The 72,089-nt window shown below is 33.8% G+C and overlaps 1 protein-coding gene across 1 annotated transcript; it reads right to left on the reverse strand.

Moving 5' to 3' along the window:
- Window positions 1-18,791: 18,791 nt before the first annotated feature.
- On the reverse strand, window positions 18,792-53,363 carry LOC123886057 (putative golgin subfamily A member 6-like protein 3). Its single transcript, XM_045935396.1, has 7 exons — window positions 53,355-53,363; window positions 53,050-53,232; window positions 39,212-39,394; window positions 33,323-33,505; window positions 27,438-27,620; window positions 21,550-21,732; window positions 18,792-18,842 (listed from the first exon to the last, which is right to left on the reverse strand). Exons 1-7 carry the CDS (start codon window positions 53,361-53,363, stop codon window positions 18,792-18,794), a joined length of 975 nt encoding a protein of 324 aa, XP_045791352.1.
- Window positions 53,364-72,089: the final 18,726 nt, after the last annotated feature.

Raw genomic sequence — 72,089 nt, forward strand, 5'->3', positions numbered from 1 at the left:
TTTCAGATGTTTTTCCGCCCCAGGCGTAAACATTTCCGCCTCAGGCGTAAAGTTCCGCCCCAGGCGTAAATATTTCCGCCCCGGGCGTAAATACTGCACTTTGCACCAGTTTTTCATCTGCGATCTTCCTTTGCATGTAGTTTCGAATCAGTGTCTTATTCTTACATGATTGTTGATGATTGTTGATGATTGTTAATGCTTGTTGATGCTTGTTGATGCTTATAATGATTGTTAATCATGTATGAAGTATAAATGAAGAATATTAAGGTGTTAATTAACTTAATAAAGAAGGATATTAGGATTATGTTATTCTAATAAAGAAGTATATCGAATTATTTTATTCGATAAAGAAGGATATTAAGGTATAGTGTTATCTTAATAAAGAAGTAATGTTGGATAGTGTTCCACATTAGTAAAGGAAGAGCTTAATGCTAATTAAAATGAATGTGAAGCATTAGATTGCATTAGGGATTATGTGTGCATTTTATTATAAATGATGTTTGACACATACTTGGTAAATGTTGATTGTTAATCCGTATGTGAGTAGCAGAGTCCGTCATGACTATAAAATGAACAACGCAGAGTCCGTCATGACTATAAAATGAACAACGCAGAGTCCGTCATGACTATAAAATGAACAACGCAGAGTCCGTCATGACTATAAAATGAACAACGCAGAGTCCGTCATGACTATAAAATGAACAACGCAGAGTCCGTCATGACTATAAAATGAACAACGCAGAGTCCGTCATGACTATAAATTGAACAACGCAGGGTCCGTCATGACCATAATCTGAACAATGTATTTGTTGATGTTTTGGTATTGTCCGAGACGACGTGAAACTATATGTTTGGTGTATTTTGTGGATGTTTGATTAGGTGATAAATGAAGTATATGCATGAGATATGAATATGCATGAATGATGGTGATGTATATGTATAATGTATGATTATGCATGTTTTTATGAAGAAGTGTTTAAGTACAATTTACTTACACTTGTATATTTTGAGTATGTTATCTAACTCTCTTTTATGTGTTATGTGCTGGACCGTTGGGGGTCCAGATTTACAGGATTTTGTGGTATTCGATGTCGAGTCGTCGGTGAAGCTCCGCTCTGATTGTGACACGGGAAAGGGTTGTATTTAGACTATAGGGTCTTTATGATTTTCGATATTTATTTGTAAAACTATACATTTTGAGAAATGATTATTTTGTATAAACACTGTTTTTACTAATTAATTACATTAGTATTATTTTGATAGAGGAGTGTAATACTCGAACCAATATTCAATAAATTAAATGTGATTTTCCGTTGCGTATTTTGAAAAAGATTTTACTAAAGGTAGAAATATATAAATAATGGGTTTGGGTGTTACACATGGTATCTGGATAGTGGATGTTCAAGGCATATGACTGGTGATAAACAACTATTTTCTAAGCTGACTATGAAAGAAGGAGGATCTGTTGGCTTTGGAGGTAATCAAAAAGGAAAGATAATAGGTACAGGTACAGTAGGTAATTCTTCCCTATCTATTAATGATGTTTGGTTAGTTGATGGACTTAAGCATAATCTATTGAGCATAAGTCAATTTTGCGACAATGGTTATGTAGTCATTTCTAATAAGGAATCATGTACTGTAACCAAACAATCTGATAACTCCATTATATTCAAAGGTCTGAGAAAGAACAATGTTTATAAAATTAATCTTTCTGATTTGAATGAACAAAAAGTGATGTGTCTTTTGACCTTGAGTGAAGAAAAATGGATCTGGCATAAGAGGTTAGGCCATGCTAACTGGAGGTTAATCTCTAAGCTTAGCAAGCTTGACCTTGTCAGAGGTTTACCTAAAATCAAATATCACTCAAACACACTTTGTGGTTCATGTCAAAAAGGAAAGATTACAAAATCTTCTTTTAAACCTAAGAACATTGTCTCTACCTCAAGACCATTGGAACTTCTTCACATCGATCTTTTTGGGCCAGTTCAAACTGCCTCTATCAATGGAAAGAAGTATGGATTAGTAATTGTTGATGATTACAGTAGATGGACTTGGGTAAAATTCCTAAGAACAAAAGATGAAGCTTATGATGAGTTTAGCATCTTCTGCAAACAAATTCAAAATGAAAAAGGCTACACTATTTTAAAAGTTAGAAGTGATCATGGTGGAGAATTTGAAAATGAACCTTTTGAAAACTTTTGTGAAAAATATGGCATTCTGCATGAATTCTCCTGTCCTAGAACTCCTCAACAAAATGGGGTTGTAGAAAGGAAGAATAGAACTCTGCAAGAAATGGCCAGAACCATGATGCATGAAACAAATGTAGCAAAGTTTTTATGGGCAGAAGCTGTAAACACAGCATGTTATGTTCAGAATAGAATCTATATCAGATCTAAGCTGAACAAAACTGCTTATGAATTGTTCAAAGGAAGAAAGCCTGATATTTCTTATTTTCATCAGTTTGGGTGTACTTGTTACATCTTAAACAACAAAGTCCATCTAAAGAAATTTGATGCTAGAGGTTACAAGGGTATCTTTATAGGATACTCTGAACGCTCAAAAGCATACAGACTGTATATTTCTGAAACACACACTGTGGAAGAAAGTATGCATGTCAAATTTGATGACAAAGAGCCTGACCAAGTGTCAGAGCTTGTGGAAGGTTTGTCTAAATTTCAGGTATCAGAGGATCAATATTCAGATATTCCAAACTACTCAGAACATCCATTCTCTGAAGAACCTCTGAACATAACAGTTCCTACAGACTCTGAACAACAAAGAACTGAAGCAACTGCTGAACCTGATGTTGATGAGTCTGAAGATGATGAGCCCCCAAGAAATACTTTCAAATACAAATCATCACATCCAGAGGAACTGATATTAGGCAACAAGGATAGTCCAAGGAAGACAAGATCTCAACTGAGAAATGAAGAATCTTTAGTTGGTCTTATCTCAATGATGGAACCTTCAAAGATTGATGAAGCTCTGAAAGATGATGCTTGGATTGTAGCAATGCAAGAAGAGCTGAATCAATTTCAAAGGAATGATGTATGGACTCTAGTGCCTAAACCTTCACACAAGAACATTATTGGAACAAAATGGGTATTCAGAAACAAGCTGAATGAACAAGGTGAAGTGGTAAGAAACAAGGCTAGATTGGTTGCACAAGGTTATAGTCAACAAGAGGGGATTGACTATACTGAAACCTTTGCACCAGTTGCTAGACTTGAAGCAATCAGGTTACTTCTATCTTATGCTGTTAATCATGGAATAACCTTGTATCAGATGGATGTTAAAAGTGCCTTCTTAAATGGTTTTATTTATGAAGAAGTGTATGTTAAGCAACCTCCTGGTTTTGAAGATGTCTCAAACCCAGAACATGTTTTTAAATTGAAGAAATCACTGTATGGTCTGAAACAAGCTCCAAGAACTTGGTATGATAGACTCAGTAATTTCCTTCTTGAAAAGGGTTTTGAAAAAGGGAAGGTTGACTGCACACTCTTTAGAAAAACAACCAAAGAAGACATTTTAATCATTCAAATTTATGTTGATGATATTATCTTTGGTTCAACTAATGCTGCTTTGTGCAAGAATTTTTCTAAGATAATGCAGGATGAATTTGAAATGAGCATGATGGGAGAATTGAAATTCTTTCTTGGAATTCAAATCAATCAGAAGAAGGAAGGAACTTATGTTCATCAATCAAAATATACTAAAGAACTTCTGAAGAAATTCAATCTAGATGACTGCAAGATAATGAACACTCCTATGCATCCAACTACCAACATGGGCAAGTCAGATGATGAAGGAAAGGTAGATCAAAAGGTCTACAGAGGTATGATTGGTTCCTTACTCTATCTGACAGCCTCTAGACCAGATATTTTATTCAGTGTATGCTTATGTGCAAGATTCCAGTCAGATCCTAGAGAGTCTCATCTTACTGCTGTAAAGAGAATCTTTAGGTATCTGAAAGGAACAACTAATCTTGGACTTCTCTATAAGAAATCCAATGATTATGTGCTAAATGGATTCTGTGATGCTGACTATGCTGGAGATAAAATTGAAAGAAAATCCACAAGTGGCAATTGTCAATTTGTTGGTGAAAACCTTATCTCCTGGGCTAGTAAGAGACAAACTACTATAGCTTTGTCTACAGCAGAAGCAGAATACATTTCAGCAGCTAAGTGTTGTACACAACTACTCTGGCTAAAGTATCAGTTGGAAGATTATCAGGTAAGCAGTAACAATATTCCTTTATATTGTGATAATACTGCAGCCATTCATTTATCTAAAAATTCTATTCTACACTCTAGAGCCAAACATATTGAAATTAAACACCATTTTATCAGAGATTATGTTCAGAGAGGCATTATAGATATTAAGTTTGTTGATACTGAAAATCAATGGGCTGATATATTTACTAAAGCTTTATCTGTTGAAAGATTTGATTTTATAAAGAAACATCTGAACATGTTTTCAATCTCTGAATGAAAAATTTTTTTTTTTGGCAAATTAAAGTGTAAGAGGTTATGTATATCAGAACTTATGATTCAGAACATCTGAAACACAAGCTCTGAAGAACTTGACTCTGATAGAGAATTTTAAATAACTCAGAGGCTCTGAACTATTTAAGTGGGAAACGTTTAGTATTCACTGCTGAACAGTTGTCCATTAAAATAGCAGTTACCGAGTAAATTTCTGCACGTGGTCTACGTGTGTCAGGTAGTGGGTGGTTAATGATGATTTTTGGTATTCAACTTTCTGTCAATTAGCGTAACTTCCCAAATTTGCTATTTTCGTGTTAACTGTGTGCATTTAAATAAAACTTACACAATACACTTGCACACTATTCACTTTCACAACCTACACTTTCATATTCTCTCTAAACCTCCAACACACTTTCTTTCTCTCTCGTTAGTTTCCAAACCCTACCCTAATCTCCAACAATGGCTGGACCTTCGTCATCTTCTTCAACAAAGATTCCACCGTTTATGTTCAAGAATCTTCAGATTGTTGGGAACGAGATGGAGTTTCCTGAATCTGAACTTTGTTTTCTGTCTGAGAAGATTGTGGATTTTGATAGTCTTTCTGCAAATGGTTTTGAAGTTAAGCAGTACTTTACATCACAAAGATGGGATAAGTACTTCGACATGCTTAACGGTCCTATCTACCCAGACTTGCTTAAGAAATTTTGGATGAAAGCAAGAGTGTTTGATAAACATGAAGCAAAGAAGGAAGAGATTGCTGCTATTGAGAGGAATCCTAGTCTGAAGGGTAAAACTAGGAAGGAAATGGGCTTGCTGGAATTTACAGGTGTTCAGATTAGGTCTAACATCTGTGGGATGAATATGGCTTTCTCACCAATTCATTTCAATGCTCTCCTTGGTCTACCTAACTCTGGGATAGAGTTAGATGCTTTTGAAAAGGATACCAGATATAGAGATGATCTTCTGCATCTCATCTGCACTGACTTCAAGCTGAAAGGGAAAGTCAAAGGATTGACTGACGAGTGCAGAGTTTTGTTCAAGATAATCCTTGCTTCTATCAGTCCAAGAGTTGGAGGGACTGATACAATCTCCTGGACGCATCGTCATTTGTTATATTTCCTTCTGACAAAGAAGAGAGTTAATCTTGGAGATTACTTTTTTGAACGGATTTGTGAAGCAATTTTTGCAAGTAAGTCTCGGAGGAAAACTACTATAGTTTATCCCAGGTTGTTGTCAGATCTTCTATATCAAGGTCACGTGATTCAGAACCTGCAGAAGTTCCACCCAGAACTAGTTCAGAAGAAGTTTTATCCAGAGATTCTGAATGCTAGTTTTCTATCCAAGATGCGTTTGATTGCATCTAAGCCTGTTGCTCCTCCTAAAGAATTGTCTGTTAGGCTTGAAAATCGTCTGTACGTTGAAGGCTACCCTGTCATTTCTGAAGCTGATGCTGAGCATGTAATCCAAGACTATTTGGAAGTGCTCAGACAAGAAGGATTTGTTGTTGATAGAAGTATGGTTCCTCCAGCTCCTGTAAACTTGTATAATCCTAAGAGGAAACCAAAGAGGAAAGCTGAACAAGAAAAACCAGATCTTCTGGCTCAGAAGAAGGTTAAGGTAGAAGAAGCTACTGCTGAGCAAAGAACAAAGAGGAAACATGAAGCTTTGACTGGCAAAGCTGCTGCACCATCATCAAAGGAGCCTATCATTGTTGATGATGAAGAGGAAAGTGAAGAAAGTGAATCCTCTGAATCGGAAACTGAATCTGATGAAGAGACTCTGGTTACACGTTTGAGGAAAAGACCTGCTCCTACTCCTAAAGGTAAAGGTAAGTCTACTAAGTTCATCTTTAATGAAAATGAGATTGGAATAGGTTACACTAAACCTCTCAGAACTGTTTTACCAACCTCTGATATTCCAACCTCTGATAACCCTTTGTCTGAACTCGAGAAACATCTTAGTCCAGACCCTCTGAATAATCAAACCTTCACCCAGAAACCTTCATCACCACCTAAGCCTAAATCACCTCAACCTCCACCCCAAAAAGAAACACCTATCATATCACCATCTGAACCTGAATCACTTATTCCTAACCCTGAACAAGCTTCAACCACAAAACAACCATCTCCAATTAAACCTGCTGAACCATCATTCCAACAGCCTAACCCTGAACAACCTAACCCTGAACCAACAGCTGAACACAAATCTCCTGAACCATCCCCTGAACACATTTATCCAGAATCAACCTCTGACATCTCATCATCTGAATCAACACCTGAACCTCAACCTCAACCAAATGCTGAACACGCTTCTCCTGAGCGTATTCATACTTGTGCCCCCAAGCCTTCAGAGGCAGAAGTTGTTATTATTGACAACCCTGCTACTGTAACACCTAACCTCTCTACCATTCCCTCATCATCTAACCCTTTTTGTAATCTATCCACTCAATTTCATGATGACTTGGTTAGATTATCTCTGTTAAAGGACAGGTTTTTAATTTGTCCTTCTGATGTGGATTTGGAAGTTTCAAGCATTAAGGCAAGGATTTGCAATGCTTTGGATGGTGCTGCTGAGAAAATTAAGGCTGTAGTTGGAAGAAGAGACTTGGATGTGATCAGCTTCTTGAGGAAAAGTCTTGCTAGGGCTGAGTTGAAGAGGATTACAACTTTCAATCATGCTGAGTCTGAACGTGCTAAGCTGGAAGCACTAGCTGCTGCTGAACAACGCCTGAACGCTTTCAAAGTCATCTGGATAGACTCCAAGCTGTTTCAAAGTCTTGAAGCTCAGAGGTCTGAGTCTGAAAGGTTAGAAGAAGCTGCTGCAAGAGTTGCCCAGTTGGCAAAAGAGTTGCAACCAGAGGACATTTCAGAGGATGATGTGCTTGCTTCTCAGAATCACGAGGATGTGCTGATGATTGATTACCCAGAGGAAGGTGAACCCTCTGATAAAGGCAAGGCACCTTTGGTTGAAGAACAAGCGCCTTTGGTTCAAGATCAAGCTCCTGTTGTGGCTGATCAGTTGCAGATCTTTCAAGAAGCTCTGAGGGAGCAGCAAGAAGGTTTGGAAAGGCAAAGGACAGCTCACCTCAACTTGGAATCCAAAGTGGATGGTCTGGTTTCCAACGTGGGATCTTTGAACGACAAATTTGACCAACTTTTAGCCTTTCTTAAGAAACCCTAGGATTCTAAGCACTTGTTTTAAGTTTTTTTTATTTTTATTTTCTTGAACACTTTTTCTGGTTTATCTATTTCAAGTTGTTTTGTTTATGTTTTGCTTGCTTACTTCTTTCATGTTCACTTGATATTTATATTTTCTTGATAAATAAGAACATAAGAACACAAGATGCTTTTTAAAACGAAATTTTTTTAATGATCTAACAATGTTGAGTACATTGGTAACAAGAAAAAGAAAAAGACAACCTAATCCTAATCAGATGGATAAAACTCAGAAGAAATCTCTGATTTCTCCTCAGCATCATCTGATGAAATTTCTATGGGATCCGGGTTTTGCTCTTGTTCTTCTTCTTCTTGTTCCTCTTCTGGAACATAGCTAGCCAAGAACTCAACATAGTCAGCATCATCTTCATTCTCTTCAGCTTCAGAATCTGATGAGATGATTATTATCTCAGCGTCTTGTGGTTTCTTGTTGTCTTCTTTATCCCTCTCATCGTTTTCGCGTTTTTCTTCATCCTTCTTTCTCTTAAACTCTGCGATGCGTAAACTAAATCTTTTCATTATTCCTAATCTCTCTTGTTTTACTTGTTTACTCTTGTTTTTCCGTGAAGAAGGCATGTTAACTCGTTCACCTTTTATAAACCTTTGAGCGCGTTGGTTTTCGTTTTTGAAATTAATTCACCTTTGTAACAACCACTCTTCTTCTTTGACTGTCTTGGTTATATAATTTTTTTTTACTTTTTGATAATGACAAAAGGGGGAGTAGTTATACATTAATTGATAAGTGATAAGTTCAAAACTGAAACCACTTTTATCTCGCTTTTATCCGTTATGTTAAAAGTTGTTACTTTTAAGTTGTTTTACGTATTTCAAGGTGGAGACTAAGTTAGTTGAAACTGAAATAAATTTCATAAGTAAGGATAAGTTAAGAGTGCAATTTTAACTTAGCCTTATGAGACTTAGGGGGAGAGCTTGCAAACCTCTCACTCTGAAGAAAGATATGAAATTGATTTTATTTCAAACCATCTTAATCTTATACTAAATTAAAATATCATGGATAAAACATAAAGTTCAGACTTTATGGAGTATCAATCTTAGGGGGAGCTTGCAAACCTCATAAACCTAAGAGAAACATGATAAGTTAGTTTAACAACAATTGTCAATTAATACTTATGTTTGTCATCATCAAAAAGGGGGAGATTGTTGGAACAAAATTGATTTAAAAATGTTTGCCCCTAAATCTATAAAGGTTTTGATGATAACAAAGTATTAATTAACAATTGGAAGGACTAAAAATTTATTTTAAGTGCGCAGATATAAGCATCATATGAAGTTCAGAGGATGTGAATTCAGATGTTCAAGCGCTCAGAAGATGTTGGACTTCAGAAGATACAACATTCAGAGGATGAAGTCTTCAGAACTTCTTGACTGATTACAAGCTTCATCAACCTCTGACGATCTTTTGAATATCTGTAAAGATTCCCTTTGCAAGTCAACTCTTCTACCAATGAAGAAAAGGACCTTTCAAGCCTGATCAGTCCAGCTACTCTTGTTTTGTCTGTCCTCTTTTGAGAACGTGGGTCTTCAGTTTTGTTAGCTGAATAAGGAAAGTCCACTCTGCAGTAGTCAAAGTAACTGAAACTCTTTCTTAGTTTTGGATACAACCAAACTGCATCAAGACAGACTGCTTGAAGACAAAAGATTATCAACTCCAACGGTTCCTTTTGCAACGACTCTTTTCTAGTGGTATATATACTAGAAGAATCAGCTACAACACATATACAATTATTAAGGATTGAACGTACGCTGAACAAACTCTGAACTCTGCGATATACAAGCTCTGAACCGTTGTTAAGTGTTTTTGCACTTTAGTCTAATACTCTGTAATCTTTGTATTGGCTCTCATTAGGTTCTGTTAAGAGCATTTGTATATTGTTATATACTTTACTATTACTTGAGGAAACTTAAGCTTGTGTGCTTAAGTGTGAAACTTAAGCTTGTGTGCTTAAGTGTGAAGTCTTAAGCTTGTGTGCTTGAGCATTGTTGAGAAGTCTCTTGCTTGTGTGCTTGAGCAGGTGTAATCTTGTGTGATTATAGTGAAATCCCTTGGAAGTGCAAGGGGACTGGACTACTCTCGTTTTGTGAGAGGAACCAGTATAAATTGCTTGTGTGATCTCTCTCTCTCTCTTGTTATTATTTGTGTTATTTATCCGCTGCTAACGTAGTTGAGTTAAGAACTTGAAAAAGTTTTAACTTAGCTAAAACACAATTCAACCCCCCCCTTCTTGTGTTTTCACACCTTCAGAGGTCATAATAAATAAATAAATTATTAGTGTGTCTATATACCACTTGGTAAATCATGTAAAATACTTTTGTCATTAAAATGAAAAACATCTTACTAATAAAAATGAAAATATATGTACCTTTTTCATGGTCCTTTTGTTTTGAAACCAAAACTGCACTTGGGTTGGGGTAAGTCCGACCTCTTTTGCTATCTCACCTCTTTGGATCGCAGTCGGATGATCGATTGTCCTAAATATTCTTTATTTTGAAAGAAGAAAAAAAAAAGATCCCAAGTATGTGAGAAAATATAGAAAGAACTATTGAATAACACACAAGAAAAAATTGAAACATATAATTTATGAACCACAAATCTAATAATAATAATAATAATAATAATAATATTGTCCATATATTTTAATTTTTCAAAATAATAACAATACATTATGATTTTTTTATTTAATAATAATTTTTTATTAAATTAAATTATAATCAAATTATTTTTAAATTTTATTATTTAACATACACACACACACTTGGTCATTTTATTTAAATTTTTTAAATAATATAATAATATATTATAAATATATTTTTATTATTTAATAATAATTTTATTATACTAATTATAATAATATGTGTTTTTTTTTTATTTCATGTTCGCGATTCGGTTTCGATCGGTTTTGAGGTAAAAACTCATTTGATTCAAAGATAAAGTTACACGCGCTTATTACAAAGTTAGTTTGGTTTATTTTGGATAAGTTTTTGGATATCCAAATTAAAAATTGTAGTCTTTTTATTAAATATTAATATTATAAAAATACAATAAAATATGTTAAAAAAAAATATTACCGAATGTTAGGTTAAAAATATGGGTGTTCAAATCCAATCCGATTCAACGATTTTCACAAAATAACATATCTAAACACATCCAAACATATTTGGGTTTATGCGGTTTGAGATTTTTTGATCGGTTTGAGATTTTAATTTGTATTGATTTGAATTTGAACACCCCGAATTTTAACCTCGACGGAGGCATGCGTTGTTTTTCGTAATAATTGATTTAAAAAATAGGAGCGCTGAACCCATATGAGTTGGTGCATTGTATTGGCTTGGGACCTGAGAGTGTGCTCCTCTTGAGATCTGAGGTTCGATTATCTCTAGTGCCAATTTGAATGAGTTAATTTAGCTTCTTAAAAAAAAAAAACAAATAGGAGCGCCGCCATCCACCCAGACTAGAGATCTAAGCTTAACCATCTCGGGTGGCGTATAGGATCTTGGACATGAATAATATTGTAATCCAAATCGATAGGATCTAGCTAATTAATAGTGGATTGGATGCAAAATCATTAGTCAAAATATAATGAGGGATGCAAAATTCAACAGAATTTTATTAATTGGGTTGGATCTATTACAAGGGATTAAGGACTAAGGTGTAGTCCTCCTCTTTTATATATTTTTGTTTTATTTTTTAAATAAACTTTTGAGATATAGGTATAAAATGGGGGTGATTAAAGGTTCAACAATAATGCAAATTTAATACTCTTTCACAGGCTAATAAAATGAATTTAAAAAAAAAAATCTAAGAAATTTTTCGCAAGTAAAGGATTAGTTGTCTTACTCTTCCAGTCTACTTGTTTGAATGACAGAATGACGTTTGATTCCTCTTTTTGTTTTGTTAGAGCCTTCTTGTTGAGCATCAGCTATGTTTCTTGACAAGTCCATCTCTAGTTCAAAAAACTTGACTTTTTTTTTTATCTCTTTTGACCTAAAAAAATCAAAGGATGGGAAAATGACCTAAAAAAAATAGTGAGTAGTACTTGTAAAGAATTTGCTGCCTCAAAATATAGAAAAAAGTATATTCATTTGATAATATCAAGTATAATTAATTTTACTCAATTTAACGTTGAAATTCCTAAAATATCATTTAAATATTATATTTAAAATAATTAAAAAAGTCTTTTGACGGTTTCTTTTGATGGAAAAAAAGTCTTATTATAAAAAATATGATTAAAAAGTCAAATGTATTTAGGTCAATATTTGATCAAATATATTTGAGATTTTAATTAACTTATATTTAAGACAACAATGGGTATAGTCCCCGCGAGCATAGTTCGATGAGTAGGAACATTGCATATAAATGTCAAGGTCGGGGTTTGAACCCTAGTACTCTCGGTTATTCACTTTAAAAAGTATAAGTTTTATTAATCAGGGTTAATTAGTGTTTATCATCCGGTAATGTTAGGTAATTTTGGTATACACCTTAATATTTTTTCAATTACCCAACATGTAATGTCAAGATTCTTCCTTTTTAGTCCGTCATTGAATATGTTGGCTTAAAAATCCGTCCTTTTACACTTGTAATATTAGCGAATTTTGGTTTACCCCCTCACTAAACATGTCATGTCATCATTTATGAGAAATTTGAAGGCAACATATTCCATGAGGGGATAAAAGGAAGAAATTCTTGACATTACATGGGGTAATAAAAAAAATGTTACAAGGGGTAACTAAAATTTGTGAACATTACAAGGGGTAAACACTATTTTACCCTATTAATTGATATCTCTATTCTGGATTGGCTAGAGCTCAATACATTCAAGGCCCAAATGTTCAACTCATAATAGTAAAAGAATAGTCATTTCATGGTATTATTCATTATGATAGTCACGTAGTGGAATTGTCACTCTTCATTCATATTCATGCATGATGTTTCCTTTAAATGCACCTATGCATCAGCACTCAAGGTACACACAGTTCACTCAATTCATACACATTCCCCTTAAGCAAATATTGACTTGAGCGTTAATATTTATGCAGGTATTTGTCCCCTCTGTGCTTGAAGCTCTTAACCATAACAAACAACACCTTAGTCTCACCAAATGAGTTGTTTTGTTCTGCCTATTCAAAGCAGTGGCGTCGTCTATGGACTTGTAACTTTCCTATAAGTCTTCTTGAATCCACCAAGCTACCATTTTTTCTTCAACACCAACAGCTCCAATGCAGGATCACGAACAACCTGTAGCAAAACTCCAGCCACAAAACAAACCTTTGCCCAACAGTCACTCAACGCCAACTCAATTCCTATTAATTTCATTCAAACACCCTTTAGGAATGGAAGAGAGAGAAAACCAACTGATAGCAAAAAATAACAAGTGTCCATCTCTAAGATCATCCACATATTTTGTTTGTTTACCATTCATGCGGGCTTTTTGGACCGTGCTTGCGTTTTCGGTCCATTAAGCCAACTCATTAGAACACTACATCAAAACAAATTCTTCTAATTGCAACCTAAAATCCTATGTGTCACTGCTTAGAGATTGACCATCGAAAGAGGTGCAGTGTTATTCGTCGATCCGACGTTGAAACTTATTGCTCACTGTTATATATGAGTCATTTTTTTATCAAATTTTTTTGACAGAGGTAAAACATAAAGAGACGGAGAGAGAGAAAACCAACTCATAGCAAGAAATAACATGTGTCCATCTCTAAGATCATCCAGATATTTTTTTTGTTTTCCATTCATGTGGGCTTTTTGGACCGTGCTTGCATTTTCGGTCCATTAAGCCAACCCATTATAACACTACATCAAAACAAATGCTTCTAATTGCAACCCAAATAAAACACAAAAAAAGGACTTTTAATATATTAAGTATCGGGGGGTTCAAGTATCATGCGAATGGGAGCATTTAGCAATGGATCTTCTTAACACTTGGTTGGGTCTTAAGACCCACAACCCGTTTTTCTTGGCCCGCTCGGTTTAGATGTAATTGAGAGCAATGAAGAGACAAAGAAAAAAATCCTATCCATTCATCTTTTCCTTTACCATGAGTTCCACTCGATTTTCTCAACTCCCCGTCAATGTTGTCGCTCAATAAGGATATTCGCTCAAGTCATCAAATCGTATCCGTTCATTATCGGGAATGGCTTCTTCATCTGCGGTCAGGTACTGTCATTTTCAATTGTTGTTTTCTTTTGTACTTTTCGACGACATGAGGGACCATTTCATATTACTTTGAAGTCTGAATCTATTTGTGGATAATATAGTATACTGTAGATTCATCTGTAACATGTACTTTAGGGAAATAAATTAATACTTTTTGTCAGTTATACACATAAATAGTTGATTAGGTTAAAGTTTGCTTTCTTAGTGTTTCAAAAATTGACAAAAGTTATACCATTAGGTGAAAATAATTAATTGCTCTATATGCGAAACCTATAGAGATTCTGAAAGCCTGACTCTGGAAGCAAGTTTCTTCAGATGTGGATTTAATCGGTGTTTAAAAAGAAATATCTGAAGTGGAAGCCCAATATAGCAGGAGGGGTGGGAGCCATCGTAGCAGTGCCCTCATTTAATCGGTGTTTAAAAAGTAATATCTGAAGGGAGGCGTAAATATCAAAAGTTGAATGCTATAGTTGTCCTAGATTTTAACATTTGTCTAAAAATGTTGTAGTTCATCTATTCAAATAAGAGGCTAATGTTTTTGACGAAGACGAAAATTCAATTGTGTTAGAAAAAACTACGTTGAATTTAAAGATCAACAAATCTCTAATTTTGTTTTGGTGATAACAAAGTATATAAGAGGATCATTTACTTCCTATTGTGTGTTAAGATGTGTAGAGCATATTAGTAGTGGTCTAACGACTCAAGGCACCATATCTCTACCGAGAACCTTGAAACATTGGGTATGTTGCTCACATTTATTATATAGCACATTCATAGTTGATGTTAATAGTCAAATATTGAATTAGATATGACATAGACATGTATTTATAATTGTGTACAATTCTAACCTTATAATCTGGTTTTATAAGATTGGCTTAAGTCCATGTCAAATTATAACGGTGAATGTGAGACTGGCCACTCACAGAGCCACACTTAAGCTGAACAAATTATACATCTAGCTAGATATTTATACTATTTTGAAACACAAAATCAATATATTAAAAATGTGCAAAATTAATATATAATACCGCAAATAATAAATACCTATAATTTTTTTCCTGGTAAACTAAAGACATCCTCCACGCACAACTGCAATTAACCTCTTCTAGATATAACTGAAATATTATTCGGAATATTAATAAATAGTACCAAATAAAGTAAAATTACAAATAATGTTTTAAGTTTAGCATGACAACCAATTGTCTAATACATAAACTAAACATATAGTTATTCAATCTTAGTAAAATATCCAGTCCAACATAAATTTAAATAAAACTGCAAATAGCAACATAAACTCCAAGCGACCGCTTCTACATCCAGATGTAGTGATACCTACGCATGTCTATCTGAAAAACATATAGAATGAAATAAGACCTTCACTGTTAATTGTTTATGAATAAAAGGTGTAACACTCAAATTATATCAATTATCTTGATAACTTTTATAATTTAAGGTCACTTTGAGGTGAGCTTTTCACAAAGACAAACAACAGTGGTGGAGCTAGTATAAAAAATTGGGAGGACCGCTATGAATATAAATCGAATACGCAAAAATAAAATAGTAAAAAAATTATATTGAGAATGTGTCCAATATGAATATCTCAAAACTAGTCACAAGATAGACTATTACCATTTTTCATAAATATTATGAAATATATGTTATGTTAAGTCATGGGTAAACTTCATACTCCAACAAAAATTTAAACTTCATTTTTTTTTTTATACACAGGGTACATTGTCAATTATACAAGTTGTTCCATAGAGATAGTCATATTAACTCACCTCTTCTTTGAGACGAGCATTTTCAAGACAAAGTTGTTCCATGTTTTCATGATTCTTACCAAATGGACGACCACATGTTATGCAAAGAGTATTCTCCAATTGTTCCTTCAACTGGATGTTCTCATTGCGGAGTCTTTCATTTTCAGCACGAAGTTCATTGTAAGTTGCTTTCTCATTTTGAGACTAGAGGTCATAATAAATAAATAAATTATTAGTGTGTCTATATACCACTTGGTAAATCATGTAAAATACTTTTGTCATTAAAATGAAAAACATCTTACTAATAAAAATGAAAATATATGTACCTTTTTCATGGTCCTTTTGTTTTGAAACCAAAACTGCACTTGGATTGGGGTAAGTCCGACCTCTTTTGCTATCTCACCTCTTTGGATCGCAGTCGGATGATCGATTGTCCTAAATATTCTTTATTTTGAAAGAAGAAAAAAAAAAGATCCCAAGTATGTGAGAAAATATAGAAAGAACTATTGAATAACACACAAGAAAAAATTGAAACATATAATTTATGAACCACAAATCTAATAATAATAATAATAATAATAATAATATTGTCCATATATTTTAATTTTTCAAAATAATAACAATACATTATGATTTTTTTATTTAATAATAATTTTTTATTAAATTAAATTATAATCAAATTATTTTTAAATTTTATTATTTAACATACACACACACACTTGGTCATTTTATTTAAATTTTTTAAATAATATAATAATATATTATAAATATATTTTTATTATTTAATAATAATTTTATTATACTAATTATAATAATATGTGTTTTTTTTTTATTTCATGTTCGCGATTCGGTTTCGATCGGTTTTGAGGTAAAAACTCATTTGATTCAAAGATAAAGTTACACGCGCTTATTACAAAGTTAGTTTGGTTTATTTTGGATAAGTTTTTGGATATCCAAATTAAAAATTGTAGTCTTTTTATTAAATATTAATATTATAAAAATACAATAAAATATGTTAAAAAAAAATATTACCGAATGTTAGGTTAAAAATATGGGTGTTCAAATCCGATCCGATTCAACGATTTTCACAAAATAACATATCTAAACACATCCAAACATATTTGGGTTTATGCGGTTTGAGATTTTTTGATCGGTTTGAGATTTTAATTTGTATTGATTTGAATTTGAACACCCCGAATTTTAACCTCGACGGAGGCATGCGTTGTTTTTCGTAATAATTGATTTAAAAAATAGGAGCGCTGAACCCATATGAGTTGGTGCATTGTATTGGCTTGGGACCTGAGAGTGTGCTCCTCTTGAGATCTGAGGTTCGATTATCTCTAGTGCCAATTTGAATGAGTTAATTTAGCTTCTTAAAAAAAAAAACAAATAGGAGCGCCGCCATCCACCCAGACTAGAGATCTAAGCTTAACCATCTCGGGTGGCGTATAGGATCTTGGACATGAATAATATTGTAATCCAAATCGATAGGATCTAGCTAATTAATAGTGGATTGGATGCAAAATCATTAGTCAAAATATAATGAGGGATGCAAAATTCAACAGAATTTTATTAATTGGGTTGGATCTATTACAAGGGATTAAGGACTAAGGTGTAGTCCTCCTCTTTTATATATTTTTGTTTTATTTTTTAAATAAACTTTTGAGATATAGGTATAAAATGGGGGTGATTAAAGGTTCAACAATAATGCAAATTTAATACTCTTTCACAGGCTAATAAAATGAATTTAAAAAAAAAAATCTAAGAAATTTTTCGCAAGTAAAGGATTAGTTGTCTTACTCTTCCAGTCTACTTGTTTGAATGACAGAATGACGTTTGATTCCTCTTTTTGTTTTGTTAGAGCCTTCTTGTTGAGCATCAGCTATGTTTCTTGACAAGTCCATCTCTAGTTCAAAAAACTTGACTTTTTTTTTTTATCTCTTTTGACCTAAAAAAATCAAAGGATGGGAAAATGACCTAAAAAAAATAGTGAGTAGTACTTGTAAAGAATTTGCTGCCTCAAAATATAGAAAAAAGTATATTCATTTGATAATATCAAGTATAATTAATTTTACTCAATTTAACGTTGAAATTCCTAAAATATCATTTAAATATTATATTTAAAATAATTAAAAAAGTCTTTTGACGGTTTCTTTTGATGGAAAAAAAGTCTTATTATAAAAAATATGATTAAAAAGTCAAATGTATTTAGGTCAATATTTGATCAAATATATTTGAGATTTTAATTAACTTATATTTAAGACAACAATGGGTATAGTCCCCGCGAGCATAGTTCGATGAGTAGGAACATTGCATATAAATGTCAAGGTCGGGGTTTGAACCCTAGTACTCTCGGTTATTCACTTTAAAAAGTATAAGTTTTATTAATCAGGGTTAATTAGTGTTTATCATCCGGTAATGTTAGGTAATTTTGGTATACACCTTAATATTTTTTCAATTACCCAACATGTAATGTCAAGATTCTTCCTTTTTAGTCCGTCATTGAATATGTTGGCTTAAAAATCCGTCCTTTTACACTTGTAATATTAGCGAATTTTGGTTTACCCCCTCACTAAACATGTCATGTCATCATTTATGAGAAATTTGAAGGCAACATATTCCATGAGGGGATAAAAGGAAGAAATTCTTGACATTACATGGGGTAATAAAAAAAATGTTACAAGGGGTAACTAAAATTTGTGAACATTACAAGGGGTAAACACTATTTTACCCTATTAATTGATATCTCTATTCTGGATTGGCTAGAGCTCAATACATTCAAGGCCCAAATATTCAACTCATAATAGTAAAAGAATAGTCATTTCATGGTATTATTCATTATGATAGTCACGTAGTGGAATTGTCACTCTTCATTCATATTCATGCATGATGTTTCCTTTAAATGCACCTATGCATCAGCACTCAAGGTACACACAGTTCACTCAATTCATACACATTCCCCTTAAGCAAATATTGACTTCAGCGTTAATATTTATGCAGGTATTTGTCCCCTCTGTGCTTGAAGCTCTTAACCATAACAAACAACACCTTAGTCTCACCAAATGAGTTGTTTTGTTCTGCCTATTCAAAGCAGTGGCGTCGTCTATGGACTTGTAACTTTCCTATAAGTCTTCTTGAATCCACCAAGCTACCATTTTTTCTTCAACACCAACAGCTCCAATGCAGGATCACGAACAACCTGTAGCAAAACTCCAGCCACAAAACAAACCTTTGCCCAACAGTCACTCAACGCCAACTCAATTCCTATTAATTTCATTCAAACACCCTTTAGGAATGGAAGAGAGAGAAAACCAACTGATAGCAAAAAATAACAAGTGTCCATCTCTAAGATCATCCACATATTTTGTTTGTTTACCATTCATGCGGGCTTTTTGGACCGTGCTTGCGTTTTCGGTCCATTAAGCCAACTCATTAGAACACTACATCAAAACAAATTCTTCTAATTGCAACCTAAAATCCTATGTGTCACTGCTTAGAGATTGACCATCGAAAGAGGCGCAGTGTTATTCGTCGATCCGACGTTGAAACTTATTGCTCACTGTTATATATGAGTCATTTTTTTATCAAATTTTTTTGACAGAGGTAAAACATAAAGAGACGGAGAGAGAGAAAACCAACTCATAGCAAGAAATAACATGTGTCCATCTCTAAGATCATCCAGATATTTTTTTTGTTTTCCATTCATGTGGGCTTTTTGGACCGTGCTTGCATTTTCGGTCCATTAAGCCAACCCATTATAACACTACATCAAAACAAATGCTTCTAATTGCAACCCAAATAAAACACAAAAAAAGGACTTTTAATATATTAAGTATCGGGGGGTTCAAGTATCATGCGAATGGGAGCATTTAGCAATGGATCTTCTTAACACTTGGTTGGGTCTTAAGACCCACAACCCGTTTTTCTTGGCCCGCTCGGTTTAGATGTAATTGAGAGCAATGAAGAGACAAAGAAAAAAATCCTATCCATTCATCTTTTCCTTTACCATGAGTTCCACTCGATTTTCTCAACTCCCCGTCAATGTTGTCGCTCAATAAGGATATTCGCTCAAGTCATCAAATCGTATCCGTTCATTATCGGGAATGGCTTCTTCATCTGCGGTCAGGTACTGTCATTTTCAATTGTTGTTTTCTTTTGTACTTTTCGACGACATGAGGGACCATTTCATATTACTTTGAAGTCTGAATCTATTTGTGGATAATATAGTATACTGTAGATTCATCTGTAACATGTACTTTAGGGAAATAAATTAATACTTTTTGTCAGTTATACACATAAATAGTTGATTAGGTTAAAGTTTGCTTTCTTAGTGTTTCAAAAATTGACAAAAGTTATACCATTAGGTGAAAATAATTAATTGCTCTATATGCGAAACCTATAGAGATTCTGAAAGCCTGACTCTGGAAGCAAGTTTCTTCAGATGTGGATTTAATCGGTGTTTAAAAAGAAATATCTGAAGTGGAAGCCCAATATAGCAGGAGGGGTGGGAGCCATCGTAGCAGTGCCCTCATTTAATCGGTGTTTAAAAAGTAATATCTGAAGGGAGGCGTAAATATCAAAAGTTGAATGCTATAGTTGTCCTAGATTTTAACATTTGTCTAAAAATGTTGTAGTTCATCTATTCAAATAAGAGGCTAATGTTTTTGACGAAGACGAAAATTCAATTGTGTTAGAAAAAACTACGTTGAATTTAAAGATCAACAAATCTCTAATTTTGTTTTGGTGATAACAAAGTATATAAGAGGATCATTTACTTCCTATTGTGTGTTAAGATGTGTAGAGCATATTAGTAGTGGTCTAACGACTCAAGGCACCATATCTCTACCGAGAACCTTGAAACATTGGGTATGTTGCTCACATTTATTATATAGCACATTCATAGTTGATGTTAATAGTCAAATATTGAATTAGATATGACATAGACATGTATTTATAATTGTGTACAATTCTAACCTTATAATCTGGTTTTATAAGATTGGCTTAAGTCCATGTCAAATTATAACGGTGAATGTGAGACTGGCCACTCACAGAGTCACACTTAAGCTGAACAAATTATACATCTAGCTAGATATTTATACTATTTTGAAACACAAAATCAATATATTAAAAATGTGCAAAATTAATATATAATACCGCAAATAATAAATACCTATAATTTTTTTCCTGGTAAACTAAAGACATCCTCCACGCACAACTGCAATTAACCTCTTCTAGATATAACTGAAATATTATTCGGAATATTAATAAATAGTACCAAATAAAGTAAAATTACAAATAATGTTTTAAGTTTAGCATGACAACCAATTGTCTAATACATAAACTAAACATATAGTTATTCAATCTTAGTAAAATATCCAGTCCAACATAAATTTAAATAAAACTGCAAATAGCAACATAAACTCCAAGCGACCGCTTCTACATCCAGATGTAGTGATACCTACGCATGTCTATCTGAAAAATATATAGAATGAAATAAGACCTTCACTGTTAATTGTTTATGAATAAAAGGTGTAACACTCAAATTATATCAATTATCTTGATAACTTTTATAATTTAAGGTCACTTTGAGGTGAGCTTTTCACAAAGACAAACAACAGTGGTGGAGCTAGTATAAAAAATTGGGAGGACCGCTATGAATATAAATCGAATACGCAAAAATAAAATAGTAAAAAAATTATATTGAGAATGTGTCCAATATGAATATCTCAAAACTAGTCACAAGATAGACTATTACCATTTTTCATAAATATTATGAAATATAAGTTATGTTAAGTCATGGGTAAACTTCATACTCCAACAAAAATTTAAACTTCATTTTTTTTTTATACACAGGGTACATTGTCAATTATACAAGTTGTTCCATAGAGATAGTCATATTAACTCACCTCTTCTTTGAGACGAGCATTTTCAAGACAAAGTTGTTCCATGTTTTCATGATTCTTACAAAATGGACGACCACATGTTATGCAAAGAGTATTCTCCAATTGTTCCTTCAACTGGATGTTCTCATTGCGGAGTCTTTCATTTTCAGCACGAAGTTCATTGTAAGTTGCTTTCTCATTTTGAGACTAGAGGTCATAATAAATAAATAAATTATTAGTGTGTCTATATACCACTTGGTAAATCATGTAAAATACTTTTGTCATTAAAATGAAAAACATCTTACTAATAAAAATGAAAATATATGTACCTTTTTCATGGTCCTTTTGTTTTGAAACCAAAACTGCACTTGGGTTGGGGTAAGTCCGACCTCTTTTGCTATCTCACCTCTTTGGATCGCAGTCGGATGATCGATTGTCCTAAATATTCTTTATTTTGAAAGAAGAAAAAAAAAAGATCCCAAGTATGTGAGAAAATATAGAAAGAACTATTGAATAACACACAAGAAAAAATTGAAACATATAATTTATGAACCACAAATCTATTAATAATAATAATAATAATAATAATAATAATATTGTCCATATATTTTAATTTTTCAAAATAATAACAATACATTATGATTTTTTTATTTAATAATAATTTTTTATTAAATTAAATTATAATCAAATTATTTTTAAATTTTATTATTTAACATACACACACACACTTGGTCATTTTATTTAAATTTTTTAAATAATATAATAATATATTATAAATATATTTTTATTATTTAATAATAATTTTATTATACTAATTATAATAATATGTTTTTTTTTTTATTTCATGTTCGCGATTCGGGGTCGATCGGTTTTGAGGTAAAAACTCATTTGATTCAAAGATAAAGTTACACGCGCTTATTACAAAGTTAGTTTGGTTTATTTTGGATAAGTTTTTGGATATCCAAATTAAAAATTGTAGTCTTTTTATTAAATATTAATATTATAAAAATACAATAAAATATGTTAAAAAAAAATATTACCGAATGTTAGGTTAAAAATATGGGTGTTCAAATCCGATCCGATTCAACGATTTTCACAAAATAACATATCTAAACACATCCAAACATATTTGGGTTTATGCGGTTTGAGATTTTTTGATCGGTTTGAGATTTTAATTTGTCTTGATTTGAATTTGAACACCCCGAATTTTAACCTCGACGGAGGCATGCGTTGTTTTTCGTAATAATTGATTTAAAAAATAGGAGCGCTGAACCCATATGAGTTGGTGCATTGTATTGGCTTGGGACCTGAGAGTGTGCTCCTCTTGAGATCTGAGGTTCGATTATCTCTAGTGCCAATTTGAATGAGTTAATTTAGCTTCTTAAAAAAAAAAACAAATAGGAGCGCCGCCATCCACCCAGACTAGAGATCTAAGCTTAACCATCTCGGGTGGCGTATAGGATCTTGGACATGAATAATATTGTAATCCAAATCGATAGGATCTAGCTAATTAATAGTGGATTGGATGCAAAATCATTAGTCAAAATATAATGAGGGATGCAAAATTCAACAGAATTTTATTAATTGGGTTGGATCTATTACAAGGGATTAAGGACTAAGGTGTAGTCCTCCTCTTTTATATATTTTTGTTTTATTTTTTAATAAACTTTTGAGATATAGGTATAAAATGGGGGTGATTAAAGGTTCAACAATAATGCAAATTTAATACTCTTTCACAGGCTAATAAAATGAATTTAAAAAAAAAAATCTAAGAAATTTTTCGCAAGTAAAGGATTAGTTGTCTTACTCTTCCAGTCTACTTGTTTGAATGACAGAATGACGTTTGATTCCTCTTTTTGTTTTGTTAGAGCCTTCTTGTTGAGCATCAGCTATGTTTCTTGACAAGTCCATCTCTAGTTCAAAAAACTTGACTTTTTTTTTTATCTCTTTTGACCTAAAAAAATCAAAGGATGGGAAAATGACCTAAAAAAAATAGTGAGTAGTACTTGTAAAGAATTTGCTGCCTCAAAATATAGAAAAAAGTATATTCATTTGATAATATCAAGTATAATTAATTTTACTCAATTTAACGTTGAAATTCCTAAAATATCATTTAAATATTATATTTAAAATAATTAAAAAAGTCTTTTGACGGTTTCTTTTGATGGAAAAAAAGTCTTATTATAAAAAATATGATTAAAAAGTCAAATGTATTTAGGTCAATATTTGATCAAATATATTTGAGATTTTAATTAACTTATATTTAAGACAACAATGGGTATAGTCCCCGCGAGCATAGTTCGATGAGTAGGAACATTGCATATAAATGTCAAGGTCGGGGTTTGAACCCTAGTACTCTCGGTTATTCACTTTAAAAAGTATAAGTTTTATTAATCAGGGTTAATTAGTGTTTATCATCCGGTAATGTTAGGTAATTTTGGTATACACCTTAATATTTTTTCAATTACCCAACATGTAATGTCAAGATTCTTCCTTTTTAGTCCGTCATTGAATATGTTGGCTTAAAAATCCGTCCTTTTACACTTGTAATATTAGCGAATTTTGGTTTACCCCCTCACTAAACATGTCATGTCATCATTTATGAGAAATTTGAAGGCAACATATTCCATGAGGGGATAAAAGGAAGAAATTCTTGACATTACATGGGGTAATAAAAAAAATGTTACAAGGGGTAACTAAAATTTGTGAACATTACAAGGGGTAAACACTATTTTACCCTATTAATTGATATCTCTATTCTGGATTGGCTAGAGCTCAATACATTCAAGGCCCAAATATTCAACTCATAATAGTAAAAGAATAGTCATTTCATGGTATTATTCATTATGATAGTCACGTAGTGGAATTGTCACTCTTCATTCATATTCATGCATGATGTTTCCTTTAAATGCACCTATGCATCAGCACTCAAGGTACACACAGTTCACTCAATTCATACACATTCCCCTTAAGCAAATATTGACTTCAGCGTTAATATTTATGCAGGTATTTGTCCCCTCTGTGCTTGAAGCTCTTAACCATAACAAACAACACCTTAGTCTCACCAAATGAGTTGTTTTGTTCTGCCTATTCAAAGCAGTGGCGTCGTCTATGGACTTGTAACTTTCCTATAAGTCTTCTTGAATCCACCAAGCTACCATTTTTTCTTCAACACCAACAGCTCCAATGCAGGATCACGAACAACCTGTAGCAAAACTCCAGCCACAAAACAAACCTTTGCCCAACAGTCACTCAACGCCAACTCAATTCCTATTAATTTCATTCAAACACCCTTTAGGAATGGAAGAGAGAGAAAACCAACTGATAGCAAAAAATAACAAGTGTCCATCTCTAAGATCATCCACATATTTTGTTTGTTTACCATTCATGCGGGCTTTTTGGACCGTGCTTGCGTTTTCGGTCCATTAAGCCAACTCATTAGAACACTACATCAAAACAAATTCTTCTAATTGCAACCTAAAATCCTATGTGTCACTGCTTAGAGATTGACCATCGAAAGAGGCGCAGTGTTATTCGTCGATCCGACGTTGAAACTTATTGCTCACTGTTATATATGAGTCATTTTTTTATCAAATTTTTTTGACAGAGGTAAAACATAAAGAGACGGAGAGAGAGAAAACCAACTCATAGCAAGAAATAACATGTGTCCATCTCTAAGATCATCCAGATATTTTTTTTGTTTTCCATTCATGTGGGCTTTTTGGACCGTGCTTGCATTTTCGGTCCATTAAGCCAACCCATTATAACACTACATCAAAACAAATGCTTCTAATTGCAACCCAAATAAAACACAAAAAAAGGACTTTTAATATATTAAGTATCGGGGGGTTCAAGTATCATGCGAATGGGAGCATTTAGCAATGGATCTTCTTAACACTTGGTTGGGTCTTAAGACCCACAACCCGTTTTTCTTGGCCCGCTCGGTTTAGATGTAATTGAGAGCAATGAAGAGACAAAGAAAAAAATCCTATCCATTCATCTTTTCCTTTACCATGAGTTCCACTCGATTTTCTCAACTCCCCGTCAATGTTGTCGCTCAATAAGGATATTCGCTCAAGTCATCAAATCGTATCCGTTCATTATCGGGAATGGCTTCTTCATCTGCGGTCAGGTACTGTCATTTTCAATTGTTGTTTTCTTTTGTACTTTTCGACGACATGAGGGACCATTTCATATTACTTTGAAGTCTGAATCTATTTGTGGATAATATAGTATACTGTAGATTCATCTGTAACATGTACTTTAGGGAAATAAATTAATACTTTTTGTCAGTTATACACATAAATAGTTGATTAGGTTAAAGTTTGCTTTCTTAGTGTTTCAAAAATTGACAAAAGTTATACCATTAGGTGAAAATAATTAATTGCTCTATATGCGAAACCTATAGAGATTCTGAAAGCCTGACTCTGGAAGCAAGTTTCTTCAGATGTGGATTTAATCGGTGTTTAAAAAGAAATATCTGAAGTGGAAGCCCAATATAGCAGGAGGGGTGGGAGCCATCGTAGCAGTGCCCTCATTTAATCGGTGTTTAAAAAGTAATATCTGAAGGGAGGCGTAAATATCAAAAGTTGAATGCTATAGTTGTCCTAGATTTTAACATTTGTCTAAAAATGTTGTAGTTCATCTATTCAAATAAGAGGCTAATGTTTTTGACGAAGACGAAAATTCAATTGTGTTAGAAAAAACTACGTTGAATTTAAAGATCAACAAATCTCTAATTTTGTTTTGGTGATAACAAAGTATATAAGAGGATCATTTACTTCCTATTGTGTGTTAAGATGTGTAGAGCATATTAGTAGTGGTCTAACGACTCAAGGCACCATATCTCTACCGAGAACCTTGAAACATTGGGTATGTTGCTCACATTTATTATATAGCACATTCATAGTTGATGTTAATAGTCAAATATTGAATTAGATATGACATAGACATGTATTTATAATTGTGTACAATTCTAACCTTATAATCTGGTTTTATAAGATTGGCTTAAGTCCATGTCAAATTATAACGGTGAATGTGAGACTGGCCACTCACAGAGTCACACTTAAGCTGAACAAATTATACATCTAGCTAGATATTTATACTATTTTGAAACACAAAATCAATATATTAAAAATGTGCAAAATTAATATATAATACCGCAAATAATAAATACCTATAATTTTTTTCCTGGTAAACTAAAGACATCCTCCACGCACAACTGCAATTAACCTCTTCTAGATATAACTGAAATATTATTCGGAATATTAATAAATAGTACCAAATAAAGTAAAATTACAAATAATGTTTTAAGTTTAGCATGACAACCAATTGTCTAATACATAAACTAAACATATAGTTATTCAATCTTAGTAAAATATCCAGTCCAACATAAATTTAAATAAAACTGCAAATAGCAACATAAACTCCAAGCGACCGCTTCTACATCCAGATGTAGTGATACCTACGCATGTCTATCTGAAAAATATATAGAATGAAATAAGACCTTCACTGTTAATTGTTTATGAATAAAAGGTGTAACACTCAAATTATATCAATTATCTTGATAACTTTTATAATTTAAGGTCACTTTGAGGTGAGCTTTTCACAAAGACAAACAACAGTGGTGGAGCTAGTATAAAAAATTGGGAGGACCGCTATGAATATAAATCGAATACGCAAAAATAAAATAGTAAAAAAATTATATTGAGAATGTGTCCAATATGAATATCTCAAAACTAGTCACAAGATAGACTATTACCATTTTTCATAAATATTATGAAATATAAGTTATGTTAAGTCATGGGTAAACTTCATACTCCAACAAAAATTTAAACTTCATTTTTTTTTTATACACAGGGTACATTGTCAATTATACAAGTTGTTCCATAGAGATAGTCATATTAACTCACCTCTTCTTTGAGACGAGCATTTTCAAGACAAAGTTGTTCCATGTTTTCATGATTCTTACAAAATGGACGACCACATGTTATGCAAAGAGTATTCTCCAATTGTTCCTTCAACTGGATGTTCTCATTGCGGAGTCTTTCATTTTCAGCACGAAGTTCATTGTAAGTTGCTTTCTCATTTTGAGACTAGAGGTCATAATAAATAAATAAATTATTAGTGTGTCTATATACCACTTGGTAAATCATGTAAAATACTTTTGTCATTAAAATGAAAAACATCTTACTAATAAAAATGAAAATATATGTACCTTTTTCATGGTCCTTTTGTTTTGAAACCAAAACTGCACTTGGGTTGGGGTAAGTCCGACCTCTTTTGCTATCTCACCTCTTTGGATCGCAGTCGGATGATCGATTGTCCTAAATATTCTTTATTTTGAAAGAAGAAAAAAAAAAGATCCCAAGTATGTGAGAAAATATAGAAAGAACTATTGAATAACACACAAGAAAAAATTGAAACATATAATTTATGAACCACAAATCTAATAATAATAATAATAATAATAATAATATTGTCCATATATTTTAATTTTTCAAAATAATAACAATACATTATGATTTTTTTATTTAATAATAATTTTTTATTAAATTAAATTATAATCAAATTATTTTTAAATTTTATTATTTAACATACACACACACACTTGGTCATTTTATTTAAATTTTTTAAATAATATAATAATATATTATAAATATATTTTTATTATTTAATAATAATTTTATTATACTAATTATAATAATATGTGTTTTTTTTTTATTTCATGTTCGCGATTCGGTTTCGATCGGTTTTGAGGTAAAAACTCATTTGATTCAAAGATAAAGTTACACGCGCTTATTACAAAGTTAGTTTGGTTTATTTTGGATAAGTTTTTGGATATCCAAATTAAAAATTGTAGTCTTTTTATTAAATATTAATATTATAAAAATACAATAAAATATGTTAAAAAAAAATATTACCGAATGTTAGGTTAAAAATATGGGTGTTCAAATCCGATCCGATTCAACGATTTTCACAAAATAACATATCTAAACACATCCAAACATATTTGGGTTTATGCGGTTTGAGATTTTTTGATCGGTTTGAGATTTTAATTTGTATTGATTTGAATTTGAACACCCCGAATTTTAACCTCGACGGAGGCATGCGTTGTTTTTCGTAATAATTGATTTAAAAAATAGGAGCGCTGAACCCATATGAGTTGGTGCATTGTATTGGCTTGGGACCTGAGAGTGTGCTCCTCTTGAGATCTGAGGTTCGATTATCTCTAGTGCCAATTTGAATGAGTTAATTTAGCTTCTTAAAAAAAAAAACAAATAGGAGCGCCGCCATCCACCCAGACTAGAGATCTAAGCTTAACCATCTCGGGTGGCGTATAGGATCTTGGACATGAATAATATTGTAATCCAAATCGATAGGATCTAGCTAATTAATAGTGGATTGGATGCAAAATCATTAGTCAAAATATAATGAGGGATGCAAAATTCAACAGAATTTTATTAATTGGGTTGGATCTATTACAAGGGATTAAGGACTAAGGTGTAGTCCTCCTCTTTTATATATTTTTGTTTTATTTTTTAAATAAACTTTTGAGATATAGGTATAAAATGGGGGTGATTAAAGGTTCAACAATAATGCAAATTTAATACTCTTTCACAGGCTAATAAAATGAATTTAAAAAAAAAAATCTAAGAAATTTTTCGCAAGTAAAGGATTAGTTGTCTTACTCTTCCAGTCTACTTGTTTGAATGACAGAATGACGTTTGATTCCTCTTTTTGTTTTGTTAGAGCCTTCTTGTTGAGCATCAGCTATGTTTCTTGACAAGTCCATCTCTAGTTCAAAAAACTTGACTTTTTTTTTTTATCTCTTTTGACCTAAAAAAATCAAAGGATGGGAAAATGACCTAAAAAAAATAGTGAGTAGTACTTGTAAAGAATTTGCTGCCTCAAAATATAGAAAAAAGTATATTCATTTGATAATATCAAGTATAATTAATTTTACTCAATTTAACGTTGAAATTCCTAAAATATCATTTAAATATTATATTTAAAATAATTAAAAAAGTCTTTTGACGGTTTCTTTTGATGGAAAAAAAGTCTTATTATAAAAAATATGATTAAAAAGTCAAATGTATTTAGGTCAATATTTGATCAAATATATTTGAGATTTTAATTAACTTATATTTAAGACAACAATGGGTATAGTCCCCGCGAGCATAGTTCGATGAGTAGGAACATTGCATATAAATGTCAAGGTCGGGGTTTGAACCCTAGTACTCTCGGTTATTCACTTTAAAAAGTATAAGTTTTATTAATCAGGGTTAATTAGTGTTTATCATCCGGTAATGTTAGGTAATTTTGGTATACACCTTAATATTTTTTCAATTACCCAACATGTAATGTCAAGATTCTTCCTTTTTAGTCCGTCATTGAATATGTTGGCTTAAAAATCCGTCCTTTTACACTTGTAATATTAGCGAATTTTGGTTTACCCCCTCACTAAACATGTCATGTCATCATTTATGAGAAATTTGAAGGCAACATATTCCATGAGGGGATAAAAGGAAGAAATTCTTGACATTACATGGGGTAATAAAAAAAATGTTACAAGGGGTAACTAAAATTTGTGAACATTACAAGGGGTAAACACTATTTTACCCTATTAATTGATATCTCTATTCTGGATTGGCTAGAGCTCAATACATTCAAGGCCCAAATATTCAACTCATAATAGTAAAAGAATAGTCATTTCATGGTATTATTCATTATGATAGTCACGTAGTGGAATTGTCACTCTTCATTCATATTCATGCATGATGTTTCCTTTAAATGCACCTATGCATCAGCACTCAAGGTACACACAGTTCACTCAATTCATACACATTCCCCTTAAGCAAATATTGACTTCAGCGTTAATATTTATGCAGGTATTTGTCCCCTCTGTGCTTGAAGCTCTTAACCATAACAAACAACACCTTAGTCTCACCAAATGAGTTGTTTTGTTCTGCCTATTCAAAGCAGTGGCGTCGTCTATGGACTTGTAACTTTCCTATAAGTCTTCTTGAATCCACCAAGCTACCATTTTTTCTTCAACACCAACAGCTCCAATGCAGGATCACGAACAACCTGTAGCAAAACTCCAGCCACAAAACAAACCTTTGCCCAACAGTCACTCAACGCCAACTCAATTCCTATTAATTTCATTCAAACACCCTTTAGGAATGGAAGAGAGAGAAAACCAACTGATAGCAAAAAATAACAAGTGTCCATCTCTAAGATCATCCACATATTTTGTTTGTTTACCATTCATGCGGGCTTTTTGGACCGTGCTTGCGTTTTCGGTCCATTAAGCCAACTCATTAGAACACTACATCAAAACAAATTCTTCTAATTGCAACCTAAAATCCTATGTGTCACTGCTTAGAGATTGACCATCGAAAGAGGCGCAGTGTTATTCGTCGATCCGACGTTGAAACTTATTGCTCACTGTTATATATGAGTCATTTTTTTATCAAATTTTTTTGACAGAGGTAAAACATAAAGAGACGGAGAGAGAGAAAACCAACTCATAGCAAGAAATAACATGTGTCCATCTCTAAGATCATCCAGATATTTTTTTTGTTTTCCATTCATGTGGGCTTTTTGGACCGTGCTTGCATTTTCGGTCCATTAAGCCAACCCATTATAACACTACATCAAAACAAATGCTTCTAATTGCAACCCAAATAAAACACAAAAAAAGGACTTTTAATATATTAAGTATCGGGGGGTTCAAGTATCATGCGAATGGGAGCATTTAGCAATGGATCTTCTTAACACTTGGTTGGGTCTTAAGACCCACAACCCGTTTTTCTTGGCCCGCTCGGTTTAGATGTAATTGAGAGCAATGAAGAGACAAAGAAAAAAATCCTATCCATTCATCTTTTCCTTTACCATGAGTTCCACTCGATTTTCTCAACTCCCCGTCAATGTTGTCGCTCAATAAGGATATTCGCTCAAGTCATCAAATCGTATCCGTTCATTATCGGGAATGGCTTCTTCATCTGCGGTCAGGTACTGTCATTTTCAATTGTTGTTTTCTTTTGTACTTTTCGACGACATGAGGGACCATTTCATATTACTTTGAAGTCTGAATCTATTTGTGGATAATATAGTATACTGTAGATTCATCTGTAACATGTACTTTAGGGAAATAAATTAATACTTTTTGTCAGTTATACACATAAATAGTTGATTAGGTTAAAGTTTGCTTTCTTAGTGTTTCAAAAATTGACAAAAGTTATACCATTAGGTGAAAATAATTAATTGCTCTATATGCGAAACCTATAGAGATTCTGAAAGCCTGACTCTGGAAGCAAGTTTCTTCAGATGTGGATTTAATCGGTGTTTAAAAAGAAATATCTGAAGTGGAAGCCCAATATAGCAGGAGGGGTGGGAGCCATCGTAGCAGTGCCCTCATTTAATCGGTGTTTAAAAAGTAATATCTGAAGGGAGGCGTAAATATCAAAAGTTGAATGCTATAGTTGTCCTAGATTTTAACATTTGTCTAAAAATGTTGTAGTTCATCTATTCAAATAAGAGGCTAATGTTTTTGACGAAGACGAAAATTCAATTGTGTTAGAAAAAACTACGTTGAATTTAAAGATCAACAAATCTCTAATTTTGTTTTGGTGATAACAAAGTATATAAGAGGATCATTTACTTCCTATTGTGTGTTAAGATGTGTAGAGCATATTAGTAGTGGTCTAACGACTCAAGGCACCATATCTCTACCGAGAACCTTGAAACATTGGGTATGTTGCTCACATTTATTATATAGCACATTCATAGTTGATGTTAATAGTCAAATATTGAATTAGATATGACATAGACATGTATTTATAATTGTGTACAATTCTAACCTTATAATCTGGTTTTATAAGATTGGCTTAAGTCCATGTCAAATTATAACGGTGAATGTGAGACTGGCCACTCACAGAGTCACACTTAAGCTGAACAAATTATACATCTAGCTAGATATTTATACTATTTTGAAACACAAAATCAATATATTAAAAATGTGCAAAATTAATATATAATACCGCAAATAATAAATACCTATAATTTTTTTCCTGGTAAACTAAAGACATCCTCCACGCACAACTGCAATTAACCTCTTCTAGATATAACTGAAATATTATTCGGAATATTAATAAATAGTACCAAATAAAGTAAAATTACAAATAATGTTTTAAGTTTAGCATGACAACCAATTGTCTAATACATAAACTAAACATATAGTTATTCAATCTTAGTAAAATATCCAGTCCAACATAAATTTAAATAAAACTGCAAATAGCAACATAAACTCCAAGCGACCGCTTCTACATCCAGATGTAGTGATACCTACGCATGTCTATCTGAAAAATATATAGAATGAAATAAGACCTTCACTGTTAATTGTTTATGAATAAAAGGTGTAACACTCAAATTATATCAATTATCTTGATAACTTTTATAATTTAAGGTCACTTTGAGGTGAGCTTTTCACAAAGACAAACAACAGTGGTGGAGCTAGTATAAAAAATTGGGAGGACCGCTATGAATATAAATCGAATACGCAAAAATAAAATAGTAAAAAAATTATATTGAGAATGTGTCCAATATGAATATCTCAAAACTAGTCACAAGATAGACTATTACCATTTTTCATAAATATTATGAAATATAAGTTATGTTAAGTCATGGGTAAACTTCATACTCCAACAAAAATTTAAACTTCATTTTTTTTTTATACACAGGGTACATTGTCAATTATACAAGTTGTTCCATAGAGATAGTCATATTAACTCACCTCTTCTTTGAGACGAGCATTTTCAAGACAAAGTTGTTCCATGTTTTCATGATTCTTACAAAATGGACGACCACATGTTATGCAAAGAGTATTCTCCAATTGTTCCTTCAACTGGATGTTCTCATTGCGGAGTCTTTCATTTTCAGCACGAAGTTCATTGTAAGTTGCTTTCTCATTTTGAGACTAGAGGTCATAATAAATAAATAAATTATTAGTGTGTCTATATACCACTTGGTAAATCATGTAAAATACTTTTGTCATTAAAATGAAAAACATCTTACTAATAAAAATGAAAATATATGTACCTTTTTCATGGTCCTTTTGTTTTGAAACCAAAACTGCACTTGGGTTGGGGTAAGTCCGACCTCTTTTGCTATCTCACCTCTTTGGATCGCAGTCGGATGATCGATTGTCCTAAATATTCTTTATTTTGAAAGAAGAAAAAAAAAAGATCCCAAGTATGTGAGAAAATATAGAAAGAACTATTGAATAACACACAAGAAAAAATTGAAACATATAATTTATGAACCACAAATCTATTAATAATAATAATAATAATAATAATAATAATATTGTCCATATATTTTAATTTTTCAAAATAATAACAATACATTATGATTTTTTTATTTAATAATAATTTTTTATTAAATTAAATTATAATCAAATTATTTTTAAATTTTATTATTTAACATACACACACACACTTGGTCATTTTATTTAAATTTTTTAAATAATATAATAATATATTATAAATATATTTTTATTATTTAATAATAATTTTATTATACTAATTATAATAATATGTTTTTTTTTTTATTTCATGTTCGCGATTCGGGGTCGATCGGTTTTGAGGTAAAAACTCATTTGATTCAAAGATAAAGTTACACGCGCTTATTACAAAGTTAGTTTGGTTTATTTTGGATAAGTTTTTGGATATCCAAATTAAAAATTGTAGTCTTTTTATTAAATATTAATATTATAAAAATACAATAAAATATGTTAAAAAAAAATATTACCGAATGTTAGGTTAAAAATATGGGTGTTCAAATCCGATCCGATTCAACGATTTTCACAAAATAACATATCTAAACACATCCAAACATATTTGGGTTTATGCGGTTTGAGATTTTTTGATCGGTTTGAGATTTTAATTTGTCTTGATTTGAATTTGAACACCCCGAATTTTAACCTCGACGGAGGCATGCGTTGTTTTTCGTAATAATTGATTTAAAAAATAGGAGCGCTGAACCCATATGAGTTGGTGCATTGTATTGGCTTGGGACCTGAGAGTGTGCTCCTCTTGAGATCTGAGGTTCGATTATCTCTAGTGCCAATTTGAATGAGTTAATTTAGCTTCTTAAAAAAAAAAACAAATAGGAGCGCCGCCATCCACCCAGACTAGAGATCTAAGCTTAACCATCTCGGGTGGCGTATAGGATCTTGGACATGAATAATATTGTAATCCAAATCGATAGGATCTAGCTAATTAATAGTGGATTGGATGCAAAATCATTAGTCAAAATATAATGAGGGATGCAAAATTCAACAGAATTTTATTAATTGGGTTGGATCTATTACAAGGGATTAAGGACTAAGGTGTAGTCCTCCTCTTTTATATATTTTTGTTTTATTTTTTAAATAAACTTTTGAGATATAGGTATAAAATGGGGGTGATTAAAGGTTCAACAATAATGCAAATTTAATACTCTTTCACAGGCTAATAAAATGAATTTAAAAAAAAAAATCTAAGAAATTTTTCGCAAGTAAAGGATTAGTTGTCTTACTCTTCCAGTCTACTTGTTTGAATGACAGAATGACGTTTGATTCCTCTTTTTGTTTTGTTAGAGCCTTCTTGTTGAGCATCAGCTATGTTTCTTGACAAGTCCATCTCTAGTTCAAAAAACTTGACTTTTTTTTTTATCTCTTTTGACCTAAAAAAATCAAAGGATGGGAAAATGACCTAAAAAAAATAGTGAGTAGTACTTGTAAAGAATTTGCTGCCTCAAAATATAGAAAAAAGTATATTCATTTGATAATATCAAGTATAATTAATTTTACTCAATTTAACGTTGAAATTCCTAAAATATCATTTAAATATTATATTTAAAATAATTAAAAAAGTCTTTTGACGGTTTCTTTTGATGGAAAAAAAGTCTTATTATAAAAAATATGATTAAAAAGTCAAATGTATTTAGGTCAATATTTGATCAAATATATTTGAGATTTTAATTAACTTATATTTAAGACAACAATGGGTATAGTCCCCGCGAGCATAGTTCGATGAGTAGGAACATTGCATATAAATGTCAAGGTCGGGGTTTGAACCCTAGTACTCTCGGTTATTCACTTTAAAAAGTATAAGTTTTATTAATCAGGGTTAATTAGTGTTTATCATCCGGTAATGTTAGGTAATTTTGGTATACACCTTAATATTTTTTCAATTACCCAACATGTAATGTCAAGATTCTTCCTTTTTAGTCCGTCATTGAATATGTTGGCTTAAAAATCCGTCCTTTTACACTTGTAATATTAGCGAATTTTGGTTTACCCCCTCACTAAACATGTCATGTCATCATTTATGAGAAATTTGAAGGCAACATATTCCATGAGGGGATAAAAGGAAGAAATTCTTGACATTACATGGGGTAATAAAAAAAATGTTACAAGGGGTAACTAAAATTTGTGAACATTACAAGGGGTAAACACTATTTTACCCTATTAATTGATATCTCTATTCTGGATTGGCTAGAGCTCAATACATTCAAGGCCCAAATATTCAACTCATAATAGTAAAAGAATAGTCATTTCATGGTATTATTCATTATGATAGTCACGTAGTGGAATTGTCACTCTTCATTCATATTCATGCATGATGTTTCCTTTAAATGCACCTATGCATCAGCACTCAAGGTACACACAGTTCACTCAATTCATACACATTCCCCTTAAGCAAATATTGACTTCAGCGTTAATATTTATGCAGGTATTTGTCCCCTCTGTGCTTGAAGCTCTTAACCATAACAAACAACACCTTAGTCTCACCAAATGAGTTGTTTTGTTCTGCCTATTCAAAGCAGTGGCGTCGTCTATGGACTTGTAACTTTCCTATAAGTCTTCTTGAATCCACCAAGCTACCATTTTTTCTTCAACACCAACAGCTCCAATGCAGGATCACGAACAACCTGTAGCAAAACTCCAGCCACAAAACAAACCTTTGCCCAACAGTCACTCAACGCCAACTCAATTCCTATTAATTTCATTCAAACACCCTTTAGGAATGGAAGAGAGAGAAAACCAACTGATAGCAAAAAATAACAAGTGTCCATCTCTAAGATCATCCACATATTTTGTTTGTTTACCATTCATGCGGGCTTTTTGGACCGTGCTTGCGTTTTCGGTCCATTAAGCCAACTCATTAGAACACTACATCAAAACAAATTCTTCTAATTGCAACCTAAAATCCTATGTGTCACTGCTTAGAGATTGACCATCGAAAGAGGCGCAGTGTTATTCGTCGATCCGACGTTGAAACTTATTGCTCACTGTTATATATGAGTCATTTTTTTATCAAATTTTTTTGACAGAGGTAAAACATAAAGAGACGGAGAGAGAGAAAACCAACTCATAGCAAGAAATAACATGTGTCCATCTCTAAGATCATCCAGATATTTTTTTTGTTTTCCATTCATGTGGGCTTTTTGGACCGTGCTTGCATTTTCGGTCCATTAAGCCAACCCATTATAACACTACATCAAAACAAATGCTTCTAATTGCAACCCAAATAAAACACAAAAAAAGGACTTTTAATATATTAAGTATCGGGGGGTTCAAGTATCATGCGAATGGGAGCATTTAGCAATGGATCTTCTTAACACTTGGTTGGGTCTTAAGACCCACAACCCGTTTTTCTTGGCCCGCTCGGTTTAGATGTAATTGAGAGCAATGAAGAGACAAAGAAAAAAATCCTATCCATTCATCTTTTCCTTTACCATGAGTTCCACTCGATTTTCTCAACTCCCCGTCAATGTTGTCGCTCAATAAGGATATTCGCTCAAGTCATCAAATCGTATCCGTTCATTATCGGGAATGGCTTCTTCATCTGCGGTCAGGTACTGTCATTTTCAATTGTTGTTTTCTTTTGTACTTTTCGACGACATGAGGGACCATTTCATATTACTTTGAAGTCTGAATCTATTTGTGGATAATATAGTATACTGTAGATTCATCTGTAACATGTACTTTAGGGAAATAAATTAATACTTTTTGTCAGTTATACACATAAATAGTTGATTAGGTTAAAGTTTGCTTTCTTAGTGTTTCAAAAATTGACAAAAGTTATACCATTAGGTGAAAATAATTAATTGCTCTATATGCGAAACCTATAGAGATTCTGAAAGCCTGACTCTGGAAGCAAGTTTCTTCAGATGTGGATTTAATCGGTGTTTAAAAAGAAATATCTGAAGTGGAAGCCCAATATAGCAGGAGGGGTGGGAGCCATCGTAGCAGTGCCCTCATTTAATCGGTGTTTAAAAAGTAATATCTGAAGGGAGGCGTAAATATCAAAAGTTGAATGCTATAGTTGTCCTAGATTTTAACATTTGTCTAAAAATGTTGTAGTTCATCTATTCAAATAAGAGGCTAATGTTTTTGACGAAGACGAAAATTCAATTGTGTTAGAAAAAACTACGTTGAATTTAAAGATCAACAAATCTCTAATTTTGTTTTGGTGATAACAAAGTATATAAGAGGATCATTTACTTCCTATTGTGTGTTAAGATGTGTAGAGCATATTAGTAGTGGTCTAACGACTCAAGGCACCATATCTCTACCGAGAACCTTGAAACATTGGGTATGTTGCTCACATTTATTATATAGCACATTCATAGTTGATGTTAATAGTCAAATATTGAATTAGATATGACATAGACATGTATTTATAATTGTGTACAATTCTAACCTTATAATCTGGTTTTATAAGATTGGCTTAAGTCCATGTCAAATTATAACGGTGAATGTGAGACTGGCCACTCACAGAGTCACACTTAAGCTGAACAAATTATACATCTAGCTAGATATTTATACTATTTTGAAACACAAAATCAATATATTAAAAATGTGCAAAATTAATATATAATACCGCAAATAATAAATACCTATAATTTTTTTCCTGGTAAACTAAAGACATCCTTCACGCACAACTGCAATTAACCTCTTCTAGATATAACTGAAATATTATTCGGAATATTAATAAATAGTACCAAATAAAGTAAAATTACAAATAATGTTTTAAGTTTAGCATGACAACCAATTGTCTAATACATAAACTAAACATATAGTTATTCAATCTTAGTAAAATATCCAGTCCAACATAAATTTAAATAAAACTGCAAATAGCAACATAAACTCCAAGCGACCGCTTCTACATCCAGATGTAGTGATACCTACGCATGTCTATCTGAAAAATATATAGAATGAAATAAGACCTTCACTGTTAATTGTTTATGAATAAAAGGTGTAACACTCAAATTATATCAATTATCTTGATAACTTTTATAATTTAAGGTCACTTTGAGGTGAGCTTTTCACAAAGACAAACAACAGTGGTGGAGCTAGTATAAAAAATTGGGAGGACCGCTATGAATATAAATCGAATACGCAAAAATAAAATAGTAAAAAAATTATATTGAGAATGTGTCCAATATGAATATCTCAAAACTAGTCACAAGATAGACTATTACCATTTTTCATAAATATTATGAAATATAAGTTATGTTAAGTCATGGGTAAACTTCATACTCCAACAAAAATTTAAACTTCATTTTTTTTTTATACACAGGGTACATTGTCAATTATACAAGTTGTTCCATAGAGATAGTCATATTAACTCACCTCTTCTTTGAGACGAGCATTTTCAAGACAAAGTTGTTCCATGTTTTCATGATTCTTACAAAATGGACGACCACATGTTATGCAAAGAGTATTCTCCAATTGTTCCTTCAACTGGATGTTCTCATTGCGGAGTCTTTCATTTTCAGCACGAAGTTCATTGTAAGTTGCTTTCTCATTTTGAGACTAGAGGTCATAATAAATAAATAAATTATTAGTGTGTCTATATACCACTTGGTAAATCATGTAAAATACTTTTGTCATTAAAATGAAAAACATCTTACTAATAAAAATGAAAATATATGTACCTTTTTCATGGTCCTTTTGTTTTGAAACCAAAACTGCACTTGGGTTGGGGTAAGTCCGACCTCTTTTGCTATCTCACCTCTTTGGATCGCAGTCGGATGATCGATTGTCCTAAATATTCTTTATTTTGAAAGAAGAAAAAAAAAAAGATCCCAAGTATGTGAGAAAATATAGAAAGAACTATTGAATAACACACAAGAAAAAATTGAAACATATAATTTATGAACCACAAATCTATTAATAATAATAATAATAATAATAATAATAATAATATTGTCCATATATTTTAATTTTTCAAAATAATAACAATACATTATGATTTTTTTATTTAATAATAATTTTTTATTAAATTAAATTATAATCAAATTATTTTTAAATTTTATTATTTAACATACACACACACACTTGGTCATTTTATTTAAATTTTTTAAATAATATAATAATATATTATAAATATATTTTTATTATTTAATAATAATTTTATTATACTAATTATAATAATATGTTTTTTTTTTTTATTTCATGTTCGCGATTCGGGGTCGATCGGTTTTGAGGTAAAAACTCATTTGATTCAAAGATAAAGTTACACGCGCTTATTACAAAGTTAGTTTGGTTTATTTTGGATAAGTTTTTGGATATCCAAATTAAAAATTGTAGTCTTTTTATTAAATATTAATATTATAAAAATACAATAAAATATGTTAAAAAAAAATATTACCGAATGTTAGGTTAAAAATATGGGTGTTCAAATCCGATCCGATTCAACGATTTTCACAAAATAACATATCTAAACACATCCAAACATATTTGGGTTTATGCGGTTTGAGATATTTTGATCGGTTTGAGATTTTAATTTGTCTTGATTTGAATTTGAACACCCCGAATTTTAACCTCGACGGAGGCATGCGTTGTTTTTCGTAATAATTGATTTAAAAAATAGGAGCGCTGAACCCATATGAGTTGGTGCATTGTATTGGCTTGGGACCTGAGAGTGTGCTCCTCTTGAGATCTGAGGTTCGATTATCTCTAGTGCCAATTTGAATGAGTTAATTTAGCTTCTTAAAAAAAAAAACAAATAGGAGCGCCGCCATCCACCCAGACTAGAGATCTAAGCTTAACCATCTCGGGTGGCGTATAGGATCTTGGACATGAATAATATTGTAATCCAAATCGATAGGATCTAGCTAATTAATAGTGGATTGGATGCAAAATCATTAGTCAAAATATAATGAGGGATGCAAAATTCAACAGAATTTTATTAATTGGGTTGGATCTATTACAAGGGATTAAGGACTAAGGTGTAGTCCTCCTCTTTTATATATTTTTGTTTTATTTTTTAAATAAACTTTTGAGATATAGGTATAAAATGGGGGTGATTAAAGGTTCAACAATAATGCAAATTTAATACTCTTTCACAGGCTAATAAAATGAATTTAAAAAAAAAAAATCTAAGAAATTTTTCGCAAGTAAAGGATTAGTTGTCTTACTCTTCCAGTCTACTTGTTTGAATGACAGAATGACGTTTGATTCCTCTTTTTGTTTTGTTAGAGCCTTCTTGTTGAGCATCAGCTATGTTTCTTGACAAGTCCATCTCTAGTTCAAAAAACTTGACTTTTTTTTTTATCTCTTTTGACCTAAAAAAATCAAAGGATGGGAAAATGACCTAAAAAAAATAGTGAGTAGTACTTATAAAGAATTTGCTGCCTCAAAATATAGAAAAAAGTATATTCATTTGATAATATCAAGTATAATTAATTTTACTCAATTTAACGTTGAAATTCCTAAAATATCATTTAAATATTATATTTAAAATAATTAAAAAAGTCTTTTGACGGTTTCTTTTGATGGAAAAAAAGTCTTATTATAAAAAATATGATTAAAAAGTCAAATGTATTTAGGTCAATATTTGATCAAATATATTTGAGATTTTAATTAACTTATATTTAAGACAACAATGGGTATAGTCCCCGCGAGCATAGTTCGATGAGTAGGAACATTGCATATAAATGTCAAGGTCGGGGTTTGAACCCTAGTACTCTCGGTTATTCACTTTAAAAAGTATAAGTTTTATTAATCAGGGTTAATTAGTGTTTATCATCCGGTAATGTTAGGTAATTTTGGTATACACCTTAATATTTTTTCAATTACCCAACATGTAATGTCAAGATTCTTCCTTTTTAGTCCGTCATTGAATATGTTGGCTTAAAAATCCGTCCTTTTACACTTGTAATATTAGCGAATTTTGGTTTACCCCCTCACTAAACATGTCATGTCATCATTTATGAGAAATTTGAAGGCAACATATTCCATGAGGGGATAAAAGGAAGAAATTCTTGACATTACATGGGGTAATAAAAAAAATGTTACAAGGGGTAACTAAAATTTGTGAACATTACAAGGGGTAAACACTATTTTACCCTATTAATTGATATCTCTATTCTGGATTGGCTAGAGCTCAATACATTCAAGGCCCAAATATTCAACTCATAATAGTAAAAGAATAGTCATTTCATGGTATTATTCATTATGATAGTCACGTAGTGGAATTGTCACTCTTCATTCATATTCATGCATGATGTTTCCTTTAAATGCACCTATGCATCAGCACTCAAGGTACACACAGTTCACTCAATTCATACACATTCCCCTTAAGCAAATATTGACTTCAGCGTTAATATTTATGCAGGTATTTGTCCCCTCTGTGCTTGAAGCTCTTAACCATAACAAACAACACCTTAGTCTCACCAAATGAGTTGTTTTGTTCTGCCTATTCAAAGCAGTGGCGTCGTCTATGGACTTGTAACTTTCCTATAAGTCTTCTTGAATCCACCAAGCTACCATTTTTTCTTCAACACCAACAGCTCCAATGCAGGATCACGAACAACCTGTAGCAAAACTCCAGCCACAAAACAAACCTTTGCCCAACAGTCACTCAACGCCAACTCAATTCCTATTAATTTCATTCAAACACCCTTTAGGAATGGAAGAGAGAGAAAACCAACTGATAGCAAAAAATAACAAGTGTCCATCTCTAAGATCATCCACATATTTTGTTTGTTTACCATTCATGCGGGCTTTTTGGACCGTGCTTGCGTTTTCGGTCCATTAAGCCAACTCATTAGAACACTACATCAAAACAAATTCTTCTAATTGCAACCTAAAATCCTATGTGTCACTGCTTAGAGATTGACCATCGAAAGAGGTGCAGTGTTATTCGTCGATCCGACGTTGAAACTTATTGCTCACTGTTATATATGAGTCATTTTTTTATCAAATTTTTTTGACAGAGGTAAAACATAAAGAGACGGAGAGAGAGAAAACCAACTCATAGCAAGAAATAACATGTGTCCATCTCTAAGATCATCCAGATATTTTTTTTGTTTTCCATTCATGTGGGCTTTTTGGACCGTGCTTGCATTTTCGGTCCATTAAGCCAACCCATTATAACACTACATCAAAACAAATGCTTCTAATTGCAACCCAAATAAAACACAAAAAAAGGACTTTTAATATATTAAGTATCGGGGGGTTCAAGTATCATGCGAATGGGAGCATTTAGCAATGGATCTTCTTAACACTTGGTTGGGTCTTAAGACCCACAATGTAACGACCCAAAATTTAGTATTCGTTATTTAATTATTTTATTACGCGATGGCGTGGTTTATAATTAAATTATTAAGCGGCGAATAATCATTTAGCGAGAACGTAAGTTAATGAGCGGGAAGTTATGTTGATTGAGCCTTGGGGCGTGTAAGTGGTTATTGGGCTTAGCCAATTGGGCTTTGATCCATGAGAATAGAGAGAGCTATAAGTAGCAAGTCAACCATGAATAGTCTCATAAGTTACAATTCCATGAGAAGTTCAAGAGCTTAGCTAGGGCAAGGAGCTCATGAGGGAGAGGAAGAGCTCGTGGGAGAGAAAGAGAAGAGCAAGCTTGTGGATTCGTCGAGCTAAGGTACGAGAGTTAGATTACATATTCGTGAGTGATTCGAAAGAGGGGAGGATGTCGATTCTTCCATTCCCAAACTCTTTCCACTCTATTTTCTTGTGGGTTTTGTGGGTGATTTTCTTAATGGAAAATGGATTCTTTTGATCCTAACATGTGTAGTGAACTCATGGTAGATGAGGTAAACAACTTTGGGGAGTTGAAAATGGGAATATGTAGATGTTTGATCAATGATTTGCATGTTTATGCAACTTTGCTTATTTTGCAAGAAATTGGCATGATTTTGATTGTTTGATGTATTTGGATGTTTGGAAGGGATGATTAATGTTCCTTGATACCATATATGCTTGAATTAGCTGTTTATAAGAATTTATAACATGTCTAGATGAATTTTTGAGTTGATTTAAGGTTAAACCGCCTTAGATAACTCAAGAACAGATATTCTGTTCTGGTGTAGTTCGCTAAGCGACCAGGAGTTCGCTGTAGCGAACATGTTCGCTGAAGCTCGCCAAAGCTCGCCATGAGCAGGTGACTTCCTGGTGAGGTTCGCCAAGTCTCGCTAAGGCTTCGCTTAGCGAAGGCCTCTGTGACAGCAATTGTTGTTGATGTTTCTAAGTGTGTTTAGGCACTTGTAACATGGTTTAATGGTATCCTTACATGATTGTTGATACATGTTGATACTGTTAATACTTATTGTTAATCGTTATATGATTGATAAACGTGTATGCAATAAGTTGTAGCTTAAAGTGAGCAATGTGATGTTTTAGCATTAATTTGCAATGTTAAGGAAATGATGTGTGTTTTATAACATAAGTGTAAATGAAACTTTATGTGTATAAAAATGGTTAAACAGATAATTATCATGTGAATAATTATGATTTGAGTGATAGGATATTGTGTTATCCTAATGTGTTAGATGTTGGAATTGTGTTTCCGCATTCATAATGAGTAGCTTCGAGCTAGAAATATCATATTGATGATATGTGCAAACATACATGCATTCATGTATATATATGTTGAAATTGGAAACTTGGGTTCCAATAGATTTAAATGGATTTTTGAGTCCATAAGGAAGCCGAGGATCGGATTAGATGAATCCATAAGATCTAGAGCTGCTATCCGGCAAGATGTAAAACTGTTAACTTATCCATAAGGGATATGAAGGTTTGGTAAGTTCCGAACAATCCGGCAAGATGTAAAACTGTTAACTTATCCATAAGGGATATGAAGGTTTGGTAAGTTCCGAACAATCCGGCAAGATGTAAAACTGTTAACTTATCCATAAGGGATATGAAGGTTTGGTAAGTTCCGAACAATCCGGCAAGATGTAAAACTGTTAACTTATCCATGAGGGATATGAAGGCAATTGGTACCACATGCATTAGTCGTGTCTAGGGATGACATGACATTGGATAATTGGCATTAGATGCATTAGGGTAAATGCACATGTATTTGATAATTGTTATGTGACATTATCTGATTGGATTGTAATGTGTTTTCCGTATGTGTTAAGCTTTGGTATTTACTAATTGTTTAATACTGTGATTGTTGCCATGTCTTGGTATGTGAGTAGAGTCCGTCATGACTATAAAATGAACAAGTGTAGAGTCCGTCATGACTATAAAATGAACACTTTGGTAGTGTCCGAGAAGACGTGAAACTATATGATTGGTGTGTTTGTAAATGAATGATTAATTGGTAGTCGTATTTGACGATGCATGTGCGTGAGTTAGAAATGTATGATAGCGTGTGAAGTGTGTAGTATACTACTCACACTTATATTTATGTTTATGTTTTCTAACTCTCTGCTTTGTGTTAATTGCTGGACCTTTGGGGGTCCAGGTTGACAGGTTATGTGTTAGCCTCGTCCGAGTGCAATGGTGAAGCTCTGCTCTGATTGGGACACGGGAAAAAGGGGTTTTTATATGTATATGCATGTAGTCCTCTTAGTATACTCTGTTGGCCTTAAGCTTTCATTTGAAAAGTATCCGTTTTGTATAACTAATAACGCATCGTTCGATGCGAGGTTTTGTTTTTAGTTCATTCGAATATTTTACTAGATAAATGTATTAGTATTATCTTTGAATGAAGTTTGTGATATTCAAACCAGCGCTTTATAAATCAGATTTTCAATTTTTCCGCTGCGTATTTTCGAAAAAGATTTTATAAAGGCAGAGTTAATTAAATAACGGGTTTGGGTGTTACAAAGTGGTATCAGAGCAGTTGTCTTCGGACTGTGAGGTTAGGTATCAATCAGAGCCGGTCTGTGCATTCAGATCGAGTGAGCGTGTGTGCCAGTTGTGTCTGTCTTTTCTTGTTGTGTGTACTTGATGCGATTGATACTTATCATTGTTATAAGTTATCAAGTCAAGTAGTGGTTGAGTATTTTTATGCTTAAAGTTTTAAAAATTTGTGTGGTTTGAACTTTTGGTTTGTAGATGCTTATTGCTAATAGTTGATGATCCAGCATGATGTAAAACTGCATGTGATGAAGATTTTGTTGAAAACATAAGATTATTTTCTTTTGAGTAAGTGAAAATGAATTTTTCACTAGAGTGAGAAAGGAGTAGGATGTAAGTAGATCCTAATGTGTGTTGTTATATGTTTGTTTATAACATGTGGTAGATTGATTACTAGTACTTAGTGTGGTTCTTTAATTGAACTATGTGAATGTATTCTCATGATGAGAACTTGTTTTAGAACATGCTATGTTTTATACATGTTTGAGTAGATGTTGTAAGTAAGCGGGCAAATGAAATGTAATGCATGTACTTGACTTGATGTCTTGTGTACATGGATGTTTCATTGTCTTACATATAGTTTAGTTATAAATATATGTATTGACATGTTGTTGTGTTTATGTATGCTAGTTGTTACGTAGGTTGTTACATTAGCATAGATGGGAATAGTGTGTTTATGTATTTTGTAGTGGTGTGTATGTCAAAAGGACTGCACCGGGGTTTTGAGTAGATGTTTAGATATCTTACCTTATGTTTACCCTTTGCATACGACATGCATGTGAATGCTGTCGGTATTAGATTTCTCTTGGGAGGAATAGATTTGGAATCGATAGGACGGTTAGGTGCTTACACCGGATGTTCTAGTGGAAGTGTAAAGGTGGGTTTGAGATAAGTGGGGGAGAAGATTTTGTCTCTCCAGGATGTTTCGAACGCGAGGAGTAAGGACGAATAGAGATGTTCTCGAAGTGGAGTTCTTATTTGGAGAATATTTTGGAGGAAGTATCAGATGATCATTTCGGAGTGAGTCGGAATGAAGTTGTTTAGCCGTAGGGAGAATGTGGCCATTGGGGAACGATGGAGCAGATTGAATGTTAAGTGAACACCGTTGCTGGGAAACGGAGAAGACGTGTGCGTCAAGGGTAAGAAAACCTAGTGATGATCATACGACGAGTATGCGAATGGTGGGTACCTTGAGGGTTAAGTTAAGTGGGAGATTGATGTCAAGGATTGGAGGTGTGGTTAGGGAACTGAAAACCCGATTACAATAAGTGGGACTGGTGGTGTTTCTAGCGGAACTCGTAGCAAGAATGTTCCATTGTTTGGTTGTCTTTCACTTGATGGTTCATCCTCAAAGAGGAGGAAGAGTGATAAAGATGGAAGCTTTGTTGATGAAAAGTTTTCAGAGGAATCTGATGAGAGTTGTGTTGGAATCAACAAGACGGAGATCATGGTTGTTTGGAAATCAACTTTTGATAGTAGCTGAGATTAAATATGGAATTACTAGGTGATCGAGAAGAGCCTAGGAAGGATTTATAGCGGCTGAGTGTGTTAGAACCGAGTAGTCATTTCTTGGAAAGATTTGAGAAGCTTAGAAATTAGATGTGAAGGTTGGAGAACCGTTAGTGTTATTTAACCAAGGAAAAAGAAGTGAATTCTCAGAAGTAGATGAGAATGGGATTAAGAAATACCGTGTTAGAAATTGGTATACTTGTTAAGTTATCGAGTGGTAGTGGATTGTACGAGTAGTAGAGTTATTCCGAGATGGAAATGGGATAACAATTTGATGGATTTTATAAGAGTTTGTCGAGAAGGAAATATTTTCATTTAGATGGTGATCGGACAATTAGTGTCGAGGGTGGATGAACCTTTGGAGGTTGAAATAAAGCTAAGTGTGAAGTGTCGTATTTGAATAATTGGAAATAAGAAAGTATCAGAGAGAGTGTTTTGTACCATTCGGAAGTAAGAATGAGATTGACAACGACTTATTGGAAAAGTCGGTGGAGACTAAGTGATGTTGGGAACATCGTATATGTTAGAGTAGTATAGTAATACTATGTGGTAAGGAAATGAAATATTTTGGATATTTTCATCATGGACGATGAAATGATAGTTAGTCGACGAGTGACTTAAGATAATATATTTTTGGAACGTGTTAAGAACTTTGAGAAGTTGGACAACAAATGAGTGTAGAAGTTATGCTACCGAATGAATGGTTGGAGTGAGATTCGACGCAGTTAAGAACTTATGGAATTTGGAAAGTTGTGAAGTATGCAACAGAAGGGTCTTTCGGAGTATTTTGGGTTAAGTGGTTTTGTTTTGGAGTGGTGCTGCGAGTACCGTAAGATGTTAAGTTGAAATTTTAAGTAGTTTGATAAGAATGATTTATACCGTTGTCACGATTGTTGACTATCTATCGACAAATCGAGGGATTAGCTATCCTTGATCTATTGTTGGTAGTAAACTTCATTGTGTAGATTGGAATAAACTGATTTTGTCAGACTTGGTTTGTTTGGAATTTGAATGATTGTTGGTGTGAATCCGGAAGAAGTGTTATTTTGACCGGAGATGGTATAAGGAATACCCAGGGAAGTAAAATGATTCGGAAAAGTGACGTATAGGATTGCTTTGCCGCCATCATGGGCGAATTTGCATGAAGTGTTTTGTATGTTTTGGTTAAGGTAGTATGAGGAAACCCATTGGTTAGAATGTAAGTTGGAATTAGAAAGTCGGATGAGAGAGTTCATCCGAGGTTGTTCTTAGTCGAGCCATTTTCGAGGGCGAAAATATTTTAAGTGGGGGAGAATTGTAACGACCCAAAATTTAGTATTCGTTATTTAATTATTTTATTACGCGATGGCGTGGTTTATAATTAAATTATTAAGCGGCGAATAATCATTTAGCGAGAACGTAAGTTAATGAGCGGGAAGTTATGTTGATTGAGCCTTGGGGCGTGTAAGTGGTTATTGGGCTTAGCCAATTGGGCTTTGATCCATGAGAATAGAGAGAGCTATAAGTAGCAAGTCAACCATGAATAGTCTCATAAGTTACAATTCCATGAGAAGTTCAAGAGCTTAGCTAGGGCAAGGAGCTCATGAGGGAGAGGAAGAGCTCGTGGGAGAGAAAGAGAAGAGCAAGCTTGTGGATTCGTCGAGCTAAGGTACGAGAGTTAGATTACATATTCGTGAGTGATTCGAAAGAGGGGAGGATGTCGATTCTTCCATTCCCAAACTCTTTCCACTCTATTTTCTTGTGGGTTTTGTGGGTGATTTTCTTAATGGAAAATGGATTCTTTTGATCCTAACATGTGTAGTGAACTCATGGTAGATGAGGTAAACAACTTTGGGGAGTTGAAAATGGGAATATGTAGATGTTTGATCAATGATTTGCATGTTTATGCAACTTTGCTTATTTTGCAAGAAATTGGCATGATTTTGATTGTTTGATGTATTTGGATGTTTGGAAGGGATGATTAATGTTCCTTGATACCATATATGCTTGAATTAGCTGTTTATAAGAATTTATAACATGTCTAGATGAATTTTTGAGTTGATTTAAGGTTAAACCGCCTTAGATAACTCAAGAACAGATATTCTGTTCTGGTGTAGTTCGCTAAGCGACCAGGAGTTCGCTGTAGCGAACATGTTCGCTGAAGCTCGCCAAAGCTCGCCATGAGCAGGTGACTTCCTGGTGAGGTTCGCCAAGTCTCGCTAAGGCTTCGCTTAGCGAAGGCCTCTGTGACAGCAATTGTTGTTGATGTTTCTAAGTGTGTTTAGGCACTTGTAACATGGTTTAATGGTATCCTTACATGATTGTTGATACATGTTGATACTGTTAATACTTATTGTTAATCGTTATATGATTGATAAACGTGTATGCAATAAGTTGTAGCTTAAAGTGAGCAATGTGATGTTTTAGCATTAATTTGCAATGTTAAGGAAATGATGTGTGTTTTATAACATAAGTGTAAATGAAACTTTATGTGTATAAAAATGGTTAAACAGATAATTATCATGTGAATAATTATGATTTGAGTGATAGGATATTGTGTTATCCTAATGTGTTAGATGTTGGAATTGTGTTTCCGCATTCATAATGAGTAGCTTCGAGCTAGAAATATCATATTGATGATATGTGCAAACATACATGCATTCATGTATATATATGTTGAAATTGGAAACTTGGGTTCCAATAGATTTAAATGGATTTTTGAGTCCATAAGGAAGCCGAGGATCGGATTAGATGAATCCATAAGATCTAGAGCTGCTATCCGGCAAGATGTAAAACTGTTAACTTATCCATAAGGGATATGAAGGTTTGGTAAGTTCCGAACAATCCGGCAAGATGTAAAACTGTTAACTTATCCATAAGGGATATGAAGGTTTGGTAAGTTCCGAACAATCCGGCAAGATGTAAAACTGTTAACTTATCCATAAGGGATATGAAGGTTTGGTAAGTTCCGAACAATCCGGCAAGATGTAAAACTGTTAACTTATCCATGAGGGATATGAAGGCAATTGGTACCACATGCATTAGTCGTGTCTAGGGATGACATGACATTGGATAATTGGCATTAGATGCATTAGGGTAAATGCACATGTATTTGATAATTGTTATGTGACATTATCTGATTGGATTGTAATGTGTTTTCCGTATGTGTTAAGCTTTGGTATTTACTAATTGTTTAATACTGTGATTGTTGCCATGTCTTGGTATGTGAGTAGAGTCCGTCATGACTATAAAATGAACAAGTGTAGAGTCCGTCATGACTATAAAATGAACACTTTGGTAGTGTCCGAGAAGACGTGAAACTATATGATTGGTGTGTTTGTAAATGAATGATTAATTGGTAGTCGTATTTGACGATGCATGTGCGTGAGTTAGAAATGTATGATAGCGTGTGAAGTGTGTAGTATACTACTCACACTTATATTTATGTTTATGTTTTCTAACTCTCTGCTTTGTGTTAATTGCTGGACCTTTGGGGGTCCAGGTTGAAAGGTTATGTGTTAGCCTCGTCCGAGTGCAATGGTGAAGCTCTGCTCTGATTGGGACACGGGAAAAAGGGGTTTTTATATGTATATGCATGTAGTCCTCTTAGTATACTCTGTTGGCCTTAAGCTTTCATTTGAAAAGTATCCGTTTTGTATAACTAATAACGCATCGTTCGATGCGAGGTTTTGTTTTTAGTTCATTCGAATATTTTACTAGATAAATGTATTAGTATTATCTTTGAATGAAGTTTGTGATATTCAAACCAGCGCTTTATAAATCAGATTTTCAATTTTTCCGCTGCGTATTTTCGAAAAAGATTTTATAAAGGCAGAGTTAATTAAATAACGGGTTTGGGTGTTACACACAACCCGTTTTTCTTGGCCCGCTCGGTTTAGATGTAATTGAGAGCAATGAAGAGACAAAGAAAAAAATCCTATCCATTCATCTTTTCCTTTACCATGAGTTCCACTCGATTTTCTCAACTCCCCGTCAATGTTGTCGCTCAATAAGGATATTCGCTCAAGTCATCAAATCGTATCCGTTCATTATCGGGAATGGCTTCTTCATCTGCGGTCAGGTACTGTCATTTTCAATTGTTGTTTTCTTTTGTACTTTTCGACGACATGAGGGACCATTTCATATTACTTTGAAGTCTGAATCTATTTGTGGATAATATAGTATACTGTAGATTCATCTGTAACATGTACTTTAGGGAAATAAATTAATACTTTTTGTCAGTTATACACATAAATAGTTGATTAGGTTAAAGTTTGCTTTCTTAGTGTTTCAAAAATTGACAAAAGTTATACCATTAGGTGAAAATAATTAATTGCTCTATATGCGAAACCTATAGAGATTCTGAAAGCCTGACTCTGGAAGCAAGTTTCTTCAGATGTGGATTTAATCGGTGTTTAAAAAGAAATATCTGAAGTGGAAGCCCAATATAGCAGGAGGGGTGGGAGCCATCGTAGCAGTGCCCTCATTTAATCGGTGTTTAAAAAGTAATATCTGAAGGGAGGCGTAAATATCAAAAGTTGAATGCTATAGTTGTCCTAGATTTTAACATTTGTCTAAAAATGTTGTAGTTCATCTATTCAAATAAGAGGCTAATGTTTTTGACGAAGACGAAAATTCAATTGTGTTAGAAAAAACTACGTTGAATTTAAAGATCAACAAATCTCTAATTTTGTTTTGGTGATAACAAAGTATATAAGAGGATCATTTACTTCCTATTGTGTGTTAAGATGTGTAGAGCATATTAGTAGTGGTCTAACGACTCAAGGCACCATATCTCTACCGAGAACCTTGAAACATTGGGTATGTTGCTCACATTTATTATATAGCACATTCATAGTTGATGTTAATAGTCAAATATTGAATTAGATATGACATAGACATGTATTTATAATTGTGTACAATTCTAACCTTATAATCTGGTTTTATAAGATTGGCTTAAGTCCATGTCAAATTATAACGGTGAATGTGAGACTGGCCACTCACAGAGTCACACTTAAGCTGAACAAATTATACATCTAGCTAGATATTTATACTATTTTGAAACACAAAATCAATATATTAAAAATGTGCAAAATTAATATATAATACCGCAAATAATAAATACCTATAATTTTTTTCCTGGTAAACTAAAGACATCCTCCACGCACAACTGCAATTAACCTCTTCTAGATATAACTGAAATATTATTCGGAATATTAATAAATAGTACCAAATAAAGTAAAATTACAAATAATGTTTTAAGTTTAGCATGACAACCAATTGTCTAATACATAAACTAAACATATAGTTATTCAATCTTAGTAAAATATCCAGTCCAACATAAATTTAAATAAAACTGCAAATAGCAACATAAACTCCAAGCGACCGCTTCTACATCCAGATGTAGTGATACCTACGCATGTCTATCTGAAAAATATATAGAATGAAATAAGACCTTCACTGTTAATTGTTTATGAATAAAAGGTGTAACACTCAAATTATATCAATTATCTTGATAACTTTTATAATTTAAGGTCACTTTGAGGTGAGCTTTTCACAAAGACAAACAACAGTGGTGGAGCTAGTATAAAAAATTGGGAGGACCGCTATGAATATAAATCGAATACGCAAAAATAAAATAGTAAAAAAATTATATTGAGAATGTGTCCAATATGAATATCTCAAAACTAGTCACAAGATAGACTATTACCATTTTTCATAAATATTATGAAATATAAGTTATGTTAAGTCATGGGTAAACTTCATACTCCAACAAAAATTTAAACTTCATTTTTTTTTTATACACAGGGTACATTGTCAATTATACAAGTTGTTCCATAGAGATAGTCATATTAACTCACCTCTTCTTTGAGACGAGCATTTTCAAGACAAAGTTGTTCCATGTTTTCATGATTCTTACAAAATGGACGACCACATGTTATGCAAAGAGTATTCTCCAATTGTTCCTTCAACTGGATGTTCTCATTGCGGAGTCTTTCATTTTCAGCACGAAGTTCATTGTAAGTTGCTTTCTCATTTTGAGACTAGAGGTCATAATAAATAAATAAATTATTAGTGTGTCTATATACCACTTGGTAAATCATGTAAAATACTTTTGTCATTAAAATGAAAAACATCTTACTAATAAAAATGAAAATATATGTACCTTTTTCATGGTCCTTTTGTTTTGAAACCAAAACTGCACTTGGGTTGGGGTAAGTCCGACCTCTTTTGCTATCTCACCTCTTTGGATCGCAGTCGGATGATCGATTGTCCTAAATATTCTTTATTTTGAAAGAAGAAAAAAAAAAGATCCCAAGTATGTAAGAAAATATAGAAAGAACTATTGAATAACACACAAGAAAAAATTGAAACATATAATTTATGAACCACAAATCTATTAATAATAATAATAATATTGTCCATATATTTTAATTTTTCAAAATAATAACAATACATTATGATTTTTTTATTTAATAATAATTTTTTATTAAATTAAATTATAATCAAATTATTTTTAAATTTTATTATTTAACATACACACACACACTTGGTCATTTTATTTAAATTTTTTAAATAATATAATAATATATTATAAATATATTTTTATTATTTAATAATAATTTTATTATACTAATTATAATAATATGTTTTTTTTTTATTTCATGTTCGCGATTCGGGGTCGATCGGTTTTGAGGTAAAAACTCATTTGATTCAAAGATAAAGTTACACGCGCTTATTACAAAGTTAGTTTGGTTTATTTTGGATAAGTTTTTGGATATCCAAATTAAAAATTGTAGTCTTTTTATTAAATATTAATATTATAAAAATACAATAAAATATGTTAAAAAAAAATATTACCGAATGTTAGGTTAAAAATATGGGTGTTCAAATCCGATCCGATTCAACGATTTTCACAAAATAACATATCTAAACACATCCAAACATATTTGGGTTTATGCGGTTTGAGATTTTTTGATCGGTTTGAGATTTTAATTTGTCTTGATTTGAATTTGAACACCCCGAATTTTAACCTCGACGGAGGCATGCGTTGTTTTTCGTAATAATTGATTTAAAAAATAGGAGCGCTGAACCCATATGAGTTGGTGCATTGTATTGGCTTGGGACCTGAGAGTGTGCTCCTCTTGAGATCTGAGGTTCGATTATCTCTAGTGCCAATTTGAATGAGTTAATTTAGCTTCTTAAAAAAAAAAACAAATAGGAGCGCCGCCATCCACCCAGACTAGAGATCTAAGCTTAACCATCTCGGGTGGCGTATAGGATCTTGGACATGAATAATATTGTAATCCAAATCGATAGGATCTAGCTAATTAATAGTGGATTGGATGCAAAATCATTAGTCAAAATATAATGAGGGATGCAAAATTCAACAGAATTTTATTAATTGGGTTGGATCTATTACAAGGGATTAAGGACTAAGGTGTAGTCCTCCTCTTTTATATATTTTTGTTTTATTTTTTAAATAAACTTTTGAGATATAGGTATAAAATGGGGGTGATTAAAGGTTCAACAATAATGCAAATTTAATACTCTTTCACAGGCTAATAAAATGAATTTAAAAAAAAAAATCTAAGAAATTTTTCGCAAGTAAAGGATTAGTTGTCTTACTCTTCCAGTCTACTTGTTTGAATGACAGAATGACGTTTGATTCCTCTTTTTGTTTTGTTAGAGCCTTCTTGTTGAGCATCAGCTATGTTTCTTGACAAGTCCATCTCCAGTTCAAAAAACTTGACTTTTTTTTTTTTTATCTCTTTTGACCTAAAAAAATCAAAGGATGGGAAAATGACCTAAAAAAAATAGTGAGTAGTACTTGTAAAGAATTTGCTGCCTCAAAATATAGAAAAAAGTATATTCATTTGATAATATCAAGTATAATTAATTTTACTCAATTTAACGTTGAAATTCCTAAAATATCATTTAAATATTATATTTAAAATAATTAAAAAAGTCTTTTGACGGTTTCTTTTGATGGAAAAAAAGTCTTATTATAAAAAATATGATTAAAAAGTCAAATGTATTTAGGTCAATATTTGATCAAATATATTTGAGATTTTAATTAACTTATATTTAAGACAACAATGGGTATAGTCCCCGCGAGCATAGTTCGATGAGTAGGAACATTGCATATAAATGTCAAGGTCGGGGTTTGAACCCTAGTACTCTCGGTTATTCACTTTAAAAAGTATAAGTTTTATTAATCAGGGTTAATTAGTGTTTATCTTCCGGTAATGTTAGGTAATTTTGGTATACACCTTAATATTTTTTCAATTACCCAACATGTAATGTCAAGATTCTTCCTTTTTAGTCCCTCATTGATGAAGGTGTGAAAACACAAGAAGGGGGGGTTGAATTGTGTTTTAGTCAAGTTTAAAACTTTTTCAAGTTCTTAACTTAACTACAACGGCAGCGGATAAATAACACAATAAACACGTTAAGAGAGAGAGAGAGAGAGAGATCACACAAGCAATTTATACTGGTTCCTCTCACAAAACGAGAGTAGTCCAGTCCCCTTGCACTTCCAAGGGATTTCACTATAATCACACAAGATTACACCTGCTCAAGCACACAAGCAAGAGACTTCTCAAAACTTTCTTAAGCACACAAGCTTAAGACAACTTACTCAAGCACACAAGCTTAAGTTTCTCAAGTAACAGAAAAGTATATAACAATATACAAATGCTCTTAACAGAACCTAATGAGTGCCAATACAAAGAGTACAGAGTATTAGACTAAAGTGCAAAAACACTTAACAGAGGTTCAGAGCTTGTATATAACTGAGTTCAGAGTTTTGTTTAGCACGAGTTCAAATCTTGATAATTGTATATATGATGTAGCTGATTCTTCTAGTATATATACCACTAGAAAAGAGTCGTTGTAAAAAGAACCGTTGGAGTTGATAATCTTTTGTCTTCAAGCAGTCTGTCTTGATGCAGTTTGTTTGTATCTAAACTGAGTAAGAGTTTCAGATACTTTGACTACTGCAGAGTGGACTTTCCTTATTCAGCTAACAATTCTGAAGACCCACGTTCTCAAGAGAGTACAGACAAAACAAGAGTGGCTGAACTGATCAGGCTTGAAAGGTCCTTTTCTTCATTGGTAGAAGAGTGGACTTGCAAAGAGAATCTTCACAGATATCAAAAAGATCTTCAGAGGTTGATGAGGCTTTAGTCACTCAAGAAGTTCTGAGGACTTCATCCTCTGAAGGTTGTAACTTCTGAAGTCCAACATCTTCTGAGAGCTTGTGAACTTCTGAATTCACATCCTCTGAGCTTCACTCAGAGCTTATCTGATGCTTATATCTGCGCACTTAAAATAAATTTTTAGTCCTTCCAATTGTTTATTAATACTTTGTTATCATCAAAACCTTTATAGATTTAGGGGCAAACATTTTTAAATCAATTTTGTTCCAACAATCTCCCCCTTTTTGATGATGACAAACATAAGTATTAATTGACAATTGTTGTTAAATTAACTTATCATGTTTCTCTTAGGTTTGTGAGGTTTGCAAGCTCCCCCTAAGATTGATACTCCTTAAAGCCAAAACTTTAGGTTATATCCATGATATTTTAATTTAGTATAAGATTAAGATAATCTGAAATAAAACAAGTTTCATATCTTTCTTCAGAGTGAGAGGTTTGCAAGCTCTCCCCCTAAGTCTCATAAGGCTAAGTTAAAATTGCACTTTTAACTTATCCTTACTTATGAAATTTATTTTAGTTTCAACTAACTTAGTCTCCGCATTGAGATACGTAAAACAACTTAAAAGTAACAAACTTTTAACTTAACGGATAAAGCGAGATAAAAGGCGTGGTTTCAGTTTTGAAACTTATCACTTATCAATTAATGCGTAACTACTCCCCCTTTTGTCATTATCAAAAAGTAAAAAAAATTTATATAACCAAGACAGTCAAAGAAGAAGAGTGGTTGTTACAAAGGTGAATTTATTTCAAAGACAGAAAACAACACGCTTAAAAGTTTATAAAAAGGTGAACGAGTTAACATGTCTGCTTCACGGAAAAACAAGAATAAACGAGTAAAACAAGAGAGATTAGGAATAATGAGAAGATTTAGTTCACGCATTGCAGAGTTTAGGAGAAAGAAAGAAGACGAAGAACGCAAAAAAGATGGGAACGATAAAGAAGACAACAAGAAACCACAAGAAGCGGAGATTATAGTCATCTCATCAGATTCTGAAGCTGAAGAGAATGAAGATGATGCTGACTATGTTGAGTTCTTGGCTAGCTATGTTCCAGAAGAAGAACAAGAAGAAGAAGAAGAACAGAACCCAGATCCCATAGAAATTTCATCAGAGAATGCTGAGGAGAAATCTGAGATTTCTTTTGAGTATTATCCATCTGATTAGGATTAGGTTGTCTTTTTCTTTTTCTTTTTACCAATGTACTCAACATGGTTAGATCAATAATAAAAAATTTCGTTTTAAAAGCATCTTGTGTTCTTATGATCTTATTTATCAAAGAAAATTTGCACAAACAAAAAAATAACAAACCACATAACTAAGTGAAAATCCAAAAGGAAATTGTTGAGACAAAATATGAAAAACAAGTTCAAAAAAAAAAATAATCAGGTAAAGCATAAACAAAAACATAGAGAAAATGTGCATAGAATCCTAGGGTTTCTTAAGGAAAGCTAAGAGTTGGTCAAATTTGTCATTCAGCGATCCCACATTGGAAACTAAACCATCCACCTTGGTTTCCAATGTTTGGTGAGCAGCTCTTTGTCTTTCCAAACCTTCCTGCTGTTCCCTCAGGGCTTCTTGAAAGATCTGCAACTGATTAACCACCACAGGAGCTTGGTCTTGAACCAAAGGCGCTTGTTCTTCAACCAAAGGTGCCTTGCCTTTATCAGAGGGTTCCCCTTCCTCTGGATAGTCAATCATCAGCACATCCTCTTGATTCTGAAAAGCAAGCACATCATCCTCTGAAATGTCCTCTGGTTGCAACTCATTTGCCAACTGGGCAACTCTTGCAGCAGCTTCTTCTAACCTTTCAGACTCAGACCTCTGAGCTTCAAGACTCTGAAACAGCTTGAAGTCTATCCAGATGACTTTGAAAGCGTTCAGACGTTGTGCAGCAGCAGCAAGAGCTTCCAGCTTAGCACGTTCAGACTCAGCATGATTGAAAGTTGTAATCCTCTTCAACTCAGCCCTAGCCAGACTTTTCCTCATGAAGCTTATCACATCCAAGTCTCTTCTTCCAACCACAGCCTTAATCTCTTCAGCAGCATCATCCAAAGCATTGCAAATCCTTGCCTTAATTCTTGACACTTCTAGGTCCACATCAGAAGGACAAACTAAGAACCTGTCCTTTATCTTAGATAATCTAATTAAGTCATCATGAAGCTGAGTGGATAGATTACTAAAAGGGTTAGATGATGAGGGTGAAGGATTGGGAATGGTAGAGAGGTTTGGTGTTTCAGTAGCAGGGTTGTCAATAATAACAACTTCTGCCTCTGAAGGCTTGGGAGCACAAGTGTGAATACGCTCAGGAGAAACGTGTTCAGCATTTGGGTTAGAATTTGGTTCAGGGGTTGATTCAGATGATGAGATGTCAGAGGTTGATTCAGGATAAATGTGTTCAGGGGATGGTTCAGGAGATTTATGTTCAGTTGTTGGTTCAGGAGATTTATGTGGAGAGGGTTGTTTTGTGGGAGAGATTGGTTCAGTGATTGGAATATGTGATTGTGGTTTAGGGGATGATGAAGATTTCTGGGTGAAGGTTTGATTATTCAGAGGGTCTGGACTAAGATGTTTTTCTAGTTCAGACAGAGGGTTATCAGAGGTTGGAATGATATTGGGTTCAGGAAGTATAGTCCTAAGAGGTTTGGTATAACCTATCCCAATTTCAGCTTCAGTAAAGACAAACTTAGAAGACTTACCTTTATCTTTAGGAACAGGAACAGGTCTTCTACGAAGTGTTTCAGCCAGTGTTTCTTCATCAGACTCAGTCTCATCTTCAGATGCAGACTCTTCAGATGAGCTGTCAACTTCAACAATTATAGGCTCTTTGGAAGCTCCTTCAGCAGCCTTGGTTGCAGTTTCTTCATTGTTGGTGTTTTGATTGGCTACATTTTGCAAAAGCCAACCAGCCAGATGCTGGATTACGATGCTGTAGCATTATAGTACAGCATCCTGATGCTCTGTTTTCAGTACAGAATTTTTATTTCAAATCTGAGCCAAGATTTGCTTCAATTATATATTCAGGCACGTGCGTCTGGGCAAAACGAGCCTTGCTCAGTAAGTTTTATTGAAGTCGGTCAAAGGAAAGTTATTTAAAACAAAAATATAACTATATTATATTTTTGGCGTTTTTTTTTTGTTTGGTACAACATGAATTATATTTCTGGAAATTATCTAGGGTTGGCCGCAATTCTCACAGCTGTACAAGTCTGAAGACCTAACTTGGACATCAAGACAATTGAAGACTATAAATATGTGAAGCCTCAAGCCTTTACAACTCATGTATTCTAAACCGTGTTCTTTACAAAGTGTGAGTTTTTAGGGTTTAGAGTTTGTGTCTTTTGTCAGCCTTTCTTGTGTCAATTTGATGCAAGTTTAGGACTGTGTTTTGGTTGTTAATTGTAAGCTACTCCTAAGCTTTGAAGCACGGAGTTAGCGTGTGTGATTCACTCAAGAGCTTTTAAGCAAGAGTGTGGTCTAGTTTCTAGGAGAGTGTCTCCATCTTGATTATTATTATTGACAGCAACATGGTATGTGTTGTTAGAGGGAATTTGGGACGGGGTCTCATTATCTAAGAGGTTCTTAGGTAGGATTGCACGGGTAGTGTCTAGGTGATAAGTCAAGTACCGGGTGTTGGTCGAGGGCTTTGAACTAGAGCTATTATAGTGGATTCATTCCTGGATTGGTATCCCCCAGAGTAGGTGACGTTGCACTGAACTGGGTTAACAATTATCTGCGTTATTTATTGTTCTGCAATTTATTTATTTATTTACTGTGTTCTGCGACTGTCTTGCTGCAACGTGTGCTATAGCATCTTGTGCAGCATTGTGTTCACTGCGTGCCAGATTTCAATTGGCATCAGAGCAGGCACCCTTTCTGGTTATAGGGTGAGCTCCAGGGAAAATGTCTGGCAACATTGAAAAGGAAGGAGGGCTTGTAAGCAGACCACCGCTTCTAGTTGGTGTCTCCAACTATGATTATTGGAAATCACGCATGATTGCTTTCCTAAAATCTATGGATAGCAAAACATGGAAGGCTGTTCTGAAAGGATGGGACCCCCCTGTGGTCATGGACAAGGATGGAAAGCCAACACTTGAACTAAAAGCTGAGGAGGACTGGTCTAAAGAAGAGGATGAGCTTGCTTTGGGAAACTCAAAAGCATTATATGCATTATACAATGGGGTAGACAAACACATCTTCAAACTAATCAAAAAATGTGTCTCAGCAAAGGAAGCTTGGAAGATTCTTGAAACTGTTCATGAAGGTACTCCTCAGGTAAAAATGTCTAAATTACAGATTCTTACTACTCAGTTTGAAAATTTACGTATGAAGGAGGAGGAAACAATTCAAGATTTTCATATGACTATTCTAGACTATGATAATCAATTTGATGCTTTGGGGGAGAAAATTCCCGAAGAAAAGTTAGTAAGAAAAATGCTTAGATCACTTCCAAAGAAATTTGATATGAAAGTCACAGCTATGGAAGAAGCCAAAAACATATCTCAGATGAAGCTGGATGAACTGGTTGGATCACTCCAAACTTATGAAAGTGTTGTAAATGGAAGAAGTGAAAAGAAAAATAAGAGCATTGCTTTTTCATCCAAAAATGATGAAGAAGATCTAGAAGAGGATGAAGAATCTAATGAAAGTATCTCTGAAGCTATGGAGTTGCTGGGAAAACAGTTCAACAAAGTTCTAAAACAAATGGACAAAAGACCCAGACCAAATTCTAAGAATGATGCTCCAGGCACTATGCGCAGCATTGTGAATCAAGGAAAACCTAAGAGTGATGAAAGGTCAAGCTTAAACAAGAATATTCAATGTCACGAATGCGAGGGATATGGTCACATCAGACCTGAATGTCCAACATATCAGAAAAGAACGAAGAAAGGACTAACTGTCAGTTGGTCTGATGATGATGACTCAGAAGATGATACAGCATCTGTGACTGCCAAACATATCTCAGTCTTAACAGGTACTATTACATCTGATACAGAATCTTGTGATGGAGAGGTAACCTACGAAGAACTTGCTGATTCTTACAGAGAACTCTGCCTCAAGAGTGGAGAAATATGCAAAGTCATTGAGAAACAAAAGGTAACCATCAATCAATTGAAGGCAGAAAAAGTTGAAAATATATCAAAGATGGATGAGCTCCAGAAGAAGGTAAATTATCTATCCTCTGATCTTGATGAAGCTAAGGAAGTCATTGAAAAATTAAATGCTGACATTTGGCGTTTGAGAAAATTCTCTGACATGTTGTATAAAGATGATGATCATCTTGATAAACTTCATAAAGCTGATGGTCAACTAGAAGAAATCTTAGAGAAAAATGTTCTAAAGCCTAAACATATTGGGCTTAGTTATGAGAATGTCAACAAACACAAAGGTTACAGCCCAGATCTCACGTACATGCATCCAAAAGAAACTCATAAGCGAAAGATGCCTCAACAGATGCTACAACATCATAAGCAGCATCCCTTGTCAAAGAACAAAAGAAAACATCACTCTTGGATATGTCACTACTGTGGCAGAAAAGGGCATATAAGACCTTTTTGTTACAAATTGTTTGGATACCCTAACAGGCATCATCAGCCTAAACCAGTTTCCACAACTGCCTCCACTCAACAAGAATGGAAACCTAAAGGTAAGAATGTGAAGACCAGTGATGATACTCAACTTGAGAAGAAGATTACTGCTCTGATTGCTCACACATCACTTAGAGCTTCATCAAGGGAAGACTGGTATTTTGATAGTGGTTGTTCAAGACACATGACCGGAATTGAAAAATTTCTTGTTGATTTAAAGTCTTACTCAACTAGTTTTGTAACTTGTGGTAATGGTACTAAAGGAGAAATTGTTGGTATAGGGGAGCTCAACAGTAATAGCTTGCCTAAACTAAGCAATGTGTTGTTAGTAAAAGGATTGACTGCAAATTTAATAAGCATCAGTCAATTATGCGACCAAGGGATGAAGGTAAACTTCACCAAGTCTGAATGTTTGGTTACAAATGATGAGGGTGAAATTTTGATGAGGGGCGTCAGATCAAAAGACAACTGCTACTTATGGGTTCCACAAGAAGAGGCAAATGTGTCGACATGCTTAATCACGAAAGAAGATGAAATAAAATTGTGGCACCAAAAACTTGGTCATCTAAACCTAAGAAGCATGAAGAAAGCTATACCTGAAGAAGCCATCAAGGGCTTGCCAAATCTCAAGATCGAAGAAGGAAGCATTTGTGGTGAATGTCAAATTGGAAAACAAACCAAGAAGCCACATCCAAAGCTGCAGCATCTTACCACTACCAGAGTTCTTGAGCTTCTACACATGGATTTGATGGAACCTATGCAAACTGAAAGCTTAGGAGGAAAAAGGTATGCCTATGTTGTTGTAAATGATTTCTCTAGATATACCTGGATAAATTTTATTGGAAAGAAATCAGAGACCTTTGACGTATTCAAAGATCTATGTATTCTACTTCAAAGAGAGAAAAACAATGTTGTGTTAAGGATCAGAAGTGATCATGGAAAGGAGTTTGAAAACTCTAGATTCTCTGACTTTTATGCCTCTGAAGGCATCATCCATGAATTTTCATCTCTCATTACACCACAACAAAATGGTGTAGTAGAAAGAAAGAATAGAATTATACAAGAGTCTGCAAGAGTAATGTTACATGCAAAGAAACTCTCTCATGGTTTTTGGGCAGAAGCTATGAACACTGCTTGTCATATTCATAATCGTGCCACCTTGAGATCTGGAACTACATCTACTCTGTATGAATTGTGGAAAGGTAGAAAACCTACTGTTAAGTACTTTCATGTGTTTGGAAGTAAATGTTATATCTTGTCTGATAGAGAACCAAGAACTAAAATGGATCCTAAAAGTGATGAAGACATATTCTTGGGATACTCAACAAATAGCAGAGCCTACAGAGTATATAACTACAGAACCAAAACCATGATGGAATCTATAAATGTAGTAATAGATGATATTTCAAGTGAAGTTGTGAAAGATGATACAGAAGATGCTACAGCATCTAGCCCAGGTAGTATAGATTCTGAAACTATTGAGGAATTCAAGAATGATACAGAGATTACTACACCTGAACCAATCTTTGCTACTTCAAAGAAAGGGTCATCCATTCGTACTCAAAAGAATCATCCTACAGATCTGATTATTGGTAATCCTAATCATGGAATTACTACTAGAAGGACACTTGACTTAGTTCCTAATGCTTGTTTTGTTTCTAAGTTTGAACCCAAAAATGTGATGGAAGCCCTCACTGATGAGTTTTGGATAAATGCTATGCAAGAAGAGCTAAATCAGTTCAAGAAGAATGAAGTTTGGGACTTAGTTCCTAGACCAGAAACTACTAATGTGATTGGTACCAAGTGGGTCTACAAGAACAAGTCTATGCTAGAGGGGTATTGTGATGCTGATTGGGCAGGTTGTGCAGATGATAGAAAAGGCACCTCAGGAGCTTGTTTCTTTTTAGGCAACAATCTAATATCTTGGTTCAGCAAGAAACAGAACTGTGTGTCTTTATCTACAGCTGAAGCTGAGTACATAGCTGCTGGTAGTAGCTGCTCCCAACTATTATGGATGAAACAAATGTTGCTGGAGTACAATGTGGTACAAGATGCTATGGCATTGTACTGTGACAATCTTAGTGCCATTAATATTTCAAAGAATCCTATCCAACATAGCAGGACGAAGCATATTGATATTAGGCACCATTTCATCAGAGATCTTGTTGAAGAAGGTATTATAACTCTTGAGCATATTGCCACTGAAGAACAACTGGCTGATATTTTTACTAAGGCTCTAGATGCGGTCCAATTTGAAAAATTGCAAGGCAAACTTGGGATTTGCCTATCTGAAGAGTTATAGCAATTATTGCAAGTGTGGCGTGCAGTTTTCTCTTCAACTTATTTAGTAATGCACGCTGTTATGGGTAATGTTGAAACATCTGAAGATTTGGTAAGAATTGTGTGTTTGTTGATGATAAGGATGTTTCTTGTGGTGAGAAAGTATGTGTCAGAGAAAGTTATGTGGTGTTCCCCCTGCTGTGTTTAACATTTGTTGGTAATGATATTAGCGCTCCAACTGAGGTCAAAGATGACTTTGTGTTGGAACATGTCAAGAAGAGTGTTCCTGAGAAAGATGCTGCACATGATGCTACAACATCTGCAGCACGGGAAAATTTGGATAACATCGTGATACCCGAGTCTCCAGACGATGTTATTGTTCCTGACAAAGAAAAGGGTTCTGAAGCAACTACTACTGATAATGTTTTTGTTCATGATATCTATGTGATCCCTTATGTTGATGATAGTGGTAAAACTATGTTTGTTCCTTTGAATGTTGATGAATCTGCTGAGAAAGATTCAAATGTTATTTATGTGGACAATCTCAACCTTACTGAGAGGACTCCTGCTTCTAGTACTAGGAGGTTAAGGAGCAATGCTGGTAAAGGTGTAGCTGTTTCTAATGTTCCTGTCAAGACTGCCAAGAAAAAAAAAAATCTATGGTCTTAAAAGACAGTGGAGTAAGATTACTGGGCCCTCTGAGCCAAAGAAGAAGCTTTTGAGGAGGAAGACTATTTCCTCTAGTGATTCAGAGTTTGAGGAAGACCAACATGCTACTGCATCGCCTGCAGCATCCTCAAAGAAGTCTGTGAAGAAAAAGAGGATCCCTCAAGATGTATCCCCTGTACCCATTGACAACATTTCCTTTCATCGTTTTGAAAATGTTGACAGGTGGAAATCTGTGATAAAAAGAAGGCTTGCTGTGGAAAGGAATTTAAGTGAAGGCTTTTTACAATGCCAAAAGCTTGTTGATTTGATTAATGCAGCTGGATTGATGAAAACTGCAACTAGGCTCCAACTACTCATTCCAACACTGTGGCTACAGGTTTGGCTAGGTTTATATATGTTGTAGGGACCAGATCACCTTTTGCCTTTGGTTCTTATATTCTTGATGAAATTGTTCTACATGACTGTTTGAGGGTACACATGCTGCAGACTGTGCTGCATCATCTGTCAATCAGTCAACTGATGTTTTGCCTAGGAAGCAAATGATTGTTGACCTCAAGGTGTTTTCCAATTTCAATCCTGGTGTTCTAGATGATAATGCAGGCTGTGATACTGAGGTAGAGGAAGAGGAGGAATCTGATGCAAGTCCTTCTATGTGACCTGCTTATGCTTTATTTGCATATCCTCTCGGATTTTAATTTTGTGGGCTACGCCCTGATGCTCTCTGGGTTGTAACATGTACAATCCATGTCTTTTGGCTCTGATACTCCAGGTTCTCTTTGCCATAATGGTCTGTAATATGCACTTTATGATCTCTTATGCTCTGATACTCTCTGCACTCTATGTTTCTCTATGCTCTGATAACTCTGTGGAAGTCTGTACTTTGCTCCTATTCTATGGTAATGACTTTAGTTGTCAGAATTTATGGCTAAAAAGGGGGAGTAATATGTTGTGCATGATGTGATGCATAATGCTATAGCATCTAGTATAGCATGTCTGTTCTATGTGATATGCAAGTTTTGAGGGGGAGTGAAGTTTATGCATATATTGAGGGGGAGTAGGTAGAATTTACTTTTCTACTACTTATGATATGCATGTTTACATAGGAATTTTATTTTTCCTATTCTCTGTGGCGTTGCTTAATTATTAAGGAGTTTATTTCTCCGATCTTGAATCCACTATGTGAGAGTTTATTTCTCTTTGTCTGTACTTTGAGGCTAAGATGTGTTATGTTCCGCTGTTGCATGCCTCTGATGCTTACATGCTAGCTATCTTTTCATCTGATGAAATTTTTCTTTCTTTCCTAGTTGTGTGCTTATGTTGACTCGAAGGAAAGTTTAAATAGCTTAGCATTGTTCTACTTTCTTTCCTAGTTGTGTGTTTATGTTGACTCGAAGGAAAGTCTAGACTGTATCTCTCTATGCACTGGCCTAAGGTTGTTTTAGCCAAAATTTGCCAAAGGGGGAGATTGTTGGTGTTTTGATTGGCTACATTTTGCAAAAGCCAACCAGCCAGATGCTGGATTACGATGCTGTAGCATTATAGTACAGCATCCTGATGCTCTGTTTTCAGTACAGAATTTTTATTTCAAATCTGAGCCAAGATTTGCTTCAATTATATATTCAGGCACGTGCGTCTGGGCAAAACGAGCCTTGCTCAGTAAGTTTTATTGAAGTCGGTCAAAGGAAAGTTATTTAAAACAAAAATATAACTATATTATATTTTTGGCGTTTTTTTTTTGTTTGGTACAACATGAATTATATTTCTGGAAATTATCTAGGGTTGGCCGCAATTCTCACAGCTGTACAAGTCTGAAGACCTAACTTGGACATCAAGACAATTGAAGACTATAAATATGTGAAGCCTCAAGCCTTTACAACTCATGTATTCTAAACCGTGTTCTTTACAAAGTGTGAGTTTTTAGGGTTTAGAGTTTGTGTCTTTTGTCAGCCTTTCTTGTGTCAATTTGATGCAAGTTTAGGACTGTGTTTTGGTTGTTAATTGTAAGCTACTCCTAAGCTTTGAAGCACGGAGTTAGCGTGTGTGATTCACTCAAGAGCTTTTAAGCAAGAGTGTGGTCTAGTTTCTAGGAGAGTGTCTCCATCTTGATTATTATTATTGACAGCAACATGGTATGTGTTGTTAGAGGGAATTTGGGACGGGGTCTCATTATCTAAGAGGTTCTTAGGTAGGATTGCACGGGTAGTGTCTAGGTGATAAGTCAAGTACCGGGTGTTGGTCGAGGGCTTTGAACTAGAGCTATTATAGTGGATTCATTCCTGGATTGGTATCCCCCAGAGTAGGTGACGTTGCACTGAACTGGGTTAACAATTATCTGCGTTATTTATTGTTCTGCAATTTATTTATTTATTTACTGTGTTCTGCGACTGTCTTGCTGCAACGTGTGCTATAGCATCTTGTGCAGCATTGTGTTCACTGCGTGCCAGATTTCATTCATGCTTCTTTTTGGTTCTCTTTTCAGCATCAGCTTGCTCCACTTTAATCCTCTTCTGAGCCAAGAGATCTGGCTTAGGTTGATCAGCTTGAGAAACAGCCTTTCTCTTAGGTCTCCTTGTAGGATTATACAAATTTGCAGGAGCAGGAGGAATCATACTTCTATCAACAACGAATCCTTCTTTTCTGAGCACTTCCAAATAGTCCTGAATGATGTGCTCAGCATCAGCTTCTGAAATAACTGGATATCCATCCACATACAGACGATCTTCAAGTTTAGCAGATAGTTCTTGTGGAGGTGCAACAGGCTTAGATGCAATAAGACGCATCTTAGTAAGGAAACTAGCATGTAGAATTTCAGGTGTGAACTTCTTCTCCACAAGTTCTGGGTGAAATTTCTTTAAGTTCTGAACAACATGACCTTGATGCAGAAGGTCTGACAGCAACCTAGGATAAACTATAGTAGTTTTCCTCTGAGATTTACTTGCAAAAACGGCTTCACATATCCTTTCAAAGAAATAATCTCCAAGATTTACCTTCTTTCCTGTCAGAAGGAAATACAGCAGATGACGATGAGTCCAGGAGATTGTATCAGTCCCACCAACCCTTGGACTGATAGTTGCTAAGATGATTTTGAAGAGAACTCTACATTCATCAGTCAATCCCTTTACTTTCCCTTTCAAAGAGAAGTCTGTGCAGATGAGATGCAGAAGATCATCTCTGTATCTTGTATCCTTTTCAAAAACATCTAACTCTATCCCAGAGTTAGGTAGACCAAGAAGAGCATTGAAATGAATGGGCGAGAGACTCATATTCATTCCACAGATGTTAGACCTAATCTGTACACCTGTAAATTCCAGCAGACCCATTTCCTTCCTAGTTTTACCCTTCAGACTAGGATTCCTTTCTATTGCAGCAAGCTCTTCCTTCTTAGCTTCATGCTTGTCAAACACTTTTGCTTTCATCCAGAATTTCTTCAACAAATCTGGGTAGATAGGACCGTTAAGCATGTCGAAGTACTTATCCCAACCTTGAGTGATAAAGTACGGCTTAACGTCGAAACCATTAGCTTTCAAGCTGTCGAAATCAACTATCTTCTCTGACAGAAATGTGAGTTCAGATTCTGGGAATTCCATCTCGTTCCCAACAATCTGAAGGTTCTTGAACAAAAATGGTGGAATCTTAGTTGACGAAGAAGATGAAGGTCCGGCCATTGTTGGAGATTAGGGTAGGGTTTGGAAACTAACGAGAGAGAAGGAAAGTTTGTTGGAGGTTTAGAGAGAAAAAGAAAGTGTAGGTTGTGAGAGTGAGAAGTGTGCAAGTGTATTGTGTAAGTTTTATTTAAATGCACACAGTTAACACGAAAATAGCAAATTTGGGAAGTTACGCTAATTGACAGAAAGTTGAATACCAAAAATCATCATTAACCACCCACTACCTGACACACGTAGACCACGTGCAGAAATTTACTCGGTAACTGCTATTTTAATGGACAACTGTTCAGCAGTGAATACTAAACGTTTCCCACTTAAATAGTTCAGAGCCTCTGAGATATTTAAAATTCTCTATCAGAGTTAGGTACTTCAGAGCTTGTGTTTCAGATGATCTGAATCATAAGTTCTGATATACATAACCTCTTACACTTTAAAAGCCCAAAAGAATTTTCATTCAGAGATTGAAAACATGTTCAGATGTTTCTTTATAAAATCAAATCTTTCAACAGGTAAGGCTTTAGTAAATATGTCAGCCCATTGATTTTCAGTATCAACAAACTTAATATCTATAATGCCTCTCTGAACATAATCTCTGATAAAATGGTGTTTAATTTCAATATGTTTGGCTCTAGAGTGTAGGATAGGATTTTTAGATAAATGAATGGCTGCAGTATTGTCACAATATAAAGGAATATTGTTACTGCTTACCTGATAATCTTCTAACTGATATTTTAACCAGAGTAGTTGTGTACAACACTTAGCTGCTGAAATGTATTCTGCTTCTGCTGTAGACAAAGCTATAGTAGTTTGTCTCTTACTAGCCCAGGAGATAAGGTTTTCACCAACAAATTGACAATTGCCACTTGTGGATTTTCTTTCAATTTTATCTCCAGCATAGTCAGCATCACAGAATCCATTTAGCACATAATCATTGGATTTCTTATAGAGAAGTCCAAGATTAGTTGTTCCTTTCAGATACCTAAAGATTCTCTTTACAGCTGTAAGATGAGATTCTCTAGGATCTGACTGGAATCTTGCACATAAGCATACACTGAATAAAATATCTGGTCTAGAGGCTGTCAGATAGAGTAAGGAACCAATCATACCTCTGTAGACCTTTTGATCTACTTTTCCTTCATCATCTGACTTGCTCATGTTGGTAGTTGAATGCATAGGAGTGTTCATTATCTTACAGTCATCTAGATTGAATTTCTTCAGAAGTTCCTTGGTATATTTTGATTGATGAACATAAGTTCCTTCCTTCTTCTGATTGATTTGAATTCCAAGAAAGAATTTCAATTCTCCCATCATGCTCATTTCAAATTCATCCTGCATTATCTTAGAAAAATTCTTGCACAAAGAAGCATTAGTTGAACCAAAGATAATATCATCAACATAAATTTGAATGATTAAAATGTCTTCTTTGGTTGTTTTTCTAAAGAGTGTGCAGTCAACCTTTCCTTTTTCAAAACCCTTTTCAAGAAGGAAATTACTGAGTCTATCATACCAAGCTCTTGGAGCTTGTTTCAGACCATACAGTGATTTCTTCAATTTAAAAACATGTTCTGGGTTTGAGACATCTTCAAAACCAGGAGGTTGCTTAACATACACTTCTTCAGAAATAAAACCATTTAAGAAGGCACTTTTAACATCCATCTGATACAAGGTTATTCCATGATTAACTGCATAAGATAGAAGTAACCTGATTGCTTCAAGCCTAGCAACTGGTGCAAAGGTTTCAGTATAGTCAATCCCCTCTTGTTGACTATAACCTTGTGCAACCAATCTAGCCTTGTTTCTTACCACTTCACCTTGTTCATTCAGCTTGTTTCTGAATACCCATTTTGTTCCAATAATGTTCTTGTGTGAAGGTTTGGGCACTAGAGTCCAGACATCATTTCTTTGAAATTGATTCAGCTCTTCTTGCATTGCTACAATCCAAGCATCATCTTTCAGAGCTTCATCAATCTTTGAAGGTTCCATCATTGAAATAAGACCAACTAATGATTCCTCATTTCTCAGTTGAGATCTTGTCTTCCTTGGACTATCCTTGTTGCCTAATATCAGTTCCTCTGGATGTGATGATTTGTATTTGAAGGTATTTCTTGGGGGCTCATCATCTTCAGACTCATCAACATCAGGTTCAACAGTTGCTTCAGTTCTATGTTGTTCAGAGTCTGTAGGAACTGTTGTGTTCAGAGGTTCTTCAGAAAATGGATGTTCTAAGTAGTTTGGAATATCTGAATATTGATCCTCTGATACCTGAAATCTAGACAAACCTTCCACAAGCTCTGACACTTGGTCAGGCTCTTTGTCATCAAATTTGACATGCATACTTTCTTCCACAGTGTGTGTTTCAGAAATATACAGTCTGTATGCTTTTGAGCGTTCAGAGTATCCTATAAAAATACCCTTATAACCTCTAGCATCAAATTTCTTTAGATGGACTTTGTTATTTAAGATGTAACACGTACATCCAAACTGATGAAAATAAGAAATATCAGGTTTTCTTCCTTTGAACAATTCATAAGCAGTTTTGTTCAACTTAGATCTGATATAGATTCTATTTTGAACATAACATGCTGTGTTTACAGCTTCTGCCCATAAAAACTTTGCTACATTTGTTTCATGCATCATGGTTCTGGCCATTTCTTGCAGAGTTCTATTCTTCCTTTCTACAACCCCATTTTGTTGAGGAGTTCTAGGAGAAGAGAATTCATGCAGAATGCCATATTTTTCACAAAAGTTTTCAAAAGGTTCATTTTCAAATTCTCCACCATGATCACTTCTAACTTTTAAAATAGTGTAGCCTTTTTCATTTTGAATTTGTTTGCAGAAGATGCTAAACTCATCATAAGCTTCATCTTTTGTTCTTAGGAATTTTACCCAAGTCCATCTACTGTAGTCATCAACAATCACTAATCCATACTTCTTTCCATTGATAGAGGCAGTGTGAACTGGCCCAAAAAGATCAATGTGAAGAAGTTCCAATGGTCTTGAGGTAGAAACAATGTTTTTAGGTTTAAAAGAAGATTTTGTAATTTTTCCTTTTTGACAAGAACCACAAAGTGTGTTTGAGTGATATTTGATTTTAGGTAAACCTCTGACAAGATCAAGCTTGCTAAGCTTAGAGATTAACCTCCAGTTAGCATGGCCTAACCTCTTATGCCAGATCCATTTTTCTTCACTCAATGTCAAAAGACACATCACTTTTTGTTCATTCAAATCAGAAAGATTAATTTTATAAACATTGTTCTTTCTCAGACCTTTGAATATAATGGAGTTATCAGATTGTTTAGATACAGTACATGATTCCTTATTAAAGACAACTACATAACCATTGTCGCAAAATTGACTTATGCTCAATAAGTTATGTTTGAGTCCATCTACTAACCAAACATCATTAATAGATAGAGAAGAATTACCTACTGTACCTGTACCTATTATCTTTCCTTTTTGATTGCCTCCAAAGCCAACAGATC

The sequence above is a fragment of the Trifolium pratense genome, linkage group LG5, assembly GCF_020283565.1.
Source record: "Trifolium pratense cultivar HEN17-A07 linkage group LG5, ARS_RC_1.1, whole genome shotgun sequence".
In the NCBI taxonomy this organism is placed as follows: Eukaryota; Viridiplantae; Streptophyta; class Magnoliopsida; order Fabales; family Fabaceae; genus Trifolium; species Trifolium pratense.

Excerpts from the sequence above, each read along its gene's own strand:
- LOC123886057 (XM_045935396.1), bottom strand. Across the intron at positions 21,733-27,437 it reads ATGCTCGTCTCAAAGAAGAG|TCTCAAAATGAGAAAGCAAC; the intron begins GTGAGTTAATAT and ends TATGACCTCTAG. Across the intron at positions 18,843-21,549 it reads ATGCTCGTCTCAAAGAAGAG|GTTGTTCGTGATCCTGCATT; the intron begins GTGAGTTAATAT and ends GTTTTGCTACAG.